This window comes from Scardinius erythrophthalmus (assembly GCF_964197995.2).
Source record: "Scardinius erythrophthalmus genome assembly, contig: HAP1_SCAFFOLD_219, whole genome shotgun sequence".
Lineage (NCBI taxonomy): Eukaryota > Metazoa > Chordata > Actinopteri > Cypriniformes > Leuciscidae > Scardinius > Scardinius erythrophthalmus.
In genome coordinates this window covers 894-72,982 of record NW_028296392.1, presented here as the reverse complement: position 1 = coordinate 72,982, position 72,089 = coordinate 894, and the positions used below count along the sequence as shown (strand labels likewise).

At 43.5% G+C, this 72,089-nt stretch overlaps 4 protein-coding genes across 5 annotated transcripts in view; 3 read left to right on the top strand and 1 right to left on the bottom strand.

Moving 5' to 3' along the window:
- The window catches only part of parapinopsina (parapinopsin a), a gene marked incomplete at both ends in the record, with an annotated part of 14,185 nt that extends 9,460 nt beyond the window's left edge, over nt 1–4,725 (top strand). Inside the window, 2 exons of the mRNA XM_081394795.1 lie at nt 3,576–3,818; nt 4,558–4,725. Coding sequence (XP_081250921.1) covers nt 3,576–3,818; nt 4,558–4,725 — 411 coding nt within the window. The remainder of the gene's footprint in view (nt 1–3,575; nt 3,819–4,557) is intronic.
- Nucleotides 4,726–13,353: 8,628 nt separating this feature from the next.
- On the top strand, nt 13,354–15,920 carry selenok (selenoprotein K). The gene is made up of 5 exons (XM_081394791.1): nt 13,354–13,431; nt 14,019–14,109; nt 14,351–14,428; nt 14,620–14,715; nt 15,418–15,920. Exons 1-4 carry the CDS (start codon nt 13,413–13,415, stop codon nt 14,708–14,710), a joined length of 279 nt encoding a protein of 92 aa, XP_081250917.1. The 5' UTR covers nt 13,354–13,412; the 3' UTR covers nt 14,711–14,715; nt 15,418–15,920.
- Nucleotides 15,921–25,178: 9,258 nt separating this feature from the next.
- On the top strand, nt 25,179–61,114 carry actr8 (actin related protein 8). 2 transcript variants are annotated; one of them, XM_081394792.1, is made up of 13 exons: nt 25,179–25,440; nt 27,093–27,263; nt 27,368–27,478; nt 27,562–27,666; nt 42,202–42,375; nt 43,604–43,697; nt 46,843–46,975; nt 48,754–48,907; nt 50,471–50,566; nt 50,788–50,928; nt 53,742–54,000; nt 56,751–56,914; nt 57,822–61,114. In XM_081394792.1, the coding sequence occupies exons 1-13, from the start codon at nt 25,333–25,335 to the stop codon at nt 57,963–57,965; spliced, it is 1,854 nt and encodes a 617-aa protein (XP_081250918.1). In that variant the 5' UTR covers nt 25,179–25,332; the 3' UTR covers nt 57,966–61,114. The 2 variants fall into 2 exon arrangements, with proteins under 2 accessions (XP_081250918.1, XP_081250919.1); XM_081394793.1 differs by lacking the exon at nt 27,562–27,666 and having other exon boundaries at nt 25,258–25,440; nt 27,368–27,514; nt 57,822–61,108.
- A 4,489-nt stretch (nt 61,115–65,603) lies between these two features.
- LOC308686374 (interleukin-17 receptor B-like) lies at nt 65,604–68,695 on the bottom strand (the record flags this gene model as incomplete). The annotated part of the gene is made up of 2 exons (XM_081394794.1): nt 65,604–65,977; nt 68,441–68,695. Coding segments are annotated over 2 exons (602 nt in total), but the record flags the coding sequence as incomplete, so codon positions are not given.
- Nucleotides 68,696–72,089: the final 3,394 nt, after the last annotated feature.

Here is a 72,089-nt window from a genome sequence, read left to right as displayed (position 1 = left end):
GAAAGACAGTACGTCACGCTATAAAAAGGCCCTAAAAGCGGCCAGGGCTGAGCATCTCCGCAAACTAATAGAAAATAACCAAAACAATCCTAGGTTCTTATTTAACACCGTGGCGAGACTAACAAATAAACAGACGTCACCTGAACAAAATATCCCGTTACAGTTTAGTAGTAATGATTTCATGAATTTTTTCACTGAGAAAATAGAAAACATCAGATCCACAATTGTAAACGTTCAATCTTCAATCGCGCCTTATAACCCAGCCTCGATTATCACCCCGCAAGAACAATTACAGTGCTTTACAACTATAGAACAAAAAGAGTTAAATAAATTTATCATTTCCTCTAAAACAACAACATGTTTATTAGATCCCATACCAACTAAACTATTGAAAGAAGTGTTACCTATAGTGGAAGAGCCTCTCCTCAATATTATTAACTCGTCTTTATCTTTAGGTCATATTCCAAGAACATTTAAATTGGCAGTTATAAAACCACTAATTAAGAAACCACAATTAGATCCGAATAATCTAGCAAATTATAGACCCATTTCAAATCTTCCTTTTATGTCCAAAATATTAGAAAAAGTTGTGTCCACCCAACTGGGCTCTTTCTTGCAAGAAAATGACACCTATGAAAAGTTTCAGTCTGGGTTCAGGCCGCATCATAGCACTGAAACTGCGCTCGTTAAAATCACAAATGATTTACTCTTAGCTTCTGACCAAGGCTGTATCTCAATACTAGTTTTACTTGATCTTAGTGCTGCGTTCGATACTATAGATCACACAATACTCTTAGATCGGCTACAAAATTATACTGGTGTTCAAGGACAAGCATTAAGCTGGTTTAGATCGTATTTATCTGACCGCTACCATTTTGTCTATTTAAACGGAGAAAAATCGATCATAACTCCAGTAAACTATGGAGTGCCGCAAGGATCTGTGTTAGGCCCTCTATTATTCTCAATATATATGCTGCCACTTGGAAATATTATAAGGAAACATGGAATTAGTTTCCATTGTTATGCTGATGACACTCAACTATATATTTCATCACGGCCGGATGAAAACGCTAAATTATCCAAATTGACAGAGTGTGTTAAAGATATAAAAGATTGGATGACGCACAATTTTCTTTTATTAAATCCAGATAAGACAGAGGTACTACTTATCGGTTCAAAAAAACGCCCACAAAACCTCCTTCAATACAACTTTAACATAGTAGGATGTCCTGTTACTTTATCCTCTACAGTAAAAGACCTGGGTGTTATATTAGATTGTAACTTGTCTTTTGAAAATCATATTTCATATGTTACAAAAACAGCCTTTTTCCACCTTAGAAACATTGCTAAGCTACGTAATATGCTATCTGTTTCTGATGCAGAAAAGTTAGTTCATGCATTCATGACCTCGAGACTAGATTACTGTAATGCTTTATTAGCCGGTTGTCCTGCATCCTCAATAAACAAGCTACAGTTAGTCCAAAATGCCGCCGCTAGAGTTCTTACTAGATCAAGAAAGTTTGACCATATAACACCGATTTTATCATCACTACATTGGTTACCTATAAAGTTCCGTATTAATTACAAGGTATTGCTACTGACTTATAAAGCCCTAAACGGCTTAGCTCCAGTTTATTTAACGGATCTTCTATCGCCCTATAATCCATCGCGTTCTTTAAGATCACTAAATTCGAGGCTTTTGGTCATACCTAGGATATCTAGGTCCACCAAAGGAGGGAGAGCATTTTCACATTTAGCACCAAAACTCTAGAATAGCCTTCCTGATACTGTTCGTTGCTCAGATTCGCTCTCCCAGTTTAAAACTAGATTAAAGACGCATCTCTTCAGCCAGGCATTCATATAATATTTTAATCTTACAGTTAAATCCGGTCTCTACTTCATAAACGCCAGAGGAGAACTGGCCCCCGACTGAGCCTGGGTTCTCCCAAGGTTTTTTTTTCTCCATTAGGTCACCTAATGGAGTTTTTCGGTTCCTTGCCACTGTTGCCTTTGGCTTGCTCAGTTGGGGATACTTAAATTGATTAATCGATTCAACAGTGCTATTGATCTGCATTACCAAACGTGGATGTTTTACACCAGAAACATACACTGATGTACTATTTTATTTAATACTGTGAAGCTGCTTTGATACAATCTGTATTGTGAAAAGCGCTATATAAATAAAGTTGACTTGACTTGACTTGACTTAATTAATTAAGAGAAAGAACACTGCCATCTTACTCTGACGAAAGTGACTTGAACACACATGCCATCGTAAACACGACTTCCCACATCGCAAGTACGAACTTCCCAGGAGGACTTGAACGCACCACATGTTCCTGTCGAGGGAGGAAGTCGTTTTGCACAGTTGTCCGTATCAAAATTGTAGTGTGTTTTATAGATGTTTACAGCACTTCATCTTCATCCTTCCCTCGCACTTTGTAACATCTTTCCCTCGCGGGTCAAAATGACGCAAAACCCTAAGATTATACCGTTAAATTACTAGATTTGATCAATAAATAATAAATAAATAGCAATTTAATCACGTTCCTCACATTTTTTCAACTTAAATTCAAAATAACGCACAATTTCATGAATGACCCTTTTAATGCAGCTGTAAATGTCTTACATTGGGAGTCTTTGCCGACCTCTTGTGGAAAGATTATAATATAACATGATATTTCATGACTCTAGATGGCCTTATAGCTCGTATGTAGCCCCGCTCCTTTTAAGCGCAGTGCTCGTTGTCTTTTGACTTCCGGTCTGTATTTTCACAGTGATCTTGCGTATTTATGAATGAACAGAGACATCTGCTTTAAACATTACAACCCTTATGATAACTTTCGTTAACTTTACATTAAGTAAATCCACTTCAAAAGCTAATTACTCCTGGACAGCGATGCCATAGAGATATACAGAGCGACCGCAAAAACGGAAGTTCAAAGACAATATTCTGAAGATTCTGCGCATGTTTCTCTGGCGCATACGGTCTATATCTCTATATGGAGCAAATGAGCTGTTCCTCTGGGTCCTAAAGCCAGTTATCTTCAGTGTGCATTCAGATACACATGTAGACATTATACAATAATTTTTTGGTAAGTTTTAGCATTTTTAGTTTGAATTTTGAGCATTTTCAGGTTTTTCTATGTGAACTGAAGCATTCCTCACATTCCACTCATTCCTAAGGGGGTCAGATTGACCCGTGATGGAAGGATTCATTACTTTTTTTTATTTCAGTCACAAAACTCCTCGAATCCATTACATTTTTTTGGTGTATTGGTGGTTCAAGTGCGACAAAAGTCCTCTGATGAACACTCAATTTTTTATTATTTTTTCCAAATGACCCGAGGGAAAGATGAGAAACATGTAAAGGCTGTCATGTGTTCTACAAACTGTGGTGGACGTTTCTTGTTTGTTCTATTCCCTGTATTGTGTCTCTGTCTTGTTTGTCATCCTTGTCACGGTTTTGCCTGAGTTCTAGTAATGTATTAGCTGTCACGGTTTCAAACTGGTTCTCACCTGTACCTCTGTCGATGAGAGCCCGACGCCGCTGAGGATGTGCTGTACCTGTGCAGGTGAGCCGGCTGGAGATGTCGGAGGGCGGCAGCACCTCGCGGGCCGAGACACAGGTGGCCTGTATGGTGGTCGTCATGGTGATGGCCTTCCTGCTCACCTGGCTGCCCTACGCCGCTCTCGCCCTGTCTGTGATCGCTGACCCCGACCTGTACATCGACCCCGTGATCGCCACAGTTCCCGTGTACCTGGCCAAGAGCAGCACGGTGTTCAACCCCATCATCTACATATTCATGAACAGACAGGTGAGTCGTGAACTTCATCATCAGATCGTCAGATCGTCAGAGATAGAGCTGAACTGAGCATGGGAATACGCTTAGAGAGACAGACAGTATAAGATCAGCATCTTCTGCCTGAAACTAAACATTTTGCAGGGTTTCATGAACATCAACATCAAATATTTTGTGTGAAACATGAAAATAATGTATATATCCATGTTACATGTCAAGTCAAGTCAGCTTTGTATATTACAGATTATTTCAAAGCAGCTTTACAGAGATAACAGGAAAATTATGCATTTCGGCTGAAGTCAGTTCAGTGTTGAATACTATCATAGCTTATTATGCATAATTACATGCAACTAACCCTGAACCAAACCATATTCCTAACACTAACCACATGTTGTTCATTTATATTATTATATGAGATTGATACGGTGAAACCCACGTCATCGTTACTGTTCGTATCACTGAGATCAAGAGCTGGGATTCAGATATGATAATGAGCGTTTGCTTTCTGACCAATCAGAGCAGAGCAGCTCTCAGAGAGGCGGGGTTTAGAGAGACTGAAGCGTTTCAGACACTGAGAGGAAAGAGCTGACGCTGCAGTGCAGATTATGAGGACATTACAGTGTTTTTGATCATGGATGAATGTGGATCTATTGTAGGAGACGCCAAAACAACATTAGCAGCCTTTAAAACAGCATAATAGGGGCACTTTAATGAAGTTTTCAGCTGATATGTTTGATCTGAAACTGTCTCTCAGTTCCGGGACCGTGCCGTGCCGTTCCTCCTGTGCGGCAGAAACCCGTGGGCCGGAGAACCGGGAGACTCGGAGAGAGAGACCACAGTCTCATCCGTCAGCAGGAGCAGCAAGGTCTCGCCCGGATCCTCCCAGACGGTCTCGCCCGGATCCTCCCAGACGCAGGACTGAGGACTGAGCAGGACAGCTTTCTCTTCATGGTGTCACTGCAGTTGTCATGTACTGGCATGATTGCTTTGCTCTGTTATGGCTGTTTTTTTTAATTGGTTGTATAATGCATTTGAATAGTTAAAGGGGTGGTTGATTATGATTTGACTTTTCTAACTTTAGTTAGTGTGTAATGTTGCTGTTTGATCATAAACAACATCTGCAAAGTTACAGCGCTCAAAGTTCAGAGCAAAGGGAGATATTTACTTTTAAAGAAATGGCTTTTTAAGGACTACAACAAACGGCTGGTAGAGACTACACCACATTCCTCCCGGGTTAGTGACATCACCAACCCTAGAATTTACATAAACCCCGCCCCCGGAACACGATTTATAGATTATCAAGACAGAATATGCTAATCAATGACTAGAAGATAACTACACATCAGCTTCATAAATTCATCAACTAACCATTCAGAAATGTCCTGTTGCTTCTACATGTTGTCACTTCTTCTCGAGTCTCTCCATCATCGTCTGACTCCGGTTTGAACATGAAAGGCTAAAAGTTTTTGAAATGTTCAGTGTGTGTGTGTGTGTGTGTGTGTGTGTGTGTGTGTGAGGTAAAAGGACACGAGCTGTTGAAGCTCCGCCCCCTGTGCCGGGAGCAGCAGCTCATTTGCATTTAAAGGGACACACACACAAAACGGTGCGTTTTTGCTCACCTTCAAAAAGTGACCATTTTAACATGCTATATAAAGATATCTGTGGGGTATTTTGAGCTGAAACTTCACACACACACTCTGGGGACATCAGAGACTTATCTTACATCCTGTGAAAAGGGCATTATACCACCCCTTTAAATGAATGAGCTAATCCACATAAAACTCCATGTAATCTTATTATAGATAACATTCTCGGGCGATTCTTCCACCATATGTCATTGTTAGTGAGAGTCTGTGCATTTAGCTGATTAAATGGAGACTTGCTCATTAGCAGCATCTTTCCATGATGGACTGATTAATGTTAGGAATCAGCTACGATGAAGGAACACAAAGGAGACGTGAAACGCCACCAACATTAGTAATGTACATTTGGGCCATACATGTAAATTTATTAGAGGGAAAATAAACTCAAGTAAAAATAGCATATCTTATAAAAAACATTTTAAATGGGGTGTAAAGCCCTTTTGGAATGTCCATCTTCAAAAGTTATGGAATGAGCGAACAATAGCAGAGAGAGGGTTTCTTAAGTGTAAAGCGCCTCAAAATAAGCAAGATTTGAGGGAAAATTATAAGCAGAAGCAGTCACTTTCTGATAAATATGTAAGATTTTATAAAAGAAGGTTTAATAGGGGTCAAGCATTGAAATTTGAGCATTTACAAACAAGTAATCCACAACAATTTTGGAAAGAGATTAATAAATTGGGTCCATATAAAATCAAGACAAGTTGTCATGGACAATAGTGCAGTGGAACTGAGAAAAGAGCGAGAAAAAATGGGAACTGGATTTTTCAAACTTATATTCAGGTCTGACTAATATTGAAGATTTTGACCCTGCATGCTTTCAGTGTTCTCTCAGTTCAAGTAAAAGAAAATCTTGAATCAATTATGGGTGATAAATATTTATCTGAATTTTGATATTACCTTGGAAGAAGTGAGCGATGCTCTCAATAAGGCCAAGTTGAGGAAGGCTATGGGAGTGGAGGAAATTCCAAATGAGGTGTTAAAGTCCTCACATCTTAGGCATATACTTCTTGGTTTATTTAAATTCTGTTTTGACAACGGTATTGTTCCTTCTACATGGTATAAATCAATCATTAAACCTATTCCTAAATCAGCGAAAGATGACCCCCGCATACCTCTTAACTACAGAGGAATCAGTCTCATAAGCACTGTTTATAAAATCTACTCTAGTATTTTAAATGCTAGATTAAGTATTTTTTTGGAAACAACAGAGTATCTAGTAGATGAACAAAATGGATTTCGAAAACACTGGGCATGTATTGATCATACAGTATTTATATCATCTCAACAATCGTCAGAACTAGATTAACTGAAAACAGTTTTGTGGACTTTAAAAAGGCTTTTGACTGGGTGAACAGGGATTTGTTAAGTGTGAAGCTTCTCCAGGCAGGGGTTGAAGGGAAGTTTTACTGGGCATTAAAGTCCCTGTATGCAGCCTGTGTGGGATGTGTTCAGGTGAATGATGAGCAGACTGAGTGGTTTCGTATTCCCTTTGGTGTAAAACGGGGATATTTTGTCCCCAAGCCTGTTCTCTCTGTTCATAAATGAAATGTTACATGTTTTACTAAATTGGTGCTGTAGATGGAGACTTGTTATAAATCAAGCAAAAACGCAAATTATGCTCTTCAGGAAAGGTGTTACTCTACGAAGCACAAAAGTTTTTACTTTTGGTAATGCCGTTCTTGAGTATGCAACCCAGTAGATTTGTATTTGATGAATTTATGTTGTTTGACAGAGGAGTTGAAATCCTAGCTGCTGCCGCCAGTAGAGCCCTGGGTTCTGTCATAAGTTAAAAGTCTGTAAAGATCTTGGTTATGGTACGTTCTCCCAGTTGTATGCAGCCTGTGTGTCCCCTGTGTTAAACTGGTGTGTGGGGGGGCGTGCAGAGCCCAGCCCTGGACGCTGTAGAAAATCGTGCAATCCGCTGCTTCTTGGGGGTTCATAAGTTTGTCCCAGTGCTGGCAGCGCAGGGTGATATGGGCTGGGTTCCTGGATCAGTCCAGAGGAAATGTGAAATGGTTAGACTGTGGAATCGACTTATTAATCTGCCTGAAAATAGACTAACAAAAAAAAAAGTTTTCCTGTGGAGTAAGAACAAGTCCCCCTTGGCTGCAGAGCTCCAGACTGTTTTTGCTGATGTACAACTCCAGTACGTATTCTGTAATTATTTGCCTTGTAGCGTCAATAACATCAGATTCATTTTGATGTCAAATTTTAAACATAAATGGCTGATTGGGATTATGGCTAAGCCAAAGCTAAGGACTTACTTCCAAATCAAAGATGCATATGAAACAGAGTTGTATGTAAAGGCAAACTTGACAAGGAACCAACGATCTTTGGTGGCTCAGCTGCGAACTGGCATCCTTCCCCTTAGAAACTGGCAGGTTCACTCAAACTCCCGAAGAGGACAGACTCTGTAGACTGTGTGAGTTAGGAGAGGTTGAAAATGAAACTCATTTTGCGTATATTGCCCACGTTACGATGATTTCAGAAATGTATTATTTGGTGAATTGTTTGTTAAAAAGCCTGAAATGTTCTGGATTAGTGATGACGACAAGATGAAATGGTTGTTTAATTTTAAAGGTCCCGTTATATGCCCCTTTTCACAAGATGTAAAATAAGTCTCTGATGTCCCCAGAGTGTGTATGTGAAGTTTGAGCTCAAAATACCCCACAGATCATTTTTTACAGCATGTTTAAATTGACATTTTTTGGGGCTCAGAAAAACGAGCTGTTTTAGTGTGTGCCCTTTAAATGCAAATGAGCTGCTGCTGGACGGCACAGGGGGCGGAGCTTCACGAGCGCTCAGTCTGTCAGGACAATTTCATCTCACGGAATGATGATAATATCAGAAACTCTCAGTAACGGCGTTCATTTCGAGTCGGACAATAATGCCTACAGAGTCAGAGTGCTGTATAGAGATGGAACAGGTATAGTTTAGTAGTTTAATTACGGTTATTATAACGTATCTGTCATCTGCTTGTATGTATCCATTATTTATTAACAGCCTACAAGTCTGCTGTTTCGGACCAGGTCCGAATGATGATCAAACATGTACTGATGAGTTTAATAAAGTTTATTGTACATCACACAAAAGATGAAGCGTCAGTTTTACTCCAGAAAATCACAGTAAGAGCTGAGTAAACACAGTAAGTTATAAAACGAATTTCGGTAGAGTTGAGGGAGCATTCCTGTGGGCGGAGGTTAGTCAAAGAACTGTTCTAGTGACGTCACTAAAGAAGGGAGTAGAGGGGTGTAGTCCAAACGGGCCGTTCGATGTAAGCGACTTCTGTTAAATAAAATATCTCGCTTGGCATTGAACTTTGAGCTTTATAATTTTACAGATATTATTTATGCTCTAACAACAACATTTCACACTAACTAAAGTTTGAAACATGGGATCACGAAGAACGGGACCTTTAATGTGTTTAAATTGGCTACTTTTGTTTGTAAAGTCTGGATGCGGCAGAAGACTTGTTTATTTAAAGGGATACTTCAGGATTTAGCATTAAGCTTTGTATTAGTAGAAAACCTGTAGTATTTTCGAATTACCGTGCTTTCCACCCTCATCACCCCTGAGAGGAGAGATTTATGTATTTTTTTGTCTGGAAAAAATCCTCCAATGATGCAAAAATCGTCATTTTGCGTCATCGGAGGATTTTCTGTCCAGAGGCTGAAGACTCCAGCCAGTAGGAGGAGCTGTTCCGCATGTGTTCAGCCCGCCCATAGAGGGATCTCACTCACAGAATGTTCACAGTGTCAGCCGTCTTTCTTTGGAAGCTAAGCTAGCAGGCTCTTGTTCTGTGGAGAAAGCTGAGTAGTAGGGGTTACCATCCTCCTTTTCCCAGACTTGTCCGGCCGTCGAGATCGTTCAAAATGTCCGGGATTCGGCTTTTGCGTTCTGCGGTCGCCATTCATTGTTTACATGCACACCTCTTGTTTCAATCTAACTGAGTTCATTCCGATCGGTGAATCTGAATGTAGTGTTTACATGAACGCTAAACAGGTGATCGGTTAATGTGCGTTATAGCATTGCTAAGAAAATACCCGCTCCTCCGTGAGAGATGCGAGACCCGGCGCGTCTCAGTAATGACGCCACCGGCCTCGCGCCGTTCTCCCGCGCCCATCAGCCTCGTCCTGCTCGCCACAGTAAACATGATGAATGGCGACTGGAGAACGCAAAAGCCGAATCCCGGACATTTTGGGCGATCTGTAAATCCCTGGCAAACTCATCACGTAGGCTAGCTTTGTTGTTTACAACTGCGCACTCTTACCGGTAGGCGTGGCCTCCTAAGGCAGCGAAGCAAGTGCATTCTGGGAGTTGTTGTCTTTCATCCACATAAGCCAAAAATACATTTTCTGGCTTTTCTCAGTCTAGAAAGCTCCAAATTCAAAAATTTCTTCACATTTCTTCTACTTAAATTACCTATTTTAACCTCTTACACTCCTCGACCATTTTTGGGGATTTCCGCCTGGATTTTCCTACCGAAATTGAAAAGCCTCCCATTTCCACATATTTTTTCCAAAATAGACAATTTTGGTGTCATTTTACAGGAAACCCTTTGCAGATTCATAAAACAGTGCCAAAAGTGATAAACATTTAAGTATATGTTGTCTGAGCTGTAATCAAACCAAAAAAATATAGGCGCTTTTTGATTTTTTAATTTTAAATTAATTTTTGAAAGTGTGTAACTCAGGCCCTGTGGGGTCTAGCAACATGCAGACACTTATGGCTGTTTCCTCTAGATGCCAGCAAACACTGAAAAAAAGAATTTTTTCTCTACACTAAAAAATGAAAAAGATGTGCATATTAATCAGAAGGGAGGACTATTACCTTTTTTTTATGTAATATCCACCTACCCAAATCTAAACTCTGCTCATACCCATATACAGTGGAATATATGCAATATTCCAGTGTCATTTTACAGAAAACACTTTGAAATTATATAAAACACTGCTGGATGTGATAAATATTATAGTATATGGTGTCTGTGATATAATAAACAGAAAGAAAAAAATAGGCGCTTTATGATTTTTATCATTTTATTCTTTCAGAAGATACAAGACTTATCATTTTACAAATTATTTGCCTAAAATCTGTGGTCTATTACAATCTAGAACAGGATCCTCATCCTCCAGATTTATATCATTCATTATATTGGCATCAGATTTGTCACCTGTGTTGTGCATCACCTCAACATCACCAGCCAGCCTCCAGGAGATCTGATGCCAGCTGTGCCAACAGTGCCAACAGTGCCAATCTTCAACAGAACATGAAACAAAGAAAACCACTATTTATACATAGTTTCTGCACTGTAATAATATCCATTTCACAATATCAAAATGTAGATTTACTGAAATGACCATTTTATTCCACTTATGGAAAGTTGGAAGCTATTGCGCAATCATACTTTCCATTTCCAAAACGTTAGACATTTCTTTTCAAATAATAGTTTATCAGATTGTTTGCTGTGCTTTCACATTTCAAACTAACAATAACTTTATCAAAAAATGTATATAAACATTGTAAATGCTGAAAAACCATAAGGTTATACGTACCCAAAAGCTCAGTCAGTGCGTATTCAAAACTTCTCCAAAACGTCCATTTAGAAACCAGTTGCACTTCCAAAGATCGCTTTTATAACTGCTTTTATCTTTCTATATGCAATTATAAAAATCAAAACAGTTCATAAACTATAAAAACTATAATAACACACGCAAACTCCCGAATATTTTACTCCAAAGAGAGCTTGCGCGCTGACCCGGAAGTGATCAAGTGAGCGCACCCATAGCGCGTCCGTCTGTCTCTTGAACTCGCGTCCGTCTCTCTCTGATATCTGACGCGAGCTTAGTTCCGGGTAGATATATATACTAAATGACTTTCCTTAGCAGTAGCACAAAGTAGGCTCGCGCCTGTACAGATGAGTTGGAGATCCAGTGTCTTGCGCTCAGAGCGCGTCTTCTCTCAGTTCATTCGAAAAGGTTTTTCTTACCAACGAAAGCTCACAGAAACGTGAAAATGGTCTCATTTTAAAGATAACATCCTAAGCTAAAAGGTGATATAGATTATGTGGCTGTTTGCGGCTGACTGAAGCCGTCATCGGAGCAGGAATGTGATACTTTTATCTGTCATCTCTGTTTGATTTTATTTCACTGCGCGATTCTTTTGAAGATATTTCGGTCTATGATTGTCTCACAATGTAATAATCTACATCGTCAAATTCCTTAGAATGAGAGCTTTCTTGTGATATATGACTTGACTGTTTTGTGAAATATATAAAAAATAAATATTTGTAGAAATATTTCTTCGCAATCATAAAGCGGAATTTTTTGCCTGGGACCAATGCATATTTAAGCTAATATTTCATTCGACATGTATCATGAAAACGAAAGTGATGCTATTCTTTGTAAAGCTTAGATTCTAAGCTTTAAAATGATACCATGAATTGTCTGATACCATATAAGGAAGTTTATTAAAAGAACGTACGAACATCATAACAAAGATTTTAAATCCCGGTACCGGGTTGGTGGAGTTTATGTGGTTAAATACACATTCATCTTCCCAGAGGTGAAGTATCCCTTTAAATAAGTTCATGTATGTTGTGCCTACTGTCTGACAACTGGTCTTTTGTTGGTGGTATTGGTGTCTTATAAGCCCATTAGGGCTGGGCATACAGTAGTATGCAAGACACAATAATAAAAACTATTCATTCATGAAGAACATGCAAACTCTGCGCAGTCCTGAATCTGAATATGTAAATCTGAACTGTTAAATCCTGAATTCTAAATTAAATGTGTAGTTATGAATCGTGAACACCAAGAAGGTTTTGTAAATCTTAATAAATCTCTCTTTCTCTCCTTCTCTCTCATTAATTCATTTCAATAGCCTGAATGTAATTTTACCACATGACTTTATTTTCTTTAAAGTCCCCCTGTGGTGAAAATCCAGCTTTTAATGTGGTGTTTTTAATCTGCTTTAAGACAAAGCATGTGTAAGTTCATAAGTCGACAGCATTGCTGAGTATTTCCTCCTTAAAACTGCAGTGAACCAAAGACAGTCTCAAAAACACGCTTTGAAATCGCTGGTGTTTCTGACGTCACAAACTACCTTGTAACCAATCAGATCAACGTGTGATCGCCAACCAGTGGATCTCTGAGCTGAGTGAGTGAGTGGAGGCGGGGCTCATCTGCATATTCATAGAACCGCGCATACTAAATGAGGCAAGGGTGTCGAGTTACACTCAAGATATTTGAAGAAATAATTTTCAAGGATATTGCAAATTAGCCCCGCCTCCACTCACTCACAAAACAGCTTGTGAAGTGAGCAGGGGAATGCTGTGTGTGTGTGTGTGTGTGTGTGTGTGTGTGTGTGTGTTACTGACAGACAGATGTTAGTTTCACTACAGAATGTGGTTTCACTTCAACTGTCAGTGAGTTAAAGAAAGTACAAGACTTTACAGTTTTAGAGACGCAGTGAATCAGTGTGTTCAAAAAACAGATATGTGTATGCCATACAATCTACACTTAAGAGTCTGATAATACGGCTCATGTCTTTATGTACAAACATCACTATGGTTGAAAATAAATGAAATGGGCAATGCTAAATAAAATAAACAGCATGTGTCAGTTTACAGCAATACTTTCTTTAACGAAATATGATATATCTCCTATCTCTCTCTCTTAAACACACACACACACACACACACACACAAAGTAAATTTTTTGTTTGTTTGTTTCTTTTTATTTAAATTATTTTTGTTTCAAGTTATACTGTGTAAAAGAAGTGTGTCGAGAACTTGATATTGAATTCTGTGTTTTTGAAAATTCAATAAAAAAAGAAAAAAAAAAGATATATATATATATATATAGTAAAATACCATGTAAAATACCAGTCACACGTCACGACTGAATATTGACTCAGTGCGCAGAACCGGAAGTGCGCCACAGTATCCGGTTAAACAGCAGCGACGATGGTTTATGTATCAAATGGTAAGTGCTAAAAACAAACCTTGTTTCTTTTAGAAAAATAATGTTGTTTTGTAGCGCAAACATGTACCACTCTTATCATATATAGCAAACTGCCATACGTGGCTAAATATGTAATTTAGCGTCATTGTGTTTGTGAAAACATCCATTATTGCTGGTTTTCTTGTCACTCTGAGATGTTTGGTGTGTGTGTGTGTGTGTGTGTGTGTGTGTGTGTGTGTGTGTGTGTGTGTGTGTGTGTGTGTGTGTGTAACAAGTGTAAACTGCCGACACACACGACCCGCTCTGGCCAACATATGGTTCTGTTAATGTTACAGATGATATCCGGGTAGGAATGTTACGAACGATATGGTAAACACACATCTCCTGAATATTAATTAGAACGAAACTGACGCATTTGTAATCGTGTATCTTATTGGCCCGTCAGTTTGAATATTCATGCATCATCCTGTTCATTGGCTTGCTGACCTTCCAACGTCACGTGTTAAATATTCATAACAGCGCGTTCGCCATAGGATTCACGATTGTCGTCATATATTTGATATGATTTATGATATATGATCTATGTTGTGATATTGCCCGTGTTTCAGGGCAGGTTCTGGACAGCCGGAGCCGCTCGCCCTGGAGGCTGTCGTTCCTCAGCGATCTCTTCTGGACCGCGGTCGAGTTCATCGGCTTGTTGTAAGGTTTTTTTTATTATTTATGAGTTTCATCACAGTTTTTAAAGCTCATGTTTGCAGAAGGAACTTTTCCAAGAAGCTCAACATTAAGCAACTAAATTCATAAACACATCGTTGGCTTGGGAAAGCCGGACCAGAGCGAACCATGCGGTTGCTATAGTACTCGGGGTGGTTGCTAAGGTATTCTGGGTGGTTGCTAGGGAGTTTACCTGTGATGTTTGACCTGTGTAATGTCTCCTCAGCTTCCAGACTCTGATTCAGCCAGATCTGTCTAAAGATGGACACGCCGGCTCATCATCACGCTTCAGCGACGGCAGAGGGTACGTGTGTGTGTGTGTGTGTGTGTGTGTGTGTAGCTTCAGCGATGTTAAGAGGGTGCGTGCGTGTGTGTGTGTAGCTTCAGCGATGTTAGTGTGTGTGCGTGTGTGTGTGTGTGTGTGTAGCTTCAGCGATGTTAGAGGGTGTGTGTGTCGTGTCCTGTTCTCTGTCTTTACCCTGTGTGTTCCCACAGTCCTCCTGGGTTCCCGGGGGGCCGCAGACGGATGGGCAGAATAAACCACGGCGCCGGTCCCACTCCTCCACCCATGGGCGGAGGCGGATGAGGACGGTACGTAAGAGACACACACACTTTATCGACTTTATTCTCGTAATCTTTCAACTTTAATCTCCAAAAATGCATAGAAAAAAAAACGTTCACTATCAGACTAGTTATTCATATTTTATTGGTTCTCTCTCGTTTTTTCATGCTCATAATTTTTTTTGTATGACAGGCTGGACACATACATTGTCATGTTTCATTGCATTATTATCACTAATAAACAATCGATTCAAAGCACAACTACACAATATGACTACAAAATCTTTAAAGTCCCCCTGTAGTCCATCATATTATCCCTTAAAACTCATCTTTGATCACCAAAATTACATAATGTTCCTTCATGCCTTTAAAAATTTTGAATGTAACTCGACACCCTCGCCTCATTTAGTATGCGCGCCGCTATGAATATGCAAATGATCCCCGCCTCCACTCACTCGCTCAGCTCAGAGATCCACTGGTTGACGATCACACGTTGATCTGATTGGTTTTAAGGAGGAAATACTCAGCAATGCTGTCGACTTATGAATTTACACATGGTTTGTCTTAAAGCAGATTAAAAACACCACATAGACACATAAACAACATTAAAAGCTGGATAAGAGTCTTCTGACAAATGATTGTATCTTTATGTTTCTTAGTTTGACCGTGTTAATGCTGAATAATGACTGAAGATCTGTGTGTGTTTGTGTGTGTGTGTGTGTGTGTGTGTAGGTAAACGCCTGCACGCTGTTGCAGGCGCTGAGGACCGTGACACACTGATGCTCCTGTAAAGCTGATGTTCGTCACACACTCCTCTTCCCTCGGCTGACGCTGCAAACGCAGACTCATGACGTCACTCCGGGAATACCTCACCGAGGGGCCGGAGCGGCTGATGATGGCGGCCACACACACACACACACACACACTCACACTCACACATACACTGACACTCTCACACACACACACACACACACACACACACACACACACACACACACACACACACTGACTCTCACACACACTGACTCAAACACACACACACACACACTGCCTCAAACACACACTGACTCAAACACACACACACAAACTGACTCAAACACACACACAAACTGACTCTCACATACACACACACACTGACTCTCGCACACAGTTTTTTAAGTAATGTCTTACAAAATGTATGTAGTGGCAGAAATTGTATGTACGATTTGCATCAATAAAGATAAGTTATGTGAGGATCTTTTGACTGATTTAGTTTTTTGTCCCATAACAAACCTTTTGTAACACATCTTTCCCTCGCGTCCCGTAACACATCTCTCCCTCGCGTCCCGTAACACATCTCTCCCTCGCGTCTCGTAACACATCTTTCCCTCGCGTCTCGTAACACATCTTTCCCTCGCGTCTCGTAACACATCTTTCCCTCGCGTCCCGTAACACATCTTTCCCTCGCGTCCCGTAACACATCTTTCCCTCGCGTCCCGTAACACATCTTTCCCTCGCGTCCCGTAACACATCTTTCCCTCGCGTCCCGTAACACTTCTTTCCCTCGCGTCCCGTAACACATCTTTCCCTCGCGTCCCGTAACACATCTTTCCCTCGCGTCCCGTAACACATCTTTCCCTCGCGTCCCGTAACACATCTTTCCCTCGCGTCCCGTAACACATCTTTCCCTCGCGTCCCGTAACACATCTTTCCCTCGCGTCCCGTAACACATCCTTCCCTCGCGTCCCGTAACACATCTTTCCCTCGCGTCCCGTAACACATCTTTCCCTCGCGTCCCGTAACACATCTCTCCCTCGCGTCCCGTAACACATCCTTCCCTCGCGTCCCGTAACATCTTTCCCTCGCGTCCCGTAACACATCTTTCCCTCGCGTCCCGTAACACATCTCTCCCTCGCGTCCCGTAACACATCTTTCCCTCGCGTCCCGTAACACATCCTTCCCTCGCGTCCCGTAACACATCTCTCCCTCGCGTCTCGTAACACATCTTTCCCTCGCGTCCCGTAACACATCTTTCCCTCGCGTCCCGTAACACATCTCTCCCTCGCGTCCCGTAACACATCTTTCCCTCGCGTCCCGTAACACATCTTTCCCTCGCGTCCCGTAACACATCTTTCCCTCGCGTCCCGTAACACATCTTTCCCTCGCGTCCCGTAACACATCTTTCCCTCGCGTCCCGTAACACATCTCTCCCTCGCGTCCCGTAACACATCTTTCCCTCGCGTCCCGTAACACATCTTTCCCTCGCGTCTCGTAACACATCTCTCCCTCGCGTCCCGTAACACATCTTTCCCTCGCGTCCCGTAACACATCTTTCCCTCGCATCTCGTAACACATCTCTCCCTCCTTCCCTCGCGTCCCGTAACACATCTCTCCCTCGCGTCTCGTAACACATCTTTCCCTCGCGTCCCGTAACACATCCTTCCCTCGCGTCCCGTAACACATCTTTCCCTCGCGCCTCGTAACACATCTCTCCCTCGCGTCTCGTAACACATCTCTCCCTCGCGTCTCGTAACACATCTCTCCCTCGCGTCTCGTAACACATCTTTCCCTCGCGTCCCGTAACACATCTTTCCCTCGCGTCCCGTAACACATCTTTCCCTCGCGTCCCGTAACACATCCTTCCCTCGCGTCCCGTAACACATCTCTCCCTCGCGTCTCGTAACACATCTCTCCCTCGCGTCCCGTAACACATCCTTCCCTCGCGTCCCGTAACATCTTTCCCTCGCGTCCCGTAACACATCTTTCCCTCGCATCCCGTAACACATCTCTCCCTCGCGTCCCGTAACACATCTTTCCCTCGCGTCCCGTAACACATCTCTCCCTCGCGTCCCGTAACACATCTTTCCCTCGCGTCCCGTAACACATCTTTCCCTCGCGTCCCGTAACACATCTTTCCCTCGCGTCCCGTAACACATCTCTCCCTCGCGTCCCGTAACACATCTTTCCCTCGCGTCCCGTAACACATCTTTCCCTCGCATCTCGTAACACATCTCTCCCTCCTTCCCTCGCGTCCCGTAACACATCTCTCCCTCGCGTCTCGTAACACATCTTTCCCTCGCGTCCCGTAACACATCCTTCCCTCGCGTCCCGTAACACATCTTTCCCTCGCGCCTCGTAACACATCTCTCCCTCGCGCCTCGTAACACATCTCTCCCTCGCGTCTCGTAACACATCTCTCCCTCGCGTCTCGTAACACATCTTTCCCTCGCGTCCCGTAACACATCTTTCCCTCGCGTCCCGTAACACATCTTTCCCTCGCGTCCCGTAACACATCCTTCCCTCGCGTCCCGTAACACATCTCTCCCTCGCGTCTCGTAACACATCATTCCCTCGCGTCTCGTAACACATCTCTCCCTCGCGTCTCGTAACACATCCTTCCCTCGCGTCCCGTAACACATCTTTCCCTCGCGTCTCGTAACACATCTTTCTCGTAACACATCTCTCCCTCGCGTCTCGTAACACATCTCTCCCTCGCGTCTCGTAACACATCTTTCCCTCGCGTCCCGTAACACATCTATCCCTCGCGTCCCGTAACACATCTCTCCCTCGCGTCCCGTAACACATCATTCCCTCGCGTCTCGTAACACATCTCTCCCTCGCGTCTCGTAACACATCTCTCCCTCGCGTCCCGTAACACATCTTTCCCTCGCGTCCCGTAACACATCTTTCCCTCGCGTCCCGTAAAACATCTTTCCCTCGCGTCCCGTAACACATCTCTCCCTCGCGTCCCGTAACACATCTCTCCCTCGCGTCCCGTAACACATCTTTCCCTCGCGTCCCGTAACACATCTTTCCCTCGCGTCCCGTAACACATCTCTCCCTCGCGTCCCGTAACACATCTCTCCCTCGCGTCCCGTAACACATCTATCCCTCGCGTCCCGTAACACATCTCTCCCTCGCGTCCCGTAACACATCTTTCCCTCGCGTCCCGTAACACTTCTATCCCTCGCGTCCCGTAACACATCTTTCCCTCGCGTCCCGTAACACATCTTTCCCTCGCGTCCCGTAACACATCTTTCCCTCGCGTCCCGTAACACATCTTTCCCTCGCGTCTCGTAACACATCTCTCCCTCCTTCCCTCGCGTCCCGTAACACATCTCTCCCTCGCGTCTCGTAACACATCTTTCCCTCGCGTCCCGTAACACATCCTTCCCTCGCGTCCCGTAACACATCTTTCCCTCGCGCCTCGTAACACATCTCTCCCTCGCGTCTCGTAACACATCTCTCCCTCGCGTCTCGTAACACATCTCTCCCTCGCGTCTCGTAACACATCTTTCCCTCGCGTCCCGTAACACATCTTTCCCTCGCGTCCCGTAACACATCTTTCCCTCGCGTCCCGTAACACATCCTTCCCTCGCGTCCCGTAACACATCTCTCCCTCACGTCTCGTAACACATCATTCCCTCGCGTCTCGTAACACATCTCTCCCTCGCGTCTCGTAACACATCCTTCCCTCGCGTCCCGTAACACATCTTTCCCTCGCGTCTCGTAACACATCTTTCTCGTAACACATCTCTCCCTCGCGTCTCGTAACACATCTCTCCCTCGCGTCTCGTAAAACATCTTTCCCTCGCGTCCCGTAACACATCTATCCCTCGCGTCCCGTAACACATCTCTCCCTCGCGTCCCGTAACACATCATTCCCTCGCGTCTCGTAACACATCTCTCCCTCGCGTCTCGTAACACATCTCTCCCTCGCGTCCCGTAACACATCTTTCCCTCGCGTCCCGTAACACATCTTTCCCTCGCGTCCCGTAAAACATCTTTCCCTCGCGTCCCGTAACACATCTCTCCCTCGCGTCCCGTAACACATCTCTCCCTCGCGTCCCGTAACACATCTTTCCCTCGCGTCCCGTAACACATCTTTCCCTCGCGTCCCGTAACACATCTTTCCCTCGCGTCCCGTAACACATCTCTCCCTCGCGTCCCGTAACACATCTCTCCCTCGCGTCCCGTAACACATCTCTCCCTCGCGTCCCGTAACACATCTCTCCCTCGCGTCCCGTAACACATCTCTCCCTCGCGTCCCGTAACACATCTCTCCCTCGCGTCCCGTAACACATCTTTCCCTCGCGTCCCGTAACACTTCTATCCCTCGCGTCCCGTAACACATCTTTCCCTCGCGTCCCGTAACACATCTCTCCCTCGCGTCCCGTAACACATCTTTCCCTCGCGTCCCGTAACACATCTTTCCCTCGCGTCCCGTAACACATCTTTCCCTCGCGTCCCGTAACACATCTCTCCCTCGCGTCCCGTAACACATCTTTCCCTCGCGTCCCGTAACACATCTCTCCCTCGCGTCCCGTAACACATCTTTCCCTCGCGTCCCGTTACACATCCTTCCCTCGCGTCTCGTAACACATCTCTCCCTCGCGTCTCGTAACACATCTCTCCCTCGCGTCTCGTAACACATCTTTCCCTCGCGTCTCGTAACACATCTTTCCCTCGCGTCCCGTAACACATCTATCCCTCGCGTCCCGTAACACATCTCTCCCTCGCGTCCCGTAACACATCTTTCCCTCGCGTCCCGTTACACATCCTTCCCTCGCGTCCCGTAACACATCATTCCCTCGCGTCTCGTAACACATCTCTCCCTCGCGTCTCGTAACACATCTCTCCCTCGCGTCCCGTAACACATCTTTCCCTCGCGTCCCGTAACACATCTTTCCCTCGCGTCCCGTAACACATCTTTCCCTCGCGTCCCGTAACACATCCTTCCCTCGCGTCTCGTAACACATCCTTCCCTCGCGTCCCGTAACACATCTCTCCCTCGCGTCTCGTAACACATCTTTCCCTCGCATCCCGTAACACATCTTTCCCTCGCGTCCCGTAACACATCTTTCCCTCGCATCCCGTAACACATCTTTCCCTCGCGTCCCGTAACACATCTTTCCCTCGCGTCCCGTAACATGTCTTTCTCTTGCGGGTCAAAATGACCCGAAGAACAAAAATTATGGTTCTTTTTTTTTCAGAAATCTTATTTTATTTCATTTTGATAATATTTTTTCAATTTTTTAATGCAATGTTTTTGGAGATTTTTTATTTATTTTTTATTGTATTTACCATTAAATTACTAGATTTGATCAATAAATCATAAATAAATAGTAATTCAAGCACGTTCCTCACATTCTTTCAACTTAAATTCAAAATAACGCACAATTTCATGCATAACCCTTTTAATTCAGCTGTAAATATCTTACATTGGGAGTCTTTGCCGACCTCTTGTGGAAATAGAATAATATAAGATGATATTACATGACTCTAGATGGCCTTATAGCTCTATATGGAGTAAATGAGCTGTTCCACTGGGTCCTAAAGCCAGTCAGCTTCAGTGTGCGTTCAGATACACATGTAGACATTATACAATAATTTTTTGGTAAAGTTTTAGCATATTTAGTTTGTATTTTGAGCATTTTTTGTTTTTTTCTATGTGAACTGAAGCATTCCTCGCATTCCATTCATTCTTAAGGGGGTCAGATTGACCCGTGATGGAAGGATTTGTTACTTTTTCAACCCCAAAACTCCTTGAATCCATTTAAAAAAAAAAAAAGTGTGTATTTGTGGTTCAAGTGTGACAAAAGTCCTGGGGTCTTGGACACCTCTGACGAACACTCAATTCTTAACATAAAAAAAAAAAAAAAAAATCCCGGGTCAAAATGGCAGAGGAAAGGATGAGCGTTTAAAGGGAGAGTTCACTCTAAAAATGAACATTCTGTCAGTAATTACTGTCCCTCATGTTGTTCAAACCCGCTAGACTCAGCTTCACAACACAAATGAAGATCTGAGAGATTTCTGTCCTTCCACTGACAAAGAGTTCATAAGAGATCGCAAAACTCATTCATTTATATGATGAACAGATTGAATTTAGGCTTTTACTCGCATATAAACATTCATCAGCACACACTCAGTTGTGGGAAACGGAAGCTCAAGCTCAAGTTCACTCTTCTCATCATATAAAGCCATCGAGTCTCTCCAGAATATTTGGACTAAACCGCTCAAATCATCTAGATTTATTTTTATGATCTCTTTATGAACTTGTTTAAGCGTCAGTGATAGTTGCATAACTGTCAATTTCATGAAAATATCCTCATTTGTTCTGAAGAGGTTTGGGACGACATGAGGGAAAACGGGGCGTCACGAGGGAGAGTAACGTTAATTAATGACAGAATCTGGGTGAACTATTCCTTTAATTACTATGTACTCACAAATACCTACTGTACTGATTCACTGTAAGGATGAGGATTATAGGAGTAATAGTTTTAGGTTAACTTAAATAATAATTATTTATTAATTAATGGTTGAGTTACGGTTAGGTGTAAAGTTAATAGTGTGATATGATACATCACAATGAAATAAAGTATTATAATAAATATCAGTAGGCTATTAGTATTAGTTCATAAATCATACAAGTGCTCTCATATGAGTGTTATTGTGGTCCAGATAGTGATGAGATGGTTAATACTACTGTATCACACACTGTACCGATGCCGTATCGAAATCACAACACCACGTGACTGCTGACGTTTGAAGCTTCGATCGTCATGCTGTATCGGAAGGTCGGGAGAGCTGGTTTAAAAAGATTGGCGCTTCGCGAGACTCGCGACCTCATTTGATACATAAAAATGGATATTATTATGGAGGAAGCATTATTCATATGATTTAACACTAGGGGGAGAGTGGGGTGATTTGTGCCGGGGGGGGCAGTAGTTCCACCCCTTGTTCTGGAAAACCATAGAATAATTTGGTCATGTGACCACATAATTTTGAAAAGCAATCAATTTTACTCATCCTCCAAAGAAGAGAGACACATGGCATGAGAGTTAAGCACATTTTAGTGCAAAAAACAGGTTTTTCCCTTTCAAAGTAAATTTTCTATGATTAAGGTTTTTTGATTGTAGTGTCTGGACAATTATAGACAAGTTTGAAAACATTTCACACGTGTTTTAGTGCTTTAGTAGGCTACACAATGAGTCTATTCAGTTAGCATGATGTTAGCTCTTAACTGCTGGATCATGCTAATTATTCAAACTTGTGGGTCTGGGGTGATTTGTGCCAAAGGGCCTGGGGTAAGTTGTGCCAGATCCAGACCACCTAGAGACCTACATACTCACAGGGGATAATCTTGAGAAGTGAGGAGATGGGCAGGCCTCATCATTGTTTGACTTGGGCCTGCCTGCTATTTGTTTAATTTAGCTAACACTGATTTCAGTTTTGAGTTTGCACTATGTTAATAAAGAGAAGTTTTATTCAGTTTTTAAGTGGCCTAAGTCACAATAGGATGTTTAGAAATTAGCCTAGTCACTTTATTCTTATGTTACATAATTGACAGACAGCGTTCTGTCAACAGGCATCTATTGCCAAAGCCTTTTTGCCTGAAATGAGTCACAATTATCATATATTGTGTTGCTATGGTGCTCTAAATGGTTGCTAGGGCGTAGCTTGATAGCTTCACAATGATCCTGAGAGACTGATTGGTCGTCTGAGTAAAATGAGCCCGCCCCCTTGTCTCTGTGACACTGTGATCCAGAGTTGTGTTCAATACAAAATCCCTATGCAATTGACCATAGTAGGAAAAACGCATGCTATGGTATTCCAGGGTGACAATATCTAAACTAGATGTACAAAATATGACCGCCGCTCAGGCCTGCACTGGCTTTCCACAAAAATAAATGACGTGGAGCAATTTGGCTGTATTGCGTGTTTATGTATATACCTAAAAAAAGTAGTAGTATGTGCATGTCTGTGTGTGTGTGTGTGTGTGTGTGTGTGTGTGTGTGTTTATGTGTGTGTGTTTGTGTATGTGTGTGTCTGTGTGTGTGTGTGTGTGTGTGTGTGTGTGTCTGTGCGTGTATGTATGTGTGCGTACATGTGTGCGCGTGTGTGTGTGTGTGTGTCTGTGCATGTGGATTTGTATGTGTGTGTATGGGTGTGTGTCTGTGCGTGTGGATGTCAGTGTGTGTGCATGCTTGCGTTTGTTTGTATTCCTGCATGTGTGTGTGTGACAGTATCATCCTAAACCAGCAACCCTTCGCTCAACACCACCATCTACAGGCCGATGAGTGTACAGTCACTAAATGTGCACATAAATGAATTTATTTTAGACCCCCCCATGGATGAAATTCTACGAAACTTAGCAGAGGATACCCCCAGAGGATGTCAAGTTAATCATACACATGAAATATGGTGCAGTTCTGAACATCTCCACTGAAGATAGGGGCGATTAAAGCAGAATAATACTGCATTTTCATTTTTTATGGGAGGGGCGTAAATCACAAATGAGTGATTATGGGCTAGGCTGATGTGGGCCCTTAAGAGCAACATACCATAAAAATGTCTTCATCCTCGGTGCCACGGTTCAGGTAGTTATTTAGGAAAAACTGCATTTTTTGGGGTTTGGGGGGGCCCAGCGCGGGGGGGGAGTGGCCCCCGGGGACCAAACGAAATTTTTCCGTAGAAGTCTAGTGGGGCTACATGCCCACCAAATTTCATGTTCCCCGGTGTTTCGGTGTCCCTGGTATCGTTGACGAAAAAATCAGTAGATGACGAAAAAAAAAAAAACTTTGACAATCCCCATATGACTGCTTTCGCTATAGCTACGCTAGCGGCGGTCATAATAAACCTTAAATGAGTCATTTTGTATTGAATTTGTCTTGCTTTCATATAGCATACGGTTCATAACAGTAAAATGTTCTGTTTTACTTCAGTAAGCACTGGCACAATTTACCCCAACATATTTCCCCAAAAGGCACAACTTCCCCCGCACCAGGGCCAAGTTGTGCCATGAGACCACTTTTTCCCCAAAAGCTATATTTCTGAAACTAATTATTTCAGATCCAAAGTTATTATTCTCAGGGATGCACCACATCCTGAAATACATGTACATCCTTAAGTTGAAGGCATTACTGTCATGGCCTCACTTTAAAGTCACTTTGAGTAAAAACTGGCACAACTCACCCCACTCTCCCCACTTCTCTGTAGCATAATGTATATTTTATATTTATAACAGAACACCCCCCAAAAAAAATTAAATTACAATTACTATAATTAATTTAGATGAGAATGAATAGAACTGTATTGATCCCACACTTGTATGGACTTACGGCTGAACAATAGCGGTTATATTCAGATATTTGATATTGTACCTTATTTGTTTGTGTTGTTGAAGTATAATAATAAAATAAAATAAAAAAATAATAATAAAAACTTGTATGGACTTCCGAAACTTTGCTTGGAAACGTGCTTTATCTTCTCTGCTGTGATTTGTTATGGTGGAGAAAACAAGTGTGACCACCAGGTGTCGCTAATGCGCACTGTGTTAAAAGCTTCGAGTAATGGACCTTTTTTCGGCACAATTTAATGAAAGCCTCAAATGCTTCAGAAAGCCTCGGTTTTTCCATCACTTGGTACACAGTTGGGTTTGGGCATGGTAAAAAAAAAAAACAACCTATAGTTGTGGACAGGCCATAAACAGTGGGACAGGCGGCTGGTACATCCCGGAAGTGACGGAATAAGCGCGCGCTCCTCTCCAGCCCAGCAGATGGCGGGAATGCCACCCGCCGCTCAACTGAACAGAAGAAGAAGTGATTTGTTTGAACACACTCGTTCATCAGCAGTGTGTTGATAAATGTGCAGTTAATATCGCCGATCATGACTCAGACAGACAGAGATGTGGAGAACGGCAGAGACCGAGAGAAGGAGCAGCGCGGAGTGAAGAGACCGATCGTTCCCGCCACGGTCCCGGAGCCCGCGCAGGAGGTGACGTAACATCACCGACGGTTACACACATGACGCCTGATCACAACACTAATCAGAGATAAACACACACTTCATTAATCAGAGGGAGATAAACACACACTTCTTTAATCAGAGTGATCAAAACACTAATAATTTCAGTCATAGCTAAAAGAACTGCCTATATTATGGCAAGCCGTTTTGACTTTTATTCTGTTTATTTGTTCTTGATAATATCATCAACAAATCCATTTTCACTATTTAAAATGATAATTCTTGAAACCTAATGATATTTTCACTAGTTAAAAGGCTGTTTCTTGATATTAGGAAGTAGATTTACTCTAGTAATAATGTTAATTCCTGATATGAACAATCACGTCATCACTCGAAGAAATACGAAACTTTGATATCAAGAATTCAATTTCAACTAGTAAAAACGATAATTCTTGATACCATTAACAATTAAAATTCACTAGTTAAAATGATAATTCTTGATATCTGTAATTAAATTTTCACTAGCTAAATCACCATATGCTTCCATTCAATTTCAATTGTTGATATTCTTGCTTGATAATTCCAATTTTACATATCAGAAATACAATTCTTACTAGTAACAATCATACTTTCTTATATATCAATTATTACTTTAATTCATTAATAATAATAGTTACTAGTTGAAAAGTTAATTCTTGATATCTGTAAATATATTTCAACAAGTTACATCTGTCATTTCTGAAGCTGTTTCTTACCAGTAACAATCACATTCATGAGAGCAGAAATTAACATCGTCACGAGTCAAAGTCGAATTATTGATATAAAAATGTAAAAAAATTACTAGCACAACTCAAGTGTTGATATCAAGAACAGGCATTTGCACTAGTAACTAAGTAATTGTTATTGATATAAGATAGTATGATTGTTACTAGTAAGAACTGTATTTCTGATATCACCAACTGAATTAGAATGGAAGCATATGGTGACATTGAGTTAGTGAAAATATAATTACAGGCATCAAGAATTATAGTTTTTACTAGTGAAAATTAATGTGCTGATGATGTCAAGAATTCATATTTCTGCGAGTGATGACTTCATTGTTGACATCAATTATTAAAAAATTTCAAGTAGAAATCTAAATCCTAATATCAAGAATGATCATTTTAACTAGTGAAAATTTAATTGTTGATATCACGAATTCATATCCTGTGAATGAATAAAAGTCAAGATGTCAAAAGTAAGAATAAACATGGTAATAACGATTTTGATTTTACTAACTATTCATTTAATATTAGTAAAAATTATTCTATTTACATATATTTACTAACTGAGACGTTTTTCATGTCTATTTAACGGCCATGAATCTCCTAATTCACATGTTTTGTTTACTTATCGAAATCTGAAGTCAAAAATTACATTCAAAAATTCTGAAATACACTGTAATAAAGGAAATGTGGACCAATTAATCAGAGTTTAGGTGTTAGAATTAACATGATATCTAAATGGGCAATTTGTATTATTTTCTGGTTAAGTTCATGTGCCTCGCAATCTTCAAAATAGTTTCATCTCCCTCTTCCAATCTTTACAATAGACCATTTATTGAAAAAAAAAAAAAAAATGTAGAATTGTCTATTTTGATTTCATGGTGACTTTAAAATGGAGAATATGTTTGATATGTTCAGCAAATCCAGGCGAACTTCCTGGTGGTGATCCACCCCGGGTCGAGGACCCTGCGCATGGGTCGGGCCACGGACACCCTGCCCGTCAGCGTCCCACACGTGATCGCGCGCAGACACCGGCAGCCCGGACAGCCCCGCCGCGAGGACCCCAGCCTGCTGCGCCACGGACTCAGCGTACGCTAGCGCTAGCATGCTCAGATGATGAGTGTACGGCTGAGGAGTGCAGCAGTGAGTGATGAGTATGTGTGTGTGTGTGTGTGTGTGTGTGTGTGTGTCAGTCTGCAGACAGCAGTGAGCAGAGGCAGAGCGGCCTGAAGATGATCGATCAGGTGATCTGGTCCAGGAAAATGTCCAACGGTGTGAGACGGACGCCAGTGTCCGCAGAGCAGGTGTGTGTGATCCTGAGGACGCGTGTGTATCAGCAGGTGTGTGTGCTTCAGCACTGAGCGTGTGTGTGTGTGTGTGTTCACAGGCCAGATTATACAACAGACAGATCCGCCCTGCCGTCCTGGAGCCGAACTGTAAAGTCGGCTGGACTAGCACAGCTCATCAGCCCCAGTACCTCGTCGGAGAAGAGGCGAGTCATGACATCACAGGATGCAAACACCGCAGAACTGCCCAAACTCTTGCTTTCTCTAACGGGCCTCGTTCTTACCAACACAGTCGGAACAAGTCTGCACCCTTTATCCTTTTAAAGTCGGCATGAAAGGGCAGTGGCGCTCGTCTCTCCGCCTGCTGTGTGTCCGAGTGATGTCAGAGATGAGACGCATCATGTAGTTGTGATGACATCATGTATTCGTTTAGGCAGAAACAAAGAGCTTGTTAAAACAATTATTACAAGTTGTGATCATAATGATTACACAATCTAGAAACTGGCATTGGTGCATGTCGACTCAGAGTTCATCTGAAGTTCACAGCATTAGTGAATATACACTCATGTGCTTGATCTGATATAACTGGAGTATGAGGGCAGAGAAGCGTCTTTAATATTGATTTAAACCAACTTATCTAGAAAACATGTTCCTTTGGACTGCTTTAATGTTATGAGACGGCACTTTTTATCAGGACAAACTTTAAAGCTACAATATGTTTGTTTTTTCGCCGCTAGGCGTTGCTAGCCTCTTACAATGACAAAGGCGTAGATTGATGACGCATAAGCGGAATGATGGAACTTGTTGATCAGGGTTTCTGCGGGGTCTTAAAAAGTCTAAAAATCTGAACTTTAAATTTAAGGCCTTAAAAAGTCTTAAAAACGGCCAGATTTTCATCCTAGGTCTTAAATTTCATTTAGTCAGGTCTTAAAAAGTGTTTACCCTCGTTCATTTCCAGAATCGCTGGCCGCAGAAAGTTATTACAAAGTAGCAAAAGAGTATGGAGTCGTAGCCTACAAGCGTAGCGCTAGATCAGGGGTCTCCAACACGCCGCTCGCGAGCTCCAGCAGCTCGTGGCCTGATATGAGCTAGCTCACCTGAGGCCGTTCACATATCGCGGCTTTTGCACGCTCAAGTTTGTTCAAATGTAGGCGCGCGGCAAGCGCTCATAATTGAAGCGACGCGCTAATTTTTTACCAGACGCAACGAGATGAAAAAAATCTAAACTTGTCAGAATGCCGCAAACGCACCGCAGGTCATGTGACAGGAACCAACCAATCACCCCTTTCCATTACAACATTGAAAGCTCAGTCAACATGAAGGATGGGGGTGCACCCAAACACTACTAATACATATAAGCTAATGTGTAAATGTCAGTAATTTATCTTTTTTGACTCATTCTTTTTATAAAAAAAATTATTTAAAGGCTGAAATATGAGGTTTATCTTTGTATAAAACCTTTTTTTGTCAAAACTTTATTTGAACTTGTACATGTTAGTAGATAACATGTTGCAAGACACTCTTTTAAAATCTGGCCAGCACTTTAAATGGTATTTTAATGTTCACGTAAACAAAAAGTGCATATTGATGCTAATCAATTTGTTATTTGCTGTTTTTCGACATAAAACTTGTTGAATTGACTTCATTCTGTAGTATTAGTACTTTTTGAACAGGATTCTGTGATAACCGTGATAATTTTGGTCACTTTAAACATCTCATCAGTTCCTCTCTGGTTATGATCAACTATGATCAACTAAAATCAACAATAATTGTGTTTTTACAGTATAATATGCAAAAGTACAATTTTCTATAAAAAAATTCCACCTCTCCCTCTCTCTCTCTCACACACATCAGATAATCCTAGAGCGATAGATAGATAGATAGATAGATACTCTAATGATCCTGAGGTAACTATCTATCTAACTTGGATAATGCATTGTGTAGGCCTTAAATTTCAATCTTTATGGTCTTAAAATGTCTTAAAAAGGTCTTAAATTTGACTTACTGAAACCTGCAGAAACCCTGTTGAACCCGGGCTTGACCTTCTCTCCTCCTCCACCCACGAGAGGCTCGGGTGATCACTTCCAGTGCCATGGGAAAGGCCAGAACCCGCCATAATACCTCTCTCCAATCGTTGCCATGCTGTGGTGTACTCCGCATTCATGAGGCACAGCTGTATATCATGAAGACAGGCTTTACAAGGGCTGTGAACGCCTCTGGAGTCGTTGAGTGCAGTCCAAAGGAGATTGTGGGGAACTGAACCCAAGGCATTGTCTAGGAGCACAACATGAAGATCTCTTCCCTCGTTTCTGTCTCTCTGGACTTGCTGCCAGATCATGCTTGTTTGCTCCAGGCACCCTGCGAATCCCGGGACTCCTGCCTTCTGCTCGGATGTGGCCACATATCGGGTTTTACGGAGATAAGCTGCCAGCCTTGTGGTGTCAGTGCAGGAGAGCAATAATATTGTTGAAGATTAAATTAAATGTCCCCAACTAAGCATGTAGTGGTGGAAGTGTAATCTGAACATCTAACTCCTTCCTTGATGTGAAGTCCTTCACAAACCTGAAGGGTCTTTCAGGAAGTTTGTTCTTGCCCGATCTTTCTTTCTGTGGCTCATTCTTAGGCTCTCCTCAACACCGTTACCCGCTTCTTTATTCCCCCCTTCTCCTCCTCTAATGCTCTCCTCCACTGGTTCTTACGCTGCCTTCTGTCCTTGACCAGCCGCTCCATCTCCTGCTGCCTTCTGGACTCCCTCTTCTCTACGACTCCATATCGATCAGCTCCATAGGTATAGATTATGTCTCCCATTTTTCCCAGTGTCTTCACTGTGCTTCCCCTCCATTGTTGTAGGAGTTTGCGGAGATCGGTATTGATTGTTTACAACTTCTCACAGGTTTTTGGCCACTTGAAAGTGTCTGTCGCCCCTGGGTCTCGTCTCAGTCGTGGGCTGGGGTAGATTAGCCCTGGGGTAGATTAGCCCTGGGGTAGATTAGCCCTGGGGGAGATTAGCCCTGGGGGAGATTAGCCCTGGGGGAGATTAGCCCTGGGGGAGATTAGCCCTGGGGGAGATTAGCCCTGGGGGAGATTAGCCCTGGGGGAGATTAGCCCTGGGGGAGATTAGCCCTGGGGGAGATTAGCCCTGGGGGAGATTAGCCCTGGGGGAGATTAGCCAGGGCTCCAGACTGCGACCAAATGGTCGCATTTTGCGACCAAAATTTGAGAGTGTGCGATTGAATTTTACACCCAGTCGCACATGTGCGACCAGTAATTTATTTTTTTATTTTTTCACGTTAAACGTGGAAGGGGCGCGAATGTGTGGCAGGCCAATGAGTGTGAGAAGAAAAGGGAATGGCCACTGTAACTGGCTAATGTGTGGAGGGGGAGGGTCCTAGAGATAATCGAGCGCGCGTAAACGTCCGTGGGAAGGAGACGGAGACAAATATCAATGTCACGGACAGACACAGTCGGATGATGATGATTCAGAGTCAGAGGTTTGTAAGGTGATAAAGGCCTGAACCCACTATTTTCGGGAAGACTGGCTCCGAGAATTCAGCTGGTTGAGGTACTGTAAGGAGATGCACTCCATGAGCTGCGAATGTTGCAGTCGCTACCCCAGAACTGCGGGGAAAACGAAGTTTGCAGACAGTGCAGGCACTTCGCAGTTTAAACACTCAATCTCAGCCTCAAGCATAGAGTATGCCGTGACATGTTAATAAATAAAAACAAAATGAAAGTGAAAAAAACTGCGCTACTCAGCACTCATTCTGCTTCACAGACCGTTTAATAGTTCGAACCAATAATAGACAGTGCAGAGCTCCTCTCGCCAGTCGCGGGCCGATCGCGATCACGCGGAACAGTTACTGTACATCGTGGAGATCCAGTGAAGAAATCCATTGAGTTCGCGACAGAATTAATAACATTGATCCAATGAGAAACATTCAGATTTGACGCAGAATTCTCTGTTATAAACCATATCAGATCAAACAGCGCTGACGTGGAAACCAGGAGAAACATGTGCAATGAGCGAACAAGTTATAGAAGGCTTTAGGTCCACAGATTAGCAACAATCACCTTGGATTTACTGTAGTAACACTAACTGTAACTATGGTATACTGTGGTTATAACAGTAGCCTACACATTTTTTCCAGCACTTCAAAACTATATAATCATATTTAAATGTTATTTTTAATAATGTGTTGACCAAAACATTTTTTGTTCATCCTTTAAAGACCTATTTATAAAACTAAAAGTTTCAAGAAGTAGGAAAACTCACTTATTTAAAAAAAAAAAAAGATAAAGATTAAATTACTATTGTAAACATAGCTGCAGAGGACGCTTACTGGCTATTTTCACTCCCTAATATATATTTTGTCACTCATTTTGCTTTTGAATTAATATTAAGACATTATGAATGATAATAATTAAAGTTAACTTTATCTATACACCTCAAATTAAACTCAGTGCTTTGTCATCCCACAGTGCTACCAAATACTTTAGAACTTAGTGCCGCGGCCCTCAGATGTTAGTCTGGAGCCCTGTGAACTTAAAATAAAACTGCACATTGTAATTTCTGTACGTTAAGGCTATTTATTATCAAAGCATTTGTCAGTAATACAGTTATTTTGGGGGAAAATGTGAATAATTGCATTGCAAGGTGATTTAAGGTGTGCCCCTAAATTTTCTGCTTGCGCTCCTAAAATTTTAAGTCAGGGGCTACAGCGCTCCTAATAAAAAAAGTTAGTCTGGAGCCCTGTTAGCCCTGGGGTAGATTAGCCCTGGGATTAGCCTCTGCTTCTGGGACAGGGCGTTGATGTCCTGCAGACTTTGGGGGTTTTCCTGCTGCTGGACTTCACTTGACTTACTCGTCGATGCAATGTCCTTGTCCCTGCGTCTATACACACTTCTTGCAGCCCTGATGTATTTTAATAATGTTATTCACACCTAAAGCGAAGTGTATATTCGTATCGCGTTACTCGCTCTAGATTACTCGCGGGATGTTTCTTGTTTTTCGCGTCACTTGCGCGAATAAAAACACTGCGCGATTAGGAGTGTCTTCACACATCATCAACAACAACAACAGCAACATTTCTTTCTGCTATTTTTTCAGTCATCAACCACGTTGGAGATAATTACTCTTGCTGCCCTGTTCCTGTTGTGGAACCCTGAAACGCAGGTGCCTGGGTTAGCAACACACACACACACACACACACACACACAACTCGGTGAATTTCACCGTCTACTCCAGGAACTGCGCCTGGGTCAATTGCCATGTTGTCTAACGAGGAGTCCTCTTCCCCCCCCGTGCTCGCTGATTCTAGATGACTCTTGATCCACTCGTAGCCATGAATGGGGGAACCCGAACACTACTTGTGCCAGGTTCCTCACACAGGGGTCGGTAGCTGGCCTATGGCGGCCCACAGGGGTCGTATCTAGCCTATGGCGGCCCACAGGGGTCGTATCTAGCCTATGGCGGCCCACAGGGGTCGGTAGCTGGCCTATGGCGGCCCACAGGGGTCGGTAGTTGGCCTATGGCGGCCCACAGGGGTCGGTAGCTGGCCTATGGCGGCCCACAGGGGTCGTATCTAGCCTATGGCGGCCCTCAGGGGTCGTATCTAGCCTATGGCGGCCCTCAGGGGTCGTATCTAGCCTATGGCGGCCCTCAGGGGTCGTATCTAGCCTATGGCGGCCCACAGGGGTCGTATCTAGCCTATGGCGGCCCACAGGGGTCGTATCTAGCCTATGGCGGCCCACAGGGGTCGTATCTAGCCTATGGCGGCCCTCAGGGGTCGTATCTAGCCTATGGCGGCCCACAGGGGTCGTATTTAGCCTATGGCGGCCCACAGGGGTCGTATCTAGCCTATGGCGGCCCTCAGGGGTCGGTAGCTGGCCTATGGCGGCCCACAGGGGTCGGTAGCTGGCCTATGGCGGCCCACAGGGGTCGTATCTACTCTATGGCGGCCCTCAGGGGTCGGTAGCTGGCCTATGGCGGCCCACAGGGGTCGGTAGCTGGCCTATGGTGGCCCACAGGGGTCGGTAGCTGGCCTATGGCGGCCCACAGGGGTCGTATCTAGCCTATGGCGGCCCACAGGGGTCGGTAGCTGGCCTATGGCGGCCCACAGGGGTCGGTAGCTGGCCTATGGCGGCCCACAGGGGTCGTATCTAGCCTATGGCGGGCCCACAGGGGTCGGTAGCTGGCCTATGACGGGCCCACAGGGGTCGTATCTAGCCTATGGCGGGCCCACAGGGGTCGGTAGCTGGCCTATGGTGGCCCACAGGGGTCGGTAGCTGGCCTATGGCGGCCCTCAGGGGTCGTATCTAGCCTATGGCGGCCCACAGGGGTCGGTAGCTGGCCTATGGCGGCCCACAGGGGTCGGTAGCTGGCCTATGGCGGCCCACAGGGGTCGTATTTAGCCTATGACGGGCCCACAGGGGTCGTATCTAGCCTATGGCGGCCCTCAGGGGTCGGTAGCTGGCCTATGGCGGCCCACAGGGGTCGGTAGCTGGCCTATGGCGGCCCACAGGGGTCGTATCTAGCCTATGGCGACCCACAGGGGTCGTATCTAGCCTATGGCGGCCCTCAGGTGTCGTATCTAGCCTATGGCGGCCCTCAGGGGTCGTATCTAGCCTATGGCGCCCTCAGGGGTCGTATCTAGCCTATGGCGGCCCACAGGGGTCGTATCTAGCCTATGGCGGCCCTCAGGGGTCAGTAGCTGGCCTATGGCGGCCCTCAGGGGTCGGTAGCTGGCCTATGGCGGCCCACAGGGGTCGTATCTAGCCTATGGCGCCCTCAGGGGTCGTATCTAGCCTATGGCGCCCTCAGGGGTCGTATCTAGCCTATGGCGGCCCTCAGGGGTCGTATCTAGCCTATGGCGCCCTCAGGGGTCGTATCTAGCCTATGGCGGCCCACAGGGGTCGTATCTAGCCTATGGCGGCCCTCAGGGGTCAGTAGCTGGCCTATGGCGGCCCACAGGGGTCGGTAGCTGGCCTATGGCGGCCCACAGGGGTCGGTAGCTAACCTATGGCGGCCCACAGGGGTCGTATCTAGCCTATGGCGGCCCACAGGGGTCGGTAGCTAACCTATGGCGGCCCACAGGGGTCGTAGCTGGCCTATGGCGGCCCTCAGGGGTCGTATCTAGCCTATGGCGGCCCACAGGGGTCGTATTTAGCCTATGACGGCCCTCAGGGGTCGGTAGCTGGCCTATGGCGGCCCACAGGGGTCGGTAGCTGGCCTATGGCGGCCCACAGGGGTCGTATCTAGCCTATGGCGGCCCTCAGGGGTCGGTAGCTGGCCTATGGCGGCCCACAGGGGTCGGTAGCTGGCCTATGGCGGCCCACAGGGGTCGGTAGCTAACCTATGGCGGCCCACAGGGGTCGTATCTAGCCTATGGCGGCCCACAGGGGTCGGTAGCTAACCTATGGCGGCCCACAGGGGTCGTAGCTGGCCTATGGCGGCCCACAGGGGTCGGTATCTAGCCTATGGCGGCCCACAGGGGTCGTAGCTGGCCTATGGCGGCCCACAGGGGTCGGTATCTAGCCTATGGCGGCCCACAGGGGTCGTATTTAGCCTATGGCGGCCCACAGGGGTCGTAGCTGGCCTATGGCGGCCCTCAGGGGTCGGTATCTAGCCTATGGCGGCCCTCAGGGGTCGGTATCTAGCCTATGGCGGCCCACAGGGGTCGTATTTAGCCTATGACGGGCCCACAGGGGACGGTAGCTGGCCTATGGCGGCCCACAGGGGTTGTAGCTGGCCTATGGCGGCCCACAGGGGTTGTAGCTGGCCTATGGCGGCCCACAGGGGACGGTAGCTGGCCTATGGCGGCCCACAGGGGTCGTAGCTGGCCTATGGCGGCCCACAGGGGTCGGTAGCTGGCCTATGGCGGCCCACAGGGGTCGGTAGCTGGCCTATGGCGGCCCACAGGGGTCGTAGCTGGCCTATGGCGGCCCACAGGGGTCGTAGCTGGCCTATGGCGGCCCACAGGGGTCGGTAGCTGGCCTATGGCGGCCCACAGGGGTTGTAGCTGGCCTATGGCGGCCCACAGGGGTCGGTAGCTAACCTATGGCGGCCCACAGGGGTCGTATCTAGCCTATGGCGGGCCACAGGGGTCGGTATCTAGCCTATGGCGGCCCACAGTGGTCGGTAGCTGGCCTATGGCGGCCCACAGGGGTCGTAGCTGGCCTATGGCGGCCCACAGTGGTCGTATCTAGCCTATGGCGGCCCACAGGGGTCGGTAGCTAACCTATGGCCAGGGCCGGCGCGTGCACTTCTGCCGCTCTAGGCGAAAAACAATTGTGCCGCCCCTAGGGCTGGTCCGAATACCTTTTTTTGAGCTTTGAAGCTTCGGTAGTAATGAACATCGAATATTTGAAGCTTCGGGGAGAGGGGGCTGAACATATTCTTCTCTCTAATAAGGCCGTAATCTCTATGTCTGTCTGTCTGTTTGCATTTTGATTATTTCGAGAACCGTTCATCCAATCGACTTCACAAGGGAGTGCAGTGTTGCATTTGGTACAAAATAGATGGACACACGAGACGCGACACGTTCAGAATTTATAAACTTGTAGTATACAGAACAGAACTGCGCGAGCGGGAGGTGGCGCGCCTCACGCGGGCAGGGCTTATTTGCTTATTTATTAAACGCACACACACAGGTCTGTTAACTTAAGCAAGGCTATTTTTAAGGTAGTCTAATATTTTTCTGACTAAAAAATTAGTGACACAGTAAAGGGTAGATTTAAATAAAGAAAAAACGAAATTTAAATAAAGAAAAACAAAATTTAAATAAAGAAAAAACGAAATTTAAATAAAGAAAAATGAAATTAAGTTAAATTAAATACGAAATTAATTTAGATTGATAATAACTAGGGATGCACCGATGTGAAAATTGTGGCCGATACCGATAACCGATATTAATATTGCTGTTATGGCCGATACCGATATTTACCGATGTCGATATCTCTGTATAGAAAACAAATTTTAATGATTATCAAATAAAGAGCTATTTTCCAAAACACTTTTTTTTTTTTTTTTTTACTTTAGAAATGACTGATATTGGGCACCTTTACCTGTGTGCAAAATATGTCACACATACGACACACATGCATTATATTGCATTGCATACAATGTGTGCTGGTCAACTTGTCTAAAATTATGAAACCCTTAGAAAACAGGAAGAAAAAAAACAGGAACATTGTGTACAATTAAGATAGGCTACTTAATTTATTATTCCAATAACCAAATATGATACTAAATAGCACAGGGAAAAGGGCTTCTATTTGTGACGTGCTGTCTTTGCCTTTGAACATTGCACATTTTAAACAGGACACGCATTAGCTGAATAAATGTTAGCCAATACAAACATATTTATAGAAAACAGTTGACAATGATTAGACAGGAGTCCAATAATAGCATAACGAATCACTTATTCTAAAAATAATAACAAGTAGGCTAAAAGACGAATCCGACATATGGGCTGAGTTAACAGTAAAACGTCCGTCATTTAACGAATTTTAAAAACACGGATCGGATGGATAATACAAAATGCTTTCTGACATTTTGAAAGAAAAAAAAAAACAAGCAAGAACAAAATTTAAACTTAGCCCGTCAATTTTTCATTTTACAATTATCTTCTCTCTCTCTCTGTGTGCGCGCGTCCGTGTTTGTGAGGGAGAGCTCGCGCAGCACTGATACATCGGTAGCCTACTTTTTAATCCATAAGTAACGAACGCGCTAGTTTTCATACAAAATAAATATGTAACATAATTAGGTAGGCTACTTTAGTTATTATTAACACAATAACGTAACACATGAAGGTACGTTTCTCAACACAGAATGAATAATAAACGCCTGTTTCTCCACTCGCGCTTATCAGTAATCCACAAATCACACGTGCGGTCACTTTTGAGAAAAAATCAAATTCGAACGGGTATCAAATATCAAGCAATATTCAAATATCTACGAGTCAAAAAACGATCAATCAAAAATGTGTCATGAGGGAAAAATCATAAGTCGCACTGGACTGCGTTAACAATGTTACTGACGGGACAGTTCTCTGTAACGCACGTCCAAAGACTGCTTTAAAACTTTCACAGAGACCTCAAACAGAAAGCACAAAGCCTGTCTTTAAATTTAATTTCGTTTTGTATTAATTGTATCTTAATTTTGATCAATGTTTCATCAAAAATAAACAAAGTAAATATTAGAAAATATTTAATCAGGACATGGAGGCGAAAGCGCGTGAACTGAAGCGCGTCTCAAATGAACCGAAACCTACCTGCCTCACAGACCTGAGACATAGCCTATATAGAAAGCTTGAAACATCTATTTTTAAACAGAACAATTCAAAATGAAAGAAAACAGACTGTTCTCTGCTTATGTCATCTGTATGAAATGTGTATTTCTCACAGGCGCGTTCACTGCACGAGTCAGCATCAGTAACTTAATCTTCGACTTCACACGTCAAATATCGGCCTGTTCACATCGGCCCTATTTTGACATCGGACCGATACCGATGTGAAAAAAAAATGACCATATCGGCCGACATTATATCGGCGGCCGATATATCGTGCACCCCTAATAATAACGGGTAAAAAGGCTAATACATTTTCCACAATGTCAAAGCAACGCAGCTTAATCCAAAACACAAGCTCAGGCACTTCTGTCCACACACACTCCGCTGTTCTGCTCTAGCCAGAGAATACTCCCGTTGTATGAACACTTTAGTAGGCCAAGAGGAAGCAAATATATTAGGTTGGGTTCCTTCAACTGTCCATCCTATTAAAATGGCTCTAGGCAAAAAAAAAAAAAAAAAAAGTAGGCCTATTGTATTTAACCAGATTTTATAGTGTTGAACATATTCAAGTGCGAATGAGAACCGTTTCGAGAGGGATGCCAGGTGTGCACTTTTTTTTTTTTTATAGAAATTCCGGTAACGTTAGCTGTGCTAGCGGTCTCTTGGTTCTGTGGTGGACTTGACGGCGTGTCATCCTTGCAAATACTCCCTGGATCAATATATTTTAACAACGAACCCCTCTGTTGTTGGTGTGCTTTCTCCTTCAAAAGTCTCGATTCATGAACGTATGTTCATTGCGTAGCCTATGTCAGTTGACAAATGAACGAAAGACTCGGAAGGTAAAGTAATTATGTTCCATGTAAATTATTTTTGACTGCATTATAATGATTTCTTAATTCAGAATATGATCAACATTGCGTAGGTGGATGTGATCGGGGAATTTGGCTGTTAAAAGTATAACATTTAAAGCCACTTAAATTAACGAAATTACTCAAATAAAGATTCGTTCATTTTTATGAATGAGATCGAACAAGAGAGTCAGTAAAATTATCCGAACTTCCCATCACTCAGTCATGACTCGTGAGAGCAGGGGGCGGGGGAGCGGCAGCTCAGCAAATCATATAGCCTATTTTGTGAATTATTCATTCCCGTTTGGCACACATTTTGCCGCCCTTACAAAAGTGCCGCTCTAGGCAATTGCCTAGTTCGCCTATATGGACGCGCCGGCCCTGCCTATGGCGGCCCACAGGGGTCGATAGCTGGCCTATGGCGGCCCACAGGGGTCGATAGCTGGCCTATGGCGGCCCACAGGGGTCGGTAGCTAACCTATGGCGGCCCACAGGGGTCGTATCTAGCCTATGGCGGCCCACAGGGGTCGGTAGCTAACCTATGGCGGCCCACAGGGGTCGGTAGCTAACCTATGGCGGCCCACAGGGGTCGTATCTAGCCTATGGCGGCCCACAGGGGTCGTATCTAGCCTATGGCGGCCCACAGGGGTCGATAGCTGGCCTATGGCGGCCCACAGGGGTCGATAGCTGGCCTATGGCGGCCCACAGGGGTCATAGCTGGCCTATGGCGGCCCACAGGGGTCGGTAGCTAACCTATGGCGGCCCACAGGGGTCGGTAGCTAACCTATGGCGGCCCACAGGGGTCGTATCTAGCCTATGGCGGCCCACAGGGGTCGTAGCTGGCCTATGGCGGCCCACAGGGGTCGTATCTAGCCTATGGCGGCCCACAGGGGTCGTATCTAGCCTATGGCGGCCCACAGGGGTCGTATCTAGCCTATGGCGGCCCACAGGGGTCGTATCTAGCCTATGGCGGTCCACAGGGGTCGATAGCTGGCCTATGGCGGCCCACAGGGGTCGGTAGCTGGCCTATGGCGGCCCACAGGGGTCGTATCTAGCCTATGGCGGCCCACAGGGGTCGTATCTAGCCTATGGCGGCCCACAGGGGTCGTATCTAGCCTATGGCGGGCCCACAGGGGTCGGTAGCTGGCCTATGGCGGCCCACAGGGGACGGTAGCTGGCCTATGGCGGCCCACAGGGGTCGTATCTAGCCTATGGCGGCCCACAGGGGTCGTATCTAGCCTATGGCGGCCCACAGGGGTCGTATCTAGCCTATGGCGGGCCCACAGGGGTCGTATCTAGCCTATGGCGGCCCACAGGGGTCGTATCTAGCCTATGGCGGCCCACAGGGGTCGTATCTAGCCTATGGCGGCCCACAGGGGTCGGTAGCTGGCCTATGGCGGCCCACAGGGGTCGTATCTAGCCTATGGCGGCCCACAGGGGTCGTATCTAGCCTATGGCGGCCCACAGGGGTCGTATCTAGCCTATGGCGGCCCACAGGGGTCAGTAGCTGGCCTATGGCGGCCCACAGGGGTCGTATCTAGCCTATGGCGGCCCACAGGGGTCGTATCTAGCCTATGGCGGCCCACAGGGGTCGTATCTAGCCTATGGCGGGCCCACAGGGGTCGTATCTAGCCTATGGCGGCCCACAGGGGTCGTATCTAGCCTATGGCGGGCCCACAGGGGTCGGTAGCTGGCCTATGGCGGCCCACAGGGGTCGTATCTAGCCTATGGCGGCCCACAGGGGTCGTATCTAGCCTATGGCGGCCCACAGGGGTCGTATCTAGCCTATGGCGGGCCCACAGGGGTCGGTAGCTGGCCTATGGCGGCCCACAGGGGTCGTATCTAGCCTATGGCGGCCCACAGGGGTCGTATCTAGCCTATGGCGGCCCACAGGGGTCGTATCTAGCCTATGGCGGCCCACAAGGGTCGTATCTAGCCTATGGCGGCCCACAGGGGTCGGTAGCTGGCCTATGGCGGCCCACAGGGGTCGGTAGCTGGCCTATGGCGGCCCACAGGGGTCGGTAGCTGGCCTATGGCGGCCCACAGGGGTCGGTAGCTGGCCTATGGCGGCCCACAGGGGTCGGTAGCTGGCCTATGGCGGCCCACAGGGATCGTATCTAGCCTATGGCGGGCCCACAGGGGTCGGTAGCTGGCCTATGGCGGCCCACAGGGGTCGTATCTAGCCTATGGCGGGCCCACAGGGGTCGGTAGCTGGCCTATGGCGGCCCTCAGGGGTCGTATCTAGCCTATGGCGGCCCACAGGGGTCGGTAGCTGGCCTATGGCGGCCCACAGGGGTCGGTAGCTGGCCTATGGCGGCCCACAGGGGTCGGTAGCTGGCCTATGGCGGCCCACAGGGGTCGGTAGCTGGCCTATGGCGGCCCACAGGGGTCGGTAGCTGGCCTATGGCGGCCCTCAGGGGTCGTATCTAGCCTATGGCGGCCCACAGGGGTCGGTAGCTGGCCTATGGCGGCCCACAGGGGTCGGTAGCTGGCCTATGGCGGCCCTCAGGGGTCGTATCTAGCCTATGGTGGCCCACAGGGGTCGTATCTAGCCTATGGCGGCCCACAGGGGTCGTATCTAGCCTATGGTGGCCCACAGGGGTCGTATCTAGCCTATGGCGGCCCACAGGGGTCGTATCTAGCCTATGGCGGCCCACAGGGGTCGTATCTAGCCTATGGTGGCCCACAGGGGTCGTATCTAGCCTATGGCGGCCCACAGGGGTCGTATCTAGCCTATGGCGGCCCACAGGGGTCGTATCTAGCCTATGGCGGCCCACAGGGGTCGTATCTAGCCTATGGTGGCCCACAGGGGTCGTATCTAGCCTATGGTGGCCCACAGGGGTCGTATCTAGCCTATGGTGGCCCACAGGGGTCGTATCTAGCCTATGGCGGCCCACAGGGGTCGTTAGCTGGCCTATGGCGGCCCACAGGGGTCGGTTTAACAGTTTCCTTTGAAGGGGTTTTGTTAGTCTTTGATCTTCCTACTAAGAGTTGAACTGTGTGAATGTTTACCTAGTCTTAGTTCCCGTGACCATGTGTTGTTTATACAATTTGGGGGGTACCATTATCTCCAGTTGGGGGTAATTGCCTCTATTGTCTTTAGATGATTAGATTTAGTGGTCATCCCTAAGGCTGTGTGTAAGGTGTGTGTGCTGTGTGCCCACTGAATGCCTATAAGAAACCATGTAAAGTTACGTTAGTCAGATTTTGTTGGATGACTGCAGCAACGTACAGCGAAGTTCTCAATAAAGAATAACTTCTGTTTGAACGTGATCCCAACATCTCCTGGTCTTGCTTCGAAAATAAGAAGTTTCCAACACTGGTTACATCCAGAGATAAAGTTACATTTTAGGACGAGATGGTAATATCGCTTGCTTTTATTGCACTTTTCTGAGATGAATGGGAAACAGATGTGGAGGTACTCGGGATAGAGGGACATAAACAGCATTAATATGGCTTTTATTATTTTTTATGTTATCAATGTATAAACATTGATCAATGCACATCAAATACATTAAATGGAAGCTCAACCATATTCTCTCCCTCTCTTCCTCCCTCTCCCCCTCCCTCTCTCTCTCACTCTCTCACTCTCCCCCCCTCTCAGGCGTTGTATGTGAACCCCTCTGACTGCTACAGCCTCCACTGGCCCATCTGCAGGGGTCACCTGAACCTCCACAGTGGACCGGGCGGCTCGCTCACTTCTGTGCTGACCGACCTCGAGAACATCTGGGCTCACACTCTTCAGAAGCTGCTGGAGATCCCTCTGAAGGACCTGAAGGTACAGCAGAACCTGAGGATTCATGTGACATGATGATGATAATGATGATTAGTGATCGACCGATATTGATTTTTTATTACCGATACCGATTATTTGCGTGTTTATGTGCCCGATAACCGATATGCAGAACCGATATTTATTTACTGTTATACTTCTGTTTAGTCTAATGTTTTCATATGGAGAAAATAATTGACAGGGAATATCACCTTTGCAGAAATGTAATTCATTTTAAACAGTTTTAGAAGGTTTATGTGCCGTTTAATAGGTTTAAAGAGTGAGGAATAATTCACTGGGTAATATTAGCTGGAATATAACTTTGTCAGGAAAGTAACAAACAAAACAGCATATTTGCATTTTCCAACTAGTATGTTATTCATAATTAATAATGTTTTTGTCGGCCTAGATCATGAAATGCTTTCTGACAAAGTGCTGTTTATCTATGAATTTACACAGAACTATAACTTACTCAACCGCGATCGCGCGTGGAGATAATAAATAATAAATTTCCACAGAGCGGTATTTATTTATATGTGTATTAGCGAAATAATGGTTATGTAGTAAATGATAATATAATCTAGGGTGTTTAAACAAGATAATCTTGTCAAAAGTTTCATTCCGTGGCCGTGCTTGAGCATTCCTGTCATCAACCCAGTGAGCGCTCAGCAATATGAACAAACTTTTTTTTCGAGACTAATGGTGATCAAATACAACAGAAAGAGAATTAAATTCAGCGCTTTTATTTTAAACATGCACTCATTCATGTCTGTTTTATTTAATTCATGTAAAGTTGCGTCTTATTGGGGCAGGACATGACGGATTACGCTACGTGACTCTGAGTTCGTCTCAATGTTTTAGAACAAGCTGCATAAATAAACTATATCAGGCATTTATGTCTCAAATCTCATTTCTGCATGTCTGTTATGTTAAATAAAGTAGAATAATTAAAGCAAAGAAAGCAGAACATATACTTTACATGTGCACAGAGTTGTTGTTGACTGATCTCCTCAGAGGCGGGCTGCAATGGCGGAATTCTCAAAACGGCCACAAGATGGCGCTGTTTATCGGCGAATCCGATATTACAAAACCGATACCCGATTATGGGAAAATGCTTAAATATCGGGAAAAAAATCAGTAAACTGATACATCGGTCGATCACTAATGATGATGGTGATGATGATTGATGATGGTGATGATGATGATGATGATGATGGTGATGATGGTGTTTCAGTATTACAGGTGTATCCTCCTGATCCCAGACATCTACAACAGGCAGCACGTGAAGGAGGTGGTCAACATGCTGCTGGTAAAGATGGGCTTCTCAGGTACATGTCATGAAGACCAGCAGCTCTTGCTGATCTGACCACAGAAACTCCGGCCTTGTCCACACTAATACGTGAAAACGCATCTCTCTCTCTCTCTGGTTTGGCTTCCGTCCACACTGAGACTAAATAATTGCTAAATAATATGATCCTGTCAGAAGAATTGCTCGATATTATTTATTTTTCCGTCTGTGCCATCTCATTGAAGTTTTACGCATGCGCTGTTAAAGGTGAATTTAGCGTTTTCAATAGGGGTGGGAGATATTGACAAAAATGGATATCTCGATATTTTTTTCCAATATCTCGATATCGATATTCAGACGATATTTTTGCCATCCTTCAAAGAAATGTGTGCAAACTGGCAAAGAAGGTCCAATTGGTCTTTTGACTTGCTGCATTTTACCTATGTAGGCTATAGAAGAAACAATAAAGGAGCTAACTAAACAGAATCTGAGGAAGCCCCTATCTTTTTCCACTTACAAAAAAAAAAAAAAAAACGGAACTAGGCACCTTTTGCAACAGTGATTATTAAATCAAACAACAATATTGTTGATGATAAATTCAAAGTAAAAAAAAATATTTTCAAAACGCTATAAATCCATCAATTTTTTCCCCAAAACGCTATAAATCCATCCATCCCCCCCCAAATAAAAATTGATGGTTTGTCTTTTAAAAAAATTCTTTTGTCTTTTATTTTTCGTGTTTGCATTTATGAGGAAAAAACAATATTACATGTCAGTTCTCCATTATGGACGCGAGTGCTCTGAAAGCGGCAAAAAGACTAAAGACTTTCAAACTTTCACCGAGACCTCAAAAAAAGCCAGAACAAAAGCCAAAACAACCAAACAAAAACCAAAACAAAAAGCACAAAGCCTTTCTTTAAGACGAATTTCGTTTTGTATTAATTGTATCTTAATTTTAATAATTTTTTCATTAACCAATTTCCTGGATTAATACATTAAAATTAAATATAAATATAGGCTAGCTATCACAACATAAGGCGCCGTGCTTGAACTGGAGATTATATCATCATGAACCGAACCGTAGCCTACTCGCCTCACAGGCCTAAAAAATGTGAAATATATTTACAGAAAACTGGTTCTAAACAAAACCATCCAAAACAAAACAAAACTATGTAGCCTAATAAATGTGCATTTCTCCGTTGCGTTCACAGCCTACTGCGAAGATCGCGAGTCATTATAGCCTATCGTCAACTTCATCTTTGCAGCCGACACAGAAATTAATAAACAATTAAAATGTCTTCCCAGCAAACACATTTACGTTGTGGCAACGTCTCTGGCACGTTGCATTTCTGCTATGGCAACGTCGCTGTCTACGTGCTCGCAACATTGTAACAACGTAGAATTGTAAGACGTGACAGGGCTGTAGCAACGTTGTTGCGCGACATTCAGCAACTGAGAGACGACGTTCTGACAATATTTTTATATGGTGCATTTTGTTAGATATTTATATACTTTTTATCATTTATTGTTTATCTATATTTTTATTTAATAGGGCTATCAACACCTGCAAGTGTAGCCTACACTTTAAAGAGTAAAAATGACAAAGTTTCGTTAATTCAACTTTATTAAAACTGCATTTAATCAAATTGCACTTCCAAAAGTCATACATTTGTGAAAAAAAAAAAAAAAAAAAAAAAAAGAAATAAACGAATATACAAATTTACTTTAAGTATAATAAATAAAACATAAAAAGCAAAGGCAGATCAGAACATTTAATGAACAAAACCGGGTCTGTTTGGCAGACAGTGGCCGAAAGCCGGTGTCACCGGGGAAACATCCACAAATCCAGAGGAGCAAAGAAAATCAATATCAATTAAACAGCGGAAAAATCAAACGAAAAACTAAACAGTGCGAGCGAGGCTACTTTAATCACATTAGAAATTAAAGTTGTAGATTGTGTTTGATAGCTGAGGTAGGCTAAACGCAATACTCACGTATCCTTGCTCGATGATGAATGAGAACACAACGAGCCCAACAACAGGTGTGGAATTAACAGTTTAAAATTTAAAAAGGAATTTAAAAGGCTGATTTTCGCGCTTCAGGGCAGTGACGAGTACATTATGTAGTCCAGTGGTTGTCCTGACACCGTTGGCACAACCTTAAGCAATGGCCCTGAACGGTGGTTTAATGCCAACATTGTGACAACGCTGTAACAACCTTCACTACACAACGTAGTTATAGCAACCTTTTGGCCATGTTGTTAAAACGTTGTTAGAAGGTTGGCTACGTTGCACCAACGTTCTGTGTTTGCTGGGTTATTGCAATATTTTACATATTCATAATCATTACTTTTGGTGGATCTTTGAGGCAGCTTTTTAGGTTTATGGCGTTTTGGAAAAGAGCTCTTCACGTAACGTTTCACCAAGGCACAGCGGCCCTTCAGCACATAAGAAAAAAAGAAGAGAAAAAGCACGGACTTACTAATTACGAAACTTTGATGTGGTTGAACAGGTGAAACAGTCACAAATTCCTCTGCAACTCAAACCTTCTCAGTACGAGTTATGAAGGAAGAGAACAGCATTAGGCTACAGTTTTCAGCGCGTCCTCCTCTGATTGCTGTGTTCTGACTGAAAAAGTGCGTGCAGGAGCACATGCGCAAACGGTTTGTAAAATGTATTTTTGTAAAATGACATATGATAAAATAAAAATAAATCATATATCATTTTAAAAACGGTTTTGCGCATGTGCTTCTGCGCGCACTATTTCGAATTTACGTATGAGTTTTTGACGACACGGGACGGGACCATGGGCTGGGCCACTCGGAGGGTGCTTCCGCAAATAGTACTGCCCTACTGTACATTATTTAAAATCGCAACATATAATTGTTTAGAAGGTTATTGTGTGCGTTATTTGTTTTCTCTTTAACTTCTTTCAGCTCGTTTCATGTTTGGGGGGTCGGATTGTACAAATTATGAAATATTCGATATCCCAATTTTGCATATCGTCCAGACAACAATTTGGATATTATCGTCTAAACGATATATCGCCCACCTCTAGTTTTCAAAAGCGCTAGTGTGGACGGAGAGTGTTTTGAAAAGAAAACGGCGATTGCAGATGTGTCCGGATGAATGTAGACGTGCCTCGGCTCTGCAGTCGCTGAGGTTCCCCTGATCATGTGTGTGCAGCTGTAGTGGTGCACCAGGAGTCGGTGTGCGCCACCTTCGGCAGTGGGCTGAGCAGCGCGTGTGTGGTGGACGTGGGAGACCAGAAGACCAGTGTGTGTTGTGTAGAGGACGGCGTGTCCCACCGCAGCTCCAGGTCAGACAAACACACTATACGCTTTATTAAACGCCATGCTCAGTTTACTTCATATAGAGCAGGGCTCCAGACTGCCGCCACACTATTTTTCCTGCCGGTGTAGCCCAATTTTGATATAGGTTGCGCTGGCGCGACCGCGACCTTAGAGGTTATAGAAGTCTGCAAATCAGCAACATTCACCATGGATTTACTGTAGTAACACTAACTGTAACTGTTAGTCAAACGCTTATGAGTCCTACACATCTTTTTCCAGCACTTCAAAACTATAATTGTGTAGTGAATGTGACGTACTAATTCACCTTTGTTGTTAAGTTCAGTTCTATACACTGTTGATTATAAACGCAGCACTTTGTTCTTAGCGTGTTTCTTCATGACTGTTCAGGGATCGCGGTCCCTTTAAATGTTCTGAATGCGTGAGGACGTGGGCTGGACGCTTCTCAGCGCCATTCGTTCTCTGTGTTTACCTTCTGAAATAAATGACACACGCTTTCGTGTGCTCAACGTGAGAAGTCGTCTCTTGTAAATTGCTGAAATTTCCACAATATCATATTTTTAATATGTTGAACATTTTTAGTTCGTCCTTCAAAGAGTGTCCCCATTTATAGAACTAAAAGTTTCAAGATGTTGGGAAACTTATAAAAAAAAAACATTATAACCAGTAGGTGGCAGCAGAGGACACTTATTGGATATTTTCACTCCCAAATATCTATTTTTCCACTCGTTTTGCTTTTGAATTGATATTAAGACATTATGAATGATAGTACTTAATTATTTTTATCTACACCTCAAATTAAGCTCAGTGCTTTATTGTCCCAGTGCTACCAAATACTTTCTGCAGAACTCCGTGTCTCCGGTGCTGCGGCCCAGGGGTGCCGAAATTAATCGTTTCTATGATGCAGACGAGGACGATTCGGTATCGGTTCAGTAATAGACCATACCCGATTATAATGTGCTGACGCTTTTCTGACGTCATTTGTCGTGTACATGCTTTGTCGCGGTAGCATACAGTGGCAGGGGGAGGAGAGACGCGAGTGCGAGAAAATTAGAAATGCTCCAACTACTTTAAAGCCGACATCTGGGCACATTTCGGCTTTGATGAACAACCGGGTGAGCATCATATTTGACAAATTTTCATTTTCTTAATGGCATAAACAAGCTTTACTCCCTTGAAACTTAAACTGGAATGACACTGTTTCTGTCACTGCGACTTCCCGAACAGGCGAGCACACGTGCACACACACACACACACACACACACACACAAACACACACACATCACTTTTGAAGTAAAATTTAAAATTGAGGATGCAGTGCATTATGACGCATCGTGATATCCAATTGAACTGAATCGATGACATGATAATCGTAATCGAACCGAACCGTGAGACCGGTGTCACACCCCTACTGTGGCCCTCAGATGCTAGTCTGGAGCCCGTGAGCTTTAAATAACACTGCACACTGGTAATGTCTGTACGTTAAGGCTGGTTATTACAAAGGCATTTTTCAGTAATGCAGTCAAAATGGGGGTAAATGTGAATAACTGCGTTGCAGGGGCTGCCACAGCGCTCCTAGCTAAAACAGTTAGCCTGGAGCCCTGTGAAGTGAAAACTGAAGGAGAATAACCATTAATCATAGTTTTGAGTATAAATGCAGAATAATCACATGAGTGATAAAGTATTGAAAGCAGCTGAATCTGTGCTGTGTGAAGAGTGGTCTGGTGCTGATGTAACGCGGCCCAGAATCCTCTGGAGCTCCTGTGTCGTGTGTTCTCGTTCTCAGGCTGTGTCTGGCGTACGGTGGCTCGGATGTGACGCGGTGTTTCTTCTGGCTCATGCAGAGAGCGGGGTTTCCCTACAGAGAGTGCCAGCTCAGCAACAGACTGGACTGTGTGTTACTGCACCAGCTGAAGGAGTCCTTCTGCCATCTGGACCAGGTGACCCGCGGCACTCAGCTGAAGGAGTTATTCACTGTTTTAACGGCTGCTAATGTTGTTTTGGCGTCTCCTGCAATAGATCCACATTCATCCATGATCAAAAACACTGTAATGTCCTCATAATCTGCACTGCAGCGTCAGCTCTTTCCTCTCAGTGTCTGAAACGCTTCAGTCTCTCTAAGCCCCGCCTCTCTGAGAGCTGCTCTGCTGTGATTGGTCAGAAAGCAAACGCTCATTATCATATCTGAATCTCAGCTCTTGATCTCAGTGATACGAACAGTGACGATGGCGTGGGTTTCACCGTATCAATCTCAGAAAACAGCGTCTTCTCGACACGAACAACACGCACCAAACTCTTCCAGTCTCAGGTACACTACAGTGTTTGAGGGCGGAGCTAAGAGACGCTGCTCAGCCAATCAACACCAGAGGCGGGTCTTATGCTAATTAGTTACAAACCTCCGCAGGTTCAGCAGGAAGAGAGACTGAATCACTGACGACTCGTTTCAGTTCAGAATCGATTATTTCGTTTAGGAGACAAAAACTTTTATTTTTCATGCTCTTTTATCTTTGCAGACCTTTAACATTCACAGACAGCTCTATTACTCACTGCATGAGAGTAGGGCTGGACGGTATATCGCGTTTGTACGATATATCGATATATTTTTTAGAAACGATATGAAATGAGGCAACACCGTTTATATCGATACAGTATTTGATGCGAGCACATCTGAAATCAGCGGAGGACGCAGTGTGAGCTGTGCAGTGAAAGTACAGCACAATCTATCCTAAACACGACACAAGTTTACATTAGCATGCTAGATGAAGGGCTTCAAAACAAGTTTATAGCAGCTTGTCTGATGCTCTGCCTGAGACTGTTGCTGGCTGACAGATACACACTGGCGCTGTTGAATGTGTCTGAGATGTGGTGCTCTCCTCAGTGCCTCACAGTTCACAGGGATATTCTCCATCTGTGAATGACAGAGTCAAACATGTCCACTTCTCTGAGGAGAGGACGAGCTAAAATATTTGTTGTTGGAGACAATATGTGGAATCTTAAACCTACAAGTATATGTTTATGAACGTGACCATTATAATGGGCTAATCAAACGCAGGCTAATATAATTAGTTATATAAATTTTTAGTTTAGCCTTCAGTCAATTTAAAACAAAAGCATTATTTTTTGTTTTTAGATTATAATGTGATTTTAATCCTTTTTGCACGTAATATATTGCATAGTCTACATTACATTCACTGTACTTGTTTCCATATCCTTCAATATCAACATAGTTTGTAGGATATCATTGGGCAGGATGTGAAATAATAACATCTTTTTTAAAAATAAATGCAGATTTTCTTTATCCAAGTAGAAAAACGTAGAGATATATATCGTATATCGCCATTTAACCAAAAAATACAGAGATGTGATTTTTTGGCCATATCCCCAGCCCTACGAGAAAGGGAATATCCCAAATAATAGGGGCACTTTAAAAGTGTTTATATGTGTGTGTTCAATATTTACATCAGCATGCTGTGTAATCTGATGTATTATTGATTTTCCTGCAGGATATTTCTGGGCTGCAGGATCACGAGTTTCGCACACGCTTCCCAGATTCCCCAGTGCTGCTGTATCAGCTACGCTTAGGAGACGAGAAGCTACAGGTAGAGGTGGTGTCTGAAGTCAAAGTCCGCTTGATCTCCATTGTTTCCAAGCAGCTTCTCAGAAATAAACAGCAAAATAATAGAATCAATGATGTAAACTTTAAAGGACAAGAGTCATGATTCGGCTGGAGTCGGTCCAGTGTTGATTCAGTCCCGGTCAGTAACAGCATCGCACAACATGATTGCAAACGTGATGTTTAACCAGTCGATCTGCTCTCTAGGCTCCCATGGCGCTGTTCTACCCGGCTGCGTTTGGCATTGTGGGTCAGAAGATGACATCACTGCTGCACCGCTCTCAAGGCGACTCCGAGGATCCGCACGACGAGCACTTCCTGCTGACCACGCAGAGCAAACAAGACCAGGCAAGCGCACACCTGAGCATTGTGAACGCTGACGGTCCTTGCACGCTGAGTCCGAATGTTCCGCGTTCGTCATCCGGTGGTCAGACACCTCTCGAACCGCTCCAGCTACGGATGCGGAAAAGCAGAAAACTGATCCCGATCCGAGTGTTTTCAGGCAGTGTGTGAGCGTGATTGACACAACGTGAGGTCGTGTTTATTTTTTAGCGTGCGAATATTTCGGACTGTGTCGGTGTGACCTTTAACCTCGTGCCGAACGATTCCAGTCGATTTTGAGCTTTAAAGGGACAGTTCACCCAAGATGAGAATCCATGAGTCACTCTGATGTCCAAACCCGTAGACTTCATCACCGAAACAGTTTCAGATTTGGGTGAACTATGCCTTTGCACCAGCCAGTGTTTAAAAGAGCAATACTTCCACAACATATCGTTCCTCTGCGCTAAAACATGTGATCAGTGTAGATGATCTGCTTATAAATGACTGAAATGCATCAGTTTAGCGCACAGATACTCAGCAGCCGGCCCGCATCCGGCCCATCGGCATTACTTTTATGGCCCGCGTCATGCAAAAGATGAACACACTTTTTTTTAATCATTTGAGCTCAAAAGTTGCGCGAATATTAGACAGTGTGATTTATGTATATTGCGGACGGTCGATAATCCGTTGGTCGATTAATAAAAAATAACATTCATCATCGTCATTGTGATGTATGTGAAATGTGTTCACGAAACTCTCCAGTTATAACCGGCGGTTTTGTCCGGAACGATGGACGGCTCGCATGAACAATTGATCAAAGCTGCTTTTGAGCGAATTCTGACAAACTTAAAAGTTAGATGTAGCCTACTGGGATAATAGTTGGCCTAGTATTAGTAGGCTAGTAATAATAGCCTTATATATTTGTAAAGTGACCCTATAATGTCATCTAAAGAAAACAGAGAATAAATAATTGAACATTTGATGTAGGCTAATAGCCTATATATATTATAGGCCTAATCAATAATTGGTAAATATTTAAATATAAAGATAATATATGAAGAGCTCTTTTCCAAAACGCGATAAACGCCATTTTTAAAGAAAGGTTTGTGCTTTCTGTTTGAGCTCTCTGTGAAAGTCTGAAAGTCTTTTAGTGCCGCTTTCAGAGCGCTCGCGTCCGTAATGGAGAACTGTCACGTAACATTGTTTTTTCCTCATAAATGCAAACACGAAAAATAAAAGACAAAAGACTTTTTAAAAAATACAAACAAAAAAAGATTTATAGGGTTTTGGGGGAAAAAATTATGAATTTATAGCGTTAAAAAAAAAAAACCTTTGAATTTATCATCAACAATATTGTTGTTTGATTTAATAATCATTGTTCTACATGTTCAGACTGAGCAAAAAAACAACAACATTTTAACAGGATAAATTGAGTATTCACTAAATGTGTGGGTCTAGGTAAAAAATGTAATTTTCCTGAAAACTATTGAAATGGATTTATCGCATTTTGGAAAAGAGCTCCTCATATATTTAATATTAATAATTAATATTGCTAGAAAACTGTTAATCCACTTTTTGTTCCATATTTTTTATTTTCATGATCAGTATTAGCCTACTTTAAATAGGACAAAGACTAGCAAGACTTACCTAGCAAGGTTTTTAATACTCCGAGTATGATACTCTGCATTAATATCGCAAGAAAATTATTATCCAGATTTAAATTTTTATTTTATGTTCAGTATTACTTTAAATAGAACAAAGACTAGCAAGACTTACCTAGCAAGATAGGTAATAAACTGAATTTCTATATAAGTAAAAACTGTAAATATTGTCATAAATAAAGTTTTACGATGCAAGTTGTAATTTGTGGCCCTTCACGTTTAATATGGTTTAACTGTGTCCCCCTTGGCATCTGAACTTGAGTATCCCTGGTTTAGAGAGTCACATGTGTGGAACACGAAGGGATCCGGTCATTATACTGTGATCCAGTCGTGCAGCCCGCGAGTTCATTCATGAGACGTCTCAGTTAGCGCTTCCTAACCAATCCGCTCTCCTGTGATTATTAACCCCTCACGCGGATCACACCGGTGTTTTCAGAACGCTCCGTTCGTTACTTGATGAACTGTTAGTTGGTTCCACGCTTTGACCGGCTTTTAATAAAAAGTTTCTTTAAAGATTTGAGTTCCCATGTGGAGTTTGTTATTGTCATCAATTAAAGTCGGTATGAAATCAAAATGGATTTTTTTTTTTTTTCTGGAATATTGCAGTGTCTATTCTAAATGATTAATGGGTGCAAAACATTGTTTTAATAATCGTGAATCAGAATAACAGCGACTTCTCTTCTCTGATGACGAGGGCGGGGCAACCTGTCACTCACATGAGATCAGCCAATAGCGAACCACAACCATCCAATCAATTCCCCACAGACACAGTCAAGCCCCGCCCACATTTGTTCTTGCTCCTGAAGCGTTTGCAGCCGCTGGACACACAAACACAGGCTCATCCGGGTCACCGAGACAGCAGCGCTATACACTCGCTAGCAACAGTTTTTATTTGTGGAAGTTTTGCTTTTAGTGAGCTAATAAAATATTAAAACTCAGTCAAATCAATATTTTGTGTACAGTTATTTAATTATGCCACTTGTGTAACTTTAATTATTGAACTTGCCGCTGAAACTGCTCTCTGTGTGTGTGTGTGTGTGTGTGTGTGTGTGTGATGAAGACCTGATCCTGATCACTCTGTCGGGTTTATTATGAGATAACAATCGGCTGGATGTACATTATCACTTACATAACACACTCAAACCGGGTGAGGAATGACGGTGTGTGTGTGTCTCTCAGTCTTCCAGAGCTACAGCCGAGCGCAGGTCGTTCCCGAAGCCCAGCGGGTTGGAGGGGGAGTCCAGCATGAGCGACCCGTTGGAGAAGGGGAACCTGGCTCAGGATCTGGAGCTCAGCCACGCTCAAGCCGAGGGCCTGGTCCCCGGAGCCGAAGCGGAGGAGTCCTCAGCGCTGGTGTCCAGGAGCGCGGCCATCTCTCAGTTCGAGGGAAAAGCCCTCGGCATGGATAAGGCCATCTTACACAGCATCGACTCCTGCGGTGAGCACTCACTCGTAGCGCTGTTAGCCAGCACATGTGTGGATCTCTCAAAAACCCCGTAATTAAAGCTTGTTCACACCAAGACAGTTTTCAAACAGATTTTTGGATTCGCTGTGGTTAAAGGGATAGTTCACCCAAAAATGAAAATGACCTCATGATTTACTCTCCCTCAAGTCATCCTAGGTGTATATGACATTCTTCTCTCAGACGAACACAATCAGAGTGATATTAAAAATGTCCTGCTCTTCCAAGCTTTATAATGGCAGTGAATGGCCGTTTCTGTTTTGAAGTCCATAAGTGCATCTATCCATGATAAATGAACTCCACACGGCTCCGGGGGTTTAATAAAGGCCTTCTGAAGCGAAGCGATGTGTTCATGTAAGAAAAATATCCACATTTTACACTTTACAAAGTACAATTCTAGCTTCAGGCCAAACGAACATATGCAGGGCCCTATATTAACGATCTGAAACGCAAGTATCAAGCGCGAAACGCAAGTAACTTTGTGGGCGGGTCTCGGGCGCTGTTGCTATTATACCGCAAATCTAAAATGTGTTTTTCTGAAGTCGCTTCATTACTCATAGGTGTGGTTTGGGCGTAACGCATAACGGCGGATTTGCCAGGAGCGGTTCACAGCCGAGGAGACCGACGTTCTCGTCAGCGCCGTAAACACAGAGAGTGACATTGGGGATGGAGAAACACACACAGATTAGCTTCGGTTAAAGGAACACTCCACCGTTTTTTGCAACAGGGCTTATTCACTTTCTTTCCCACATTTAGATAGGTGGGCAAATGCATTTTTGTCTCAGTGCATGCATTGTTTTAGTTTGACAGGGTCGGCGCTAGCTTAGCTTAGCATAATGAATGGAATCCTTTTATGCCAGCTAGCATGTCCTGAGTAAAAGTGATATAAAAAATAAAAATAAAAACACCTAATTACTTCTTGTGGCCTGTGTATTCACAACGAGTACAAATAGTGATGCAGATTAACACTGGGCGATTTCCTAGGCAGATATTGACGTATATATTAAGGACTATATTAGGGGGAAGCACAGGCAAAGCACTGCTACTTGGGCGCAGAGATCTCACGCCTGTGCTTCCCCCTAATATAGTCCTTAATATATACGTCAATATCTGCCTAGGAAATCGCCCAGTGTTAATCTGCATCACTATTTGTACTCGTTGTGAATACACAGGCCACAAGAAGTAATTAGGTGTTTTTATTTTTATTTTTTATATCACTTTTACTCAGGACATGCTAGCTGGCATAAAAGGATTCCATTCATTATGCTAAGCTAGCGCCGACCCTGTCAAACTAAAACAATGCATGCACTGAGACAGGGATGTCACGGTACCAAAATTCCAGTAGTCGGTACCGATACCATTAAAATTTTACGGTGCTCGATACCAATTTCGGTACCACAGCAAAATCTGTTGAAACTATTTTTCTGTTTTATTTAACTATTTGAAAAAAATATTCAATTCAGTTCAATGACTTAGCCTACTATTTATGACGGTAATCATAAGTAAATTATAACGTTACATATAAGCACTGAAGGCTACATGCTGTTTAAACGTAAATATTACTTTGCACACCTTCAAATGCACACATTATTATTAGTAGTAGTAGTATTTTTAATACATGGAGACATAGCTAAATCTACTGTACAGTAGCCTAATATAATTATTTCTTTCAATTACTTCAAGTTAAACCGAACTTTTATTTTGACGGGTTGCTGTGAAGGCCTTTTAGTTTCTGTGTGTGTGTGATATGACGATGGTTTTTCTCAAATGAAACGGTAAAATGCTCATGAAGTGACTCTCAGAGCGGCTCTGGAGATGAAGTTCATCATGTCATCATATCGTGAGGCAGCAGAGACTGAAAACAGCGCGAGCGTCACGTGTGCGTCTCTGTGTGTGTGTGTGTGAGGTAAATGAAACCGCGCGTCTGCACCTTTCATTCACAGAGACAAGCAGAACATGCAGGGTTAATATTTAAATAGTCTTTTTGCGGTTTAATATTCACAGACACAATATATATTGTGGTATATATTGGAGCAGTGCTCCTAGTAAAAAAGTTAGTCTGGAGCCGCGCACTTAGATAAACACGGAGCGACTGAAAGCAGCTGCCTATTACTGGGTGCCGAATATACCCGGTAACGTTACTCGGTACTACAGAAATGCTGGTATCGTCACATTTTAAAAATTTCAGTACCGACTTGGTACCGAAGTACCGGTACTTTTGACAACACTACACTGAGACAAAAATGCGTTTGCCCACCTATCTAGATGTAGGAAAGAAGGTGAATAAGCCCTATTTCAAAAAACGGTGGAGTGTTCCTTTAAACAGGCGTATGATCATTTGGGTAAATGTGTAAGCTAGATTTATGCCTATTTTTTCACATCTTCATGGACACAACAATGATTTCCCTCGTGTGGAATATTGTTCCTTGTAATAATGTATGGTTTGCAAAAATGTTGCTGCGTCTGTGTGTAGATGAGAGAAGCAAAGTGTGTGTGTGTTGTGCTCACGCTACATTATGGCCGAGCATGCGCCCTTAAACAGCCTCTGAACGCGCCGCTGACTTTAGATAGGGCCCGCGGTCTACTTATCTATGAAGAGCAAGCACTCTTATGATGGATAGATGCACTTTTATCATAGATATCTGTCCATCTATAAATGGAATGATCTGTTTTCAAACACACCTTATAGTGTTGTGTTTTATATTGTGTTTGTGTGTGTTGCTCAGGCTCGGACGAGACGAAGCGTAAGATGTACAGCTGTGTTCTGGTGGTGGGCGGCGGGCTGATGTTTCCCGGAGCGCAGGAGTTTCTGCAGCAGCGAATCCTCAACAAGATGCCGCCATCCTTCCGCTGTCTGGTGGAGAACGTGGAGGTCATCACACGGCCCAAGGTGTGTGTGTGTGTGTGTGGCTAAACTTCACGATTTGTTCACAATATAAAATTCACAATATTAAATATTAGATGTCAGATTTTCTCTTGCAAAAAGTGCTTAATAAACAGCAAGAGAAAAAGAGGGTAAAGAGCCCAGCTAAAGCAAACACCGATCACCATAATGGTGACCTCAAACGCTATTATTTTCAATAAGACAACTTCTAAACCTCTGTTAATTCTCAATAAGAGCTTTAGTATGAAAGAAAGTCAAACTGGATGTAATAAGGGAAGATGCTGAGATCCTGACAGATCTGTTAGTGTTTAATGAACTGTTGCTGCAAGTCATGTGACCGTTTTCTTTACAGTGTGAGCAATAACGCCAGCTGTCCCTTTGCACCATCTGGTGGCGAGATCACAAACTACTATCTCCATTTATTTTTGTAATTTTACATGCGTATGTAATTTAAGAAAACAGAAAAAAGAATGTATTATTTCAGTATAAAAACGGAGAATTACTGTAATTTGTCATTAATGGCATAATAGTTTTTAATTTGACATATTTACAGTTTTGAGTACAATTTAAAATAAAATAAAACGACTGTGTAAAAAAATGCTAATTTTGCTGATTATTTTTAGTCTAAAAATTTGTATCTAAAAATTATTATTTTTAGATAATTTTTATTATTTTTATATTTATATTTTTTGTGATAAATCAAACATTTGTTTCTAAGTTACATTCAGTTACATTCATTCATACTTTTGACAACACTAACATTCACTTTTCAGTGAATAAATTGGGTGTTCATAAAGGATTTCAAATGTTCGATGGGCGTCCCTCACACGAGGCTGATCGTGTTTTTGGGGCCTGTAGTTAAGGGCCTGATGCGAACCCTACCCATAATGCCCTGCGCTGTGCCTCTCCTCAGGACACTGATGCGCGTGTGACGGCGTGGAAGGGCGGCTCGGTTCTGGCGTGTTTGGACACCACACAGGAGCTGTGGATCCACCAGCGCGAGTGGCAGCGCTTCGGTGTGCGGATGCTGCGAGAACGAGCCGCCTTCGTCTGGTGAACCGGCGCTCCCGCTGGGAACCGTGGGGAAGCGCACCAGTGCTTACTAAAGACTAGGACAAAACATGCCGAAAATAAGACAATATTTCATATTCCAGTGGGAGTTTTTCATAAAAAGGAAGTATTCCTAATTTCAATGGTCAGAACCATTCCCTGTACCCACTGCTTCTTACAAAAGCCATGTTTATTTAAAAGATACTTATTAAAAAGTGCTTTATCTTTAAAATAAGTTGCTATTTAAATTTCCCCCTATCAGTTCTGGAACTGAACAGCTTTTGTAGAATCTCATTATGTCATAATTGCATAAAATGTAATTTCAAATGTACTTTTCATTTTCTCAACAAGAACAAAAACCAATAAATTGTGAACGGTGTAATAATGTTTACTTATTTACTATGACAACTCGTAGTGTAGTAAAGCACTACATTACTGAATAAGTGAAATGTTTATAATGTAATATAAATATCGGCGACTAGGATGGCTGCGTAACTTCAATGCTCTCCGACGGTTTTCCTAAAAACAACCCTAAAACTTTTGAGATTTGACTATAAGTGAAATGTTGCTAAAGATGTAGGCTAGGAGGAGGAGGAGGGCGAAGGGCACAGCACCTGTTACTGAGGATTTACAGCAGGACAGCCGAAGCTGCTCTCGGCCCACGAGGTTAGCATGGAGAAGGTACTAGCCCAACTGAGAGATTTCAGACGTGACAACAACAGCTTTCGGAGATACAACGAGACTCGCACAAGACAAGTGACAGGCTGGATGAAGCTGCGGGTCGGATTGAGGAGGAGGAAACGGCCATGCAGGCGGCGCCATCGGTACTCACGCAACTGTTACAACGCATATGGAGGCTAAACTTACTGACCAAGAGGGTCGCGCACGCCGAGAAAACAAGTGATTCCCCATAGAACGCATTTAGACTGATGCTTGTTCGAATAAGATAGTAGAAGTTGTCCTTTTAGTTTTAGCTGTGCCCTCGTTTTACTCCTAACTTATATTGTAAACTAACATGTCGGGGCATACAAGCATTTTGAAGACATCATATCGCAGCGACACACAGCGTGATGAGCGGGTTTCCCCTGAGAGGTTAGGGGAACGTCTAACGTCTCGAGCCCCTTAAAGGTCAGTTCATTGGAACCTCTGATCTGGAAGCAAACCTTAGGCAAAGAAATGACATTTTGATATTTCTGTTAAAGATTTCACCATATTTTAGTTATGTTCATGTTTTACTAGTTCTTGTTATGGGTGTGCATTACTTTTATTTGTTTTGTATGGAGATGTTTTCAGTTGAAAACATAGGAAACCATGGCTGACAAACATATTTTAAAATTTGCCTCATTTAATGTGAATGGAGTTCTTAACCCCACTGAGAGAAATAACATATTGTCTAAAATGAGAAAGGAAAAAGTACAGATTGCTATGTTACAAGAAACACATCTAAATTCACTGGAACATGAAAAAGTAAAAGGGATGGGTTTTTCTAAAATATATGACTCGTCCTATAAACCAGGTCACCGGCGGGGTGAGGCCTCTCTAATATCACAGAGTCCCATTCGAACCTATCTCCGAAACTACAGACAGAGAAGGGAGATTCTGGCTGATAACTGGTAGAATAGATTCCAGAGTCCAGATAACACTGTTGAATGTGTACGCTCCCCCAGACAGTGACATTTCATTTTATAGGAAACTATTTGACTTCATGGCACAATCAACTGGTATTCTTATTTGTGGAGGGGATTGGAATATACGACTTAATTCCAGGCTGGACTCCTCAAGGCAGATTCCCCAAACGTCTTTGCAGAAGAAAATTAAGATCCTCATGTCAGAATATGGTATTGTGGACATTTGGAGGGATTTATATCCAACAAGCCGAGATTATACCCACTTTTCCCATGCACATACAGTATACTCTAGAACTGATTATTTTTTATTTTTTAATGGATCGCCATAATAACTGCGAGATTGGAAACATTGATCTTTCTGACCATGCTCCCCTATTGTTAATGTGATGTTGGATTCCAGAACTGGGTGTCTAAGGGTATAACAACACATTTCTCATTAACAGATAAAGGTAAAGATTTCCAAACACTTAAAACCAGTCATAGTTTGGAGAAACAGGACTTTTACAGATATTTACAGATACGTCATTATCTCAATCAAGAAGTTATTAGGTCCCTGGATGTGCAGGAACCAGTGCTTCATGAAATACTGATGGCATACCAGGCAAAAGTCAAAAAGGGTATTGTTTCACGGCTGTATAAGGGATTTATGAATAAACAAACAAATTCAACATTATATGTGAAAACAAAATGGGAAAGGGAGAGTAACATGAAAATAACTGATGAGGAGTGGAATGGTTGCTGCATATCACAGTGGAAATGCACAAACTCACATTCATGGAGGGATTTTGGCTGGAAATGTTAGATCAGGTTTTTTATTACTCCAAAACAGGAAATTCCCGGTCCCGGGAGGAGACTAAGTGCTGGAGGCAGTGTGGGAGTGAAGATGCCAAACATTGGCATATATTCTGGGATTGTCCAGTAATAAAACAATATTGAATAGAGATACACAAAGATATCGAAAATATTCTCAACATGAACATACCCTTCAAGTTTACCAACTTTATTTTGGGTAACACAGACTTTTTACCTGATTATGCAAAGTATCTGTTCAGACTTTTAATTATTGCCTGTAAGAGAACTGGCTCCTCCCTGATCCCCCTACTCTGGACAAATGGATAGAAAGTGTAAATGAAATCTACCAGATGGAAAGACTAACATTCTCACTCCGTTTGCAGATGAATAGATTTGTAGTCTCATGGTCAGAATGGGTATCCTGTGTTAATCAAACACAACATGCAGGAATGCTGTCCTGAATGTTGTCAAGATAGTGGTAATCAAGGGTTGGTTTTATTGTCCTGTATTTTATGTACCGTTTATTAACTAAATAATTGTGTTGTTGTCTTTTGCTTCTATATGTATTAGAGATTTGTCTTATAGTAATGCACCCTTTGTTTTGTGTTCTAATGTGTTCCTATTATACTTACAAAAATGGGAATGTTGGGAATGGAGAATTTTGGTCTAGATCACAGACTGGAACTGTGACCATGAGGTAATGTAAATCTGGATATTGTATTGTTCCCAATGTTTCAAAAATAAAGAATTTAAAAAATATATATATGTTGAGTATCATGTAATAACATTGTTGCATAATGTCATTTTATGAGAAATTGATTACATTATGAAATCATCAAAAACATAATCTCTTTCTAGGGTTACACTTTATTTAATTTTTACATGTACATTTAATCATTTAGCAGAGGCTTTCATCCAAAGCGAATATAAGCGAATATATGAGCGGGTGATTGGCTGATTGACTGTGGAAGAGGCGTGTCTTCGGCTGCTTCTGGAAAGATGTGATGTTTGAAGGTCTCGTATGCTGAAATCTTTATCAAAATCAGAGTTTGTGCTTAAACAAGACAAAATAAATGTGTCAGTGAGGTTAGGAAAATTAATCTTCATTTCCCTTTGAATTAAGTTTATTTTTCTGACCCCAGCAGATTTTTGTTCTCGTTTTCAATATAAACTCTGTCTTAATATCTTCTGTCATTTTGCTTCTCCAGTAAATGTATCTTGATTTAAGAATGTTTAAGTGCTGGAAAACAAGACCGAAATACTGAGGAAGAGTATTTTTTTTTTAGTAAAATAAATGGAAAACAATTCTGCTTATTGTATTGATTTAATCATGCCATCACGGGCCAAATCTAACACTGATGAACTATCACCCCGAGTAAATCACTTCAGATAAAACTGTCTGTCGAAATCTAAACGAATCCTGAACCCAAAGAACACGGATGGAGTTCAGCTGAGTCCGTGTTTGCTCGGGTTAGCAGCCGGGACCTTTGACCTTTGAGTCGCTGGTCTGTCCACTGATGTGTAACGTTCTCCTAAATATAAAGGTTCCTCCAGTGGGAGTTCTCCTCTATATCAGTGTCAGTGTTTCTGAACTCTGGAGGTTAGGGTCCAGTCTAATATTAAGGTCCAGTCTGACCCTAATCCTAACCCTAAGGGATTTCAGTCGCTCACGTTCGGCGTTACATCGATGTGCCGACGTATTTGGGATCACTTCAGGGAGCCCTATCATCTTCGAGTGTCTACAGAACGAGCCAATGAACGTGACTCAACTTGCATCTGAGATTCTCTCTCTCTCTCTCTCTCTCTCTCTCTCTCACACACATACATCTGCTGTAGTGTTGGAGTGGCCGTGAGCTATAAATAAGCTCAACAACTGCAAATTTCTGTGTCCGTTCGGTGGGCGTTTCCATTGAGAATCTGCTGTGCACTGCGGCCATTCTATTTGAGAGATTGAAAAATAGTACTTTTCTTCACAAAAGAGCAACACAGGCGTGACACTTCGTCCTTTTCAGGATGTCATTCCGTCTGTGCGTTTCTGGATGTGGTAGTTCCCAGCTTTTGTGAACAGTTCATGTTCTCAGTGCGGGAACATGACTATTGCTGTGCTAAGATCGAGACTTGCTTACCTCAAGGGAGGTGCCCCCCGCCTCGCCTCGCCTATGACCCGATCTAGTGGTCCCCAGAATAGGGCTACTTCGGCGCTTAGCCAGGGTGATCTGAGGATTACCGTAAGGGCTTCCCCGCCGAGCCAGTCTCCGTGAGCCCCTCACGCCTCACAAACACGGCCACCGTTGGAGCCTTCAACGGAGCGCTAGTCCTTCTCATGGATGACCAGTCGCTTCCTTTGGGGCTCCAGCTTATGACGAGATGTTGGTCGCAGCATTGGAGGGAGAGCTTCAGTCCTCTGGAGATGAAGACTCGGCTGCGTTGCCCCCTTCGGGGAGCGTAACGTTGTCCGAGTCTGATCCACAATGGGTGGCTATGCTTTCCCGGGCCGCCGAGAAGGTTGGGCTTGTGTGGAACCCTCCACACAATTGGTTTCTCGGGGCGGGCCGCGCTGGTTCTCAGCGTTCCAAACCTGGCGCCATTCTTCCCCGGAGGTGGATGAGGAGCTCACTAGGACGTGGACAGCGCCGTATAGTGCCAGAAGCACTCTGGGCGATGAAGGAAACCGCACGTTTGGTTGGTCAGGTGATGTCCACCGTGGTGGTCCTGGGAGACCGATAAATATCGGTTCCTGGACTCCCCCCTCTCCCAGGTTGGGTTATTCGACGACGCAGTCAAGAGCTTCGTCCAACAGTTCTCGGCTGCCCAGAAGCAGACCCGTCCACTTGTCACTGAGGTCGACCTCCTGCGGCGTCCTCCGCTCCCGCTAAGCCGCCACAGCAGCCATCACCCAGGCCACAGCGTGGAGCCAGCCATCGGAAGTCGACCCCGCCCATCCAGACCACTGCCAAACAAGGTGGCAAGCGGAGGTGCAAATGACCCTGAGACGGGTGACCCGGAGGTGGATCAGACTGCTCTTCAGGAGATGAACGCAACGCTCCTTCCCCTGGTAGAGGGCCAAAGGAATGTTTGTTTCCTTTTCTTTTTGTTCCACCACTTACCCCCGCGCCAGTAGTACCCACAATTTCAACAAAAGAGCAGTTTCTGAAACCTCTGGGTCCCAAGAGGGCGTGCTTGGCAGTGTACGACGCTATGCCTTGTCACCCTCAGGCCCCTCTTTTATCGCCAGCGAGCAGCAGAGGCTGTGTTCTGGACGCACCCAAAAGTCATCCTCATTTTATATATAGCGCTTTAACAAAAGGCCTCTGCACACTCACTGCCCCTCGACGGAAACAGGTCCCGCTTGCACTGTGTCTGGGAGCCTGGCTAGCGCTTCCCAGCCCGCTGGCTCATCCGTACTATCAGACTTGCAATTGCTATGCGATTCAGTTCGCCCAGCACCCCCCAGCCTTCAGTTCACCCGATTTCTGGCAGACAATGCCCCTGTGCTCCAGGCAGAGATCGCAGTCCTACTGGTGAAGGACATAATTAGTGCCGCTCCCTCCAGCCGATATGAAGACCGGCTTCTACAGCCCGTACTTCACTGTACCCAGGAAAGGCAGTGGGTTGCTACCAATCTTGGACCTGCGTGTCCTGAACCGGTCCTTTCACAGGCTGCCGTTCAAGATGCTTATGCAGAAACGCATTTTCAAGTACATCCGTCCCCAAGATTGCTTTGCAGCGATTGACCTGAAGGACACGTACTTCCATGTCTCGATTTTCCCTCGACACAGACCGTTTCTTCTCTTTGCGTTCTTACCCTTCGAGCTTGCCCTGTCGCCCTGTGTCTTCACGAAAGTCGCGGAAGCGGCCATTGCTCCCATGTGCGAGCGTGGTGTTGCTATCCTCAACTACTTCGACAACTGGCTCATTCTGGCTCAATCAAGAGAGCAGTTGTGCGAACACAGGGATGTGGTGCTCAGTCATCTCGGCCATTTGGGACTTCGGGTCAGCTGGGAAAAGAGCAAACTCAGCCCCGGGGATGTCCAAGAGGATCTCTTTTCTCGGTATGGAGCTAGACTCGATCAACATGACAGCGCGCCTCACGTAGGCCCGCACTCAGTCAGTGTTCAGTCAGCTCGCTCAGATGTAGGACAGCGGCACCACTGAAACTATTTCAGAGGCTCCTGAGGCATATGGCATCTGCAGCCGGATACGTGGGTACAGAGGATGGCCCACTGGATAGTGGATGTCATCACCTTGGCTTACGATTTCGGGTTGAGAGCCCACTCCACTAGGAGTGTCGCTTCTTCCTGGCCGCTGGCACACGGTGCCTCGCTGACAGACATCTGTAGAGCTGCGGGCTGGGCGACACCTAACACGTTCGCTAGGTTTTATAGCCTACGTGTTGAGCCGGTTTCTTCCTGTGTGCTCACTTCAACCAGCCGATAACACGGAAGTTCCCGCTCTAGTGTCGGCTTGCTGCGCCACTCCCCTCCACATGGAGCGGATAAGTGCACTTTTTGCTCCAGTCGAGTTCCCCGGGGCAAACCCCGTTGAGTTCCTCCACACTGAAGGAGGGAACGAGACGTTACGTCCCGTCGCCAAGGTTGCTGACCATCGCTTTACGGCCGTCACAATCTCGGCTCCTCTGCGAAAAACAAAGGTGCGTGCATCCGCTTCCGTGTATATACTCGCACGGCGGGGCACGTGACGCAATTCACGCACGCCAACATTCATTGCCTCGTTCTGTAGACACTCAAAGATGAAAGGGCTCCCTGAAGTGATCCCAATTACGTCAGCACGTCGACGTAACATCTCCCGTTCCCTCCTTCAGGGAGCGAGGGTTACATATGTAACCGAGACGTTTCTTCTGGGAATAATATTCCTCTCAATATTCCTCATTTAAATAATTCATACTTAGAATAAAGGGGCGGGGCCTGGTTGACAGACTGGGAAGAGAGGGGCTGCAACAATGGAGAATATGGGAAAAGTATTCGACAATCAAGCAGGAAAACCTGTTCTAGAAGAGACCAATAACAACCTTTAGTCGGGCACCATTAGGCTCCTCTATTCCATTCACAAAACGGAATGTTTCCTAAACGTTCGCATAACCAAGACACAATGTTTTTAAAACATTCAATCACAGCTGAACCAGTGAAGAAGTTGCTCAGTGAGTTTGATCATAGCTGGAACTGAAGTCTGCTGGAAGGAAGCATCTTTTATGATGAAAAATTTACATTAAAGGCACATATTATGGCAGGAGATTATGCAGGTGTTTGGTCCCAGCTGTCGTCTTGGGCACAGGTTAGGAGGTCTGTGTGGATCTCCATCTTCTTGAAGGCGTTTGTGAAGGTGAAGGAGCTGAAGCAGGACTGGAGCTTCTGATAGAGCTTCTCTGAGTCTCGGGGCAGAAGGAATCTCCTGAATCCTCTCAGCTCGGGAAGAACGCTCGGGTCCTCGGCCTGCAGGTTGATGACCCAGAACTTGTCCCGGCCGAGCGGATCACGGGCAGCGCTGGACACCAGGTTAAGGGTCAGGGCGAAGAGACTGCTGGCCGAAGCTGAAACCGTGTCATCGCTCACGCCGGAAACTAGGTTTGATTTAAGGTCGTCTGCAAAAAGAAGCATTCAAAGAAGAAAAGAAGTGTGCTTTCAATATGAGTTTATCAATAATTGCCTAATATTGAGACACAATCAAATGGGTCATTCTCAGAAAATATGTCTCCATATAATTTACAGTATTGTTATTTATATTCATCTGCTTCACGTTGAGAATCATTGGTTACCCTTTATTTTTAGGTGTCTTAGTTAAAGTCTGATTATACAAATAAGTACTTGGTAAAATGAACTCGGGACATGTATTTACTAGGGCTGCCCTTGACTAAAGACTTTTCTTGTCGACCAGTAGTCGTTAATTTAAGCCATTAGTTGACTAATCGCATGTTTATATTAAGCCATAAATCATAATAATGCAATTTCCTGGATTTAATAAATAAAAAGTAAATATAGCAGACATAATCACAACACAGAGGCGAAGTATATCTATTATCTAAAGAAATCTCTACTTTTAAACAGAACCATTCAAAACAAAATAAAACTGTAATCTGTATGAAAAGTGCATTTCTCTCCTGTGCGATCACTATTGCAAAGATCGCGAGTCAGTATTGTCAACTTCATCTTTACAGAAAACACTTGTTTATTAATAAACAAAATGTCTCCTTGTAATATTTTACATATTCATACTTTTGCTGGTTATTTGTGACAGCTTTTATGTGCCGTTTACATGAACGCGTCACTGCATCAGCACCGAGAGAGAGAGAGAGAATAATATGAAGACTACAGATGAAAAAGCCTCTTAGTGCCATCTGAAATTTCCTTCTAGAATGATCATTTTTATCAAGCTTGTATGTTTATGTTCACTTATTTCACTTTAATGGCAATGAAAATGACCTATTAATTGTCACTAGAGTGAAATTACTGAACTTAACTATACGAGCTTGAAAAAAATGCTAATTTTAGAAGAAAATTTCAGATGACACTTAGAGGCTTTTGCATTACTTATTTTGAGGAATTATAACCTAATGAACAACAAACATCTGTTAAGAGCGCCGCCACACTGGATTGCGTAGAACACTCACCGAATTCTGACAGAAATATGTTCTAATTTTGGAATAAAATATTAAGTGGCCTTTTTGTCACTTGTACTGAAGCTTGCTTATTAGTGAAATTATTAATATCATGGAATGGTAATTATTGACTTTAGCCTGGACTGATGGCTCGTAATATCGCAATATAATTGCGAAAAAATATCGCAATGTAATTTTTTTTCCAATATCGTGCAGCCCTAGCGGACACGCATATATGCTAGTTTCATACGGATTGCATAATCGGAGAATATTTATTTTCCATTGTAATCTATTCATTGAAATGTAAAAATTTCAAGCTTTCTATAAATATATTACTCATGTCTGTGAGGTTCATTTATGTGACGCGCTCCAGTTCAAGACCGAATCGACAGAACGCGCCATATTCTTTTTTACAAAAGCGCAACTGTTTGTTGTTATTGTGAGTTTACTGAGACCTTTTACAGTTTGCGTTACTTTTAACTGTATGACCAAAAATGACATTTGTACTGTTTCCCAGAACAAATTTCTAGACCTCCTTGAAGCAAGCAAAACAGATATTATTTTGAGAAAGGGAATGAGAAAGTATTTTAAGTTAAATGTGAGTGATTGCACCGGCGCCTGTATGTCACACAGTAAACACACAGTTATGTCTAATAATAACACACATTTGTCTAGGTTAGCATTAGAGTGAGTGGACTTGTAAAGTGCTGCTACTGCACTTACATATTTCAAGTAATAAGCCATATTTGAGGTTGAATAATGTTCTGTCAGGACCACTACCGTCAAATACGATTGACAATTAGCATACAGTTTGGACTGGCGGTATGGTTCCGTTCTGGGCGAGAACTCTGCGCATCCATGTAGCCTAGCATGGATAAGAGCAGCAATAACCCCCCTTGGGGTAAACCGAACAGAGCCAACATGAATGCTTGCAAATATATTTAATTCAAGATTTTAAAGTACAACATAATTTGAGAGTTTATTCTGATTCAAGGGGAATCAGAAGGCCAAATCCTGACTGGGCGAGAGGAGGAGCTGGGGATGGAGGAGGGGGAAACGCGATCGCTGCTGATAATACTGAAGGAGCTTATAAATGTATACGGTGATAGGCGTCGTATTCCTATAGGTAGATGTGGATCAGCTGAGGGTCAGCTGATGTGAGCTTGACTAACGTGACCTGCCAGAACTAACGCTACGCTTGATATAGGCAACTTTTTGGGTTTTTGTTCCGTTAACTATCTGTCCGTTACAAGCCTGCGTGATTTCGACACTTTTTAAATTTTTTTTTCTTTCTTTTTTTCGACTAAACGACTGATCAAATTTAGGTCGACTTAGCCTCTTCTTTTAAGGGGCAGCCCTAGTACTTACTATTGGGTTAGTTGCTTGTAATTTTTCGTAATTCCCCACAAAATCTGTGCCACATTGACAGGAAAACGGTGAGTTTGGTACCGGTCTGAGGCGGTGTGATGACGAGGACCTTGTCTGCAAGCTCGGCCTGTGTGTTGATCCAGCGCAGTGGGCCTTGTTCCGCTAGGCTTCCTCTGTCCCACATGTCGATGACCACTGTTACGCCAGCGCGACTCTGCAGGGATTGAGCCAGGAGCATCACAGTGCGCTGAAACACACCATCCACTGGGGGATACACCAGCAACACTCGCACACACACGCCACGCTTCGAGCCACGGACCCACCGCAGCATCTGGCCTGGAAGAGCACGAGTACGACAGTTATCATAAAGCATTTGGTCACATTTCATATTAGGCAGCCTTAACTACTATGTACTAACATTAAATACCTACAAGACTATGTAGAGTTGAACCTTGACTAACTGGGGCTCAGGTCAGAAGCAGACAGACTGGCTAAACCGACCGTCTGCTAGCTGTCTCACGTCACTGAGGTCAGATAAATCCCATCATAGAGCCTCTATCACCTAGATATCACCATATAGAGCCACTATCACCTAGATATCATCATATAGAGCCACTATCACCTAGATATCATCACATAGAGCCTCTATCACCTAGATATCATCACATAGAGCCTCTATCACCTAGATATCATCATATAGAGCCTCTATCACCTAGATATCATCACATAGAGCCACTATCACCTAGATATCATCATATAGAGCCTCTATCACCTAGATATCATCATATAGAGCCTCTATCACCTAGATATCATCACATAGAGCCTCTATCACCTAGATATCATCACATAGAGCCTCTATCACCTAGATATCATCACATAGAGCCTCTATCACCTAGATATCATCACATAGAGCCTCTATCACCTAGATATCATCACATAGAGCCTCTATCACCTAGATATCATCACATAGAGCCTCTATCACCTAGATATCATCATATAGAGCCTCTATCACCTAGATATCATCATATAGAGCCTCTTTCACCTAGATATCATCATATAGAGCCTCTATCACCTAGATATCATCACATAGAGCCTCTATCACCTAGATATCATCACATAGAGCCTCTATCACCTAGATATCATCATATAGAGCCTCTATCACCTAGATATCATCACATAGAGCCTCTATCACCTAGATATCATCACATAGAGCCTCTATCACCTAGATATCATCATATAGAGCCTCTATCACCTAGATATCATCACATAGAGCCTCTATCACCTAGATATCATCACATAGAGCCTCTATCACATAGATATCATCACATAGAGCCTCTATCACCTAGATATCATCACATAGAGCCTCTTTCACCTAGATATCATCACATAGAGCCTCTTTCACCTAGATATCATCACATAGAGCCTCTATCACCTAGATATCATCACATAGAGCCTCTTTCACCTAGATATCATCATATAGAGCCTCTTTCACCTAGATATCATCACATAGAGCCTCTATCACCTAGATATCATCACATAGAGCCTCTTTCACCTAGATATCATCATATAGAGCCTCTATCACCTAGATATCATCATATAGAGCCTCTATCACCTAGATATCATCATATAGAGCCTCTTTCACCTAGATATCATCATATAGAGCCTCTTTCACCTAGATATCATCATATAGAGCCTCTTTCACCTAGATATCATCACATAGAGCCTCTATCACCTAGATATCATCACATAGAGCCTCTTTCACCTAGATATCATCACATAGAGCCTCTTTCACCTAGATATCATCACATAGAGCCTCTTTCACCTAGATATCATCATATAGAGCCTCTATCACCTAGATATCATCACATAGAGCCTCTTTCACCTAGATATCATCACATAGAGCCTCTTTCACCTAGATATCATCACATAGAGCCTCTATCACCTAGATATCATCATATAGAGCCTCTTTCACCTAGATATCATCATATAGAGCCTCTATCACCTAGATATCATCACATAGAGCCTCTATCACCTAGATATCATCACATAGAGCCTCTATCACCTAGATATCATCATATAGAGCCTCTTTCACCTAGATATCATCATATAGAGCCTCTATCACCTAGATATCATCACATAGAGCCTCTATCACCTAGATATCATCACATAGAGCCTCTATCACCTAGATATCATCACATAGAGCCTCTATCACATAGATATCATCATATAGAGCCTCTATCACCTAGATATCATCACATAGAGCCTCTATCACATAGATATCATCATATAGAGCCTCTATCACCTAGATATCATCACATAGAGCCTCTATCACATAGATATCATCATATAGAGCCTCTATCACCTAGATATCATCATATAGAGCCTCTATCACATAGATATCATCATATAGAGCCTCTATCACCTAGATATCATCACATAGAGCCTCTATCACATAGATATCATCATATAGAGCCTCTTTCACCTAGATATCATCACATAGAGCCTCTTTCACCTAGATATCATCACATAGAGCCTCTTTCACCTAGATATCATCACATAGAGCCTCTTTCACCTAGATATCATCACATAGAGCCTCTTTCACCTAGATATCATCACATAGAGCCTCTTTCACCTAGATATCATCACATAGAGCCTCTTTCACCTAGATATCATCATATAGAGCCTCTTTCACCTAGATATCATCATATAGAGCCTCTTTCACCTAGATATCATCACATAGAGCCTCTTTCACCTAGATATCATCACATAGAGCCTCTATCACATAGATATCATCACATAGAGCCTCTATCACCTAGATATCATCATATAGAGCCTCTATCACCTAGATATCATCACATAGAGCCTCTATCACATAGATATCATCATATAGAGCCTCTTTCACCTAGATATCATCACATAGAGCCTCTATCACCTAGATATCATCATATAGAGCCTCTTTCACCTAGATATCATCACATAGAGCCTCTATCACATAGATATCATCACATAGAGCCTCTATCACATAGATATCATCATATAGAGCCTCTTTCACCTAGATATCATCACATAGAGCCTCTATCACATAGATATCATCACATAGAGCCTCTATCACATAGATATCATCACATAGAGCCTCTTTCACCTAGATATCATCACATAGAGCCTCTATCACATAGATATCATCATATAGAGCCTCTATCACCTAGATATCATCATATAGAGCCTCTATCACATAGATATCATCATATAGAGCCTCTTTCACCTAGATATCATCACATAGAGCCTCTATCACATAGATATCATCATATAGAGCCTCTATCACATAGATATCATCATATAGAGCCTCTATCACATAGATATCATCATATAGAGCCTCTATCACCTAGATATCATCATATAGAGCCTCTATCACCTAGATATCATCACATAGAGCCTCTATCACATAGATATCATCATATAGAGCCTCTATCACATAGATATCATCATATAGAGCCTCTATCACCTAGATATCATCATATAGAGCCTCTTTCACCTAGATATCATCACATAGAGCCTCTATCACATAGATATCATCATATAGAGCCTCTATCACCTAGATATCATCACATAGAGCCTCTATCACATAGATATCATCATATAGAGCCTCTATCACATAGATATCATCACATAGAGCCTCTATCACATAGATATCATCATATAGAGCCTCTTTCACCTAGATATCATCACATAG

What these genes read in the sequence shown, in the direction of transcription:
- actr8 (XM_081394792.1), top strand. Translation starts at nt 25,333, where the DNA reads ATGACTCAGACAGACAGAGATGTGGAGAACGGCAGAGACCGAGAGAAG. An exon ending in TAGGAGACGAGAAGCTACAG is followed by an intron (nt 50,567 to 50,787) that starts GTAGAGGTGGTG and finishes TCTGCTCTCTAG; the next exon opens with GCTCCCATGGCGCTGTTCTA. An exon ending in ACACAGCATCGACTCCTGCG is followed by an intron (nt 54,001 to 56,750) that starts GTGAGCACTCAC and finishes TGTGTTGCTCAG; the next exon opens with GCTCGGACGAGACGAAGCGT.
- selenok (XM_081394791.1), top strand. An exon ending in GTCGAGTTCATCGGCTTGTT is followed by an intron (nt 14,110 to 14,350) that starts GTAAGGTTTTTT and finishes ATGTCTCCTCAG; the next exon opens with CTTCCAGACTCTGATTCAGC. An exon ending in CGCTTCAGCGACGGCAGAGG is followed by an intron (nt 14,429 to 14,619) that starts GTACGTGTGTGT and finishes GTGTTCCCACAG; the next exon opens with TCCTCCTGGGTTCCCGGGGG.